A 69,646-nucleotide genomic window follows, 5' to 3' on the forward strand; every position below is an offset into this window, starting at 1 on the left:
ACAAGGGTAGGCACGCCCTGCACTCGAGCTACATGCCTGTGCACATCGGTGACTGCGGGCCAGGAGGAGCGAGGGCTAGGGCTGCTGGAGAGGCTGGTGCACCCCTCTGTGGGCAGCAGGGGAGAAGCAGGACATGAATAGTGTGTGCTCCTCGGTTACTGCCACCTCTGCTACCTTCAGCCACACAGCCAGGGCCATCATGATTCCAGAGACCACGATGCTCAGCGGGTTTGCAGGGTGGAGTTCACCTCTAGTCCTGCCCTGGGGAGGGCAGGGGGCAGCAGGCGGGGGAGGAGGCAGAGGGCTGCAGAGCCCCAGGGGCGAATCCCTGATGCACGGAATGTTTGCCTTCACGGTCCCGGGTCCCACGTTTGTCACCACAAGCCCTGCTTCCTGAATTCTTGCTTCTCACCATGAGAGTCACACGTGGGAGGCGTCAGGTGCGCAGGGTCTGAAACTGGTTAGTAACAGACCCTTTCACGGATCTGATAAAGCTCTGGACCTTCTCCGGAGAAAAAGACACAAATAAACCCAAGTCTCCTAGACTTGAGAGGAAACGTTTACAGTCCCAGCTCAGCACAGGTGAGTGCCGGTCCCCTCCCCCAGGACAAGGCACCACGTGCTCCGCTCGCTGGCCGCCGGGGGCAGACACCGTCTCCGGTCTTATAGGTCGCGCAGAGCCCTCCGCCGGCCCATCCTCCTTCCTCTTGGTGTTTGGCCACAAAATAAGTAACAAATACGTGCTGATGCTCCTCCTGAAGGCGACCAAGGGCACATTTAAACACTTTATTGTTGAAAGTATTGAAGACGCCTCCTTTCCTCCTAGTGACCCCTCCAGCCCACCCCCGGCCTCCACCCCACTGTTGTCTGTGTTTGTGGGCTGTGCATCTGTGCATACAAGGTCTTTGGTTCATCTCTCCCCACGTACCCCTCCCCCCCCCCCCCCCCCGCCCTTCCCTCTGAGATTCCACAGTCTGTTCAATGCTTCTATGTCTCTGGATCTACTTTGTCCATCAGTTTATTTTGTTCATTACATTCCACATATGGGGGAGATCATGTGATACTTGTCCTTCTCTGACTGGCTTATTCTGCTTAGCACAATACTCTCCAGGTCCCTCCATGCTGTCTCAAAGGGAAAGAGACCCTTCTTTTTAACAGCTGCATGGTATTCCCTGGTGTAGATGTACCACAGCCTTTCGTCCACTCGTCTAGAAAAACAATGCTGCCCGCTATGTGCAGATGGTGGCCAGGCATAAATAACGCCTTCCATTGTTATAAGTGTCATCAGTAACACATTTAATTCCCGCACTAGCCCTAAGCTGCAGAAGCCGGTCGCGGGTAATGCTTCTGCGAAGCGAGAGCTCTCCTATGTGTACAGGAGGAGGGAGGCACGGAGGAGGGAGGGCCTGGTCACAGTTGCTGAGTTGGGATCTGAACGAAGACGGTGAGCTCACCTAAAACCACAGGCGGGTGGACGAGGGCAGGCCTCTGCAGACCCATGTGGTCAGGGTGGAGCCCAACGCCTTGGCCAGCTCGCCCTTCTCCTTTTGGGGCAGCTGTGGAGACCCCGGTCCAGGCTGTGCAGCCACAAAGGACCTCTGGACCCTCCGGAGAAGCAAGTGAACGAGAGATGAAGGATGGTGAGCGAAGGCAGGTGTCTGGTCCGTGTCTGTGGGGCTGCTTGTCGGCCTCATGGCCGCACGCACGCACTCTGAGAACTGCACTCGCCATGCACTCCCCACCCCGGGCTCTGCCGCCTGGGGAGGGGGCTGATGAGAGAGCATAACAGCAGTTTGCAAACAAAAACTGGACTTCGGGGAACGCGCCTCCCCAAAGCACCCCAGGCTGTTCTGGCCACTGCAGGTTAACAGAGCTTCGATTTTTAAAGTTGGAAATGAGATGATAGAGGAGAAAATAGAAAAAAAAAGAAAAAAAAGGACGTCCTACAAAATAGTCATGAAGATGTCAAGTCCAGCGCAGGGAATAGAGTCAATAATATCGTAATAAGTAGGGATGGTGCCAGGTGGGCGCTGGAAATATCCCAGGGAGACCACTCTGTAAGGGACATGATTGTCTAACTACAGGGCTGTGCACCTGAAACTAATACAAAGTGTTAGTGATGGGAACTGTACTTGAAAAAAAAGAACCACCTCCACGGGAAAGCCCCGCATCCGTCAGCCACAGTCAGACTGAGGGGCAAAATGTCATCAGAGCAACACCGGCAGATACACGCTCGCATGACCAGCCGAACCCAAACAGTCTGAAACGACATGACTCCACTCACTCGATTCAGAGGTGATTCAAAGCAGGTGTTTGCTGGGGCCATTAACCTACATGACGACCAACAAAATCGCTGCTGATCATTCTCGCCGCTGTTTCAGTGCCCGTCGCTCTGGTTCCCCGGCATCTGGACGTCACTCACCAGTGTGGCGGGAAAGGAGGGGCCGTTGCTCCTTCATGGGGCGACGCTGAGTGAGGGGGCTCGGGAGGGCTCACTGGGCACAGAGGCTAACTCTTCGGACGTGTCATGCCAAGGGGCAACGCAGGAGCTGGGTGGTGCCGGCTGCATCCCAGGCTTGTCCGCGGAGGTGAAAAGCTTGAAGAGGGAACTGGGCTTCCAAGGAAACCAGAACTTAATGGTGGCGTCTGACGTTTACGCTCACTGATTGCCAAGCCTCCGCTGAGCGCTCTACATGACTTTATTTAACTCTTAGAACAAAATCGGAACCAAATGCCTTAGTATCTGTCCACGGTGGGCGGGGAAGGTGGGATAGGAAAGCTCAGAAATGTACCCAAGGTCACCAGCGAAAGGCGCGCAGAGCAGTCAGACACGCCACCCGCGGTCTCACCAAGGAGCAGGAGAAGGAGGACGAGGAGGGGGACGGGCTGCCAGGGGAGAGGAACAGGGAGAAAAAGAGGGGGGGTGGTCAAGAGGTGGCAAGAGCAGAGGAGGGCAAGGAAGGGAGAGGGAAGGGTGGAGGCCGGAACATGGAAGGGAGAAGGAAGGAGCATGAAGATGCAGCTGTGAGGAAGGACGGAGGCCCGGCTCCCTGGTCTGGACGGGCCCCTCCCCGCGTCCTGCGGCCTCGGTTCCCTCTGTCTCTCCTGAGCTGGGGCAGGGGCGGTCCCTTGGGGACTCGTGACAGGGGGCTGGCAGCAAGGGTAAACGCTGGGCCAGGCTCCTCTGCAGAATCATCTTCCATCTCCTTTTCTCCCTGGGTCTGAGTTTGCCAGATCCGAACCATTCTCCAGAGCAAGTCCTTTTGTAAAGTTGTTTTTAATGCCGGAGGGAAGACGACAAAAATAGCCCAGCTCTTCTTTGGTCCCAGGCATCACTGTGGTGGGGGACAGTCATCGGCCACTCGGAGTCACACAGGGACAGGACCCCGGCTCGGGGACACGGGGTCCCGGCCGCGTTGCTCCCGCCTCTCCTGCGGGAAGGACCCAGGCGGTGACCGCAGGGCCTGGGTGAAAGGGGACTGTCCCACAGGAGTCTGGTCAAGGCAGCAGCTTGTGCAGATGAGCAGAGCTCGGCCGTGGGAAGGGGTGAGCGGTGACCTTCAGGGTTGACTGGGGACGTTGCTTCTGGAGAAAGTAAAACAAGAGCTTTGTTGATGTCCTTTATGAGTGTTATCTGCCAGACCCCAGCTTCCTCCTGGCCTTCTGGCCTCTGCTGTCTTCTCAGGACAGCGCACCCGCGACAAGGAGGTGGCCGCGAGGGCAGCGGCGCACGACAGGAAGCCGTTCCAGTTGTGTCAGAGCAGAGACAAGGCGCCCGGCTTCCTGCCACCTCTGTGCCCAGAGCTGATCCTCCGCGTAGGACTCGGGTGCTTGCTGCCCGCCCTTCAGTTTCAGGAAGAAACTGTCCGGCCAGTTTGCAAATCCCAGGTTTGAGTCTCTTCGGGTCCCATCTCAGGAGCCTGAGCTGACCTAGTCCCTCCGATGGGGCCTCCACATGCGCAGTGGTGCCTGGACTCCTGGGGGCGCCTCTGCAAGCCCCTCCCGCTCCCCCTGCCTGCACACGGCCGGCCCTGGGTAGTGGCCCTGCTTATTGCCCGGGCCTGACTTCTGGCCACTCAGCCTCCGGACTGGGACCCTCTAATTCCCTCCAATAACAGCCTTGCACTCAAAGGTGCACATTTGACCCCTCCCTCTGCTACTGGACATGGCCTGCGCCAGGCTGGAGACCGGGGTTCTGGGTCTGGTGCTGAGCGCCCAGCAGCGTCTGGCCTCACCCTCCACGTCCTCCTGCCATGCAGCTCTGGGGCGACTGCCTCTGTGTCACCCGCTCCATCTCCCTTCACGGGCTGATCCGCTGGCGCTGGAGACCTACCGCGTGGGGAGCCTCCCCGCGCCGGGCATGGTTCAGATGCCGTTCCAGGCCTTGTTCCCCGCAGCTCTTCCCATTACAGCGCAGTCCACTTTCCAGTAAATACCTGAACTGTTTTCTGTTTTTCCTTGTTTAAAATGTATTTTTCATTTACACTTGACACACAGTATTATAGTAATTTCAGGAGCACAACACCTTCCGGTGATCAGCCAAGTACCGGCACTGTTTCAATCCACGGTTGGGAGTCTGAGAATACAGAGGGCTGACTGTACTGGCCTTCTTATCCCCTAATTGGCTCATTTTTTTCTTCAAAATTCTACCTTCACAAATCTATAGGGCAGTGGTTCTCAACCTTCCTAATGCCGTGACCCTTTAATACAGTTCCTCATGTTGTGGTGACCGCCAACCATAAAATTATTTTCGTTGCTACTTCATAACTGTAATGCTGCTACTGTTATGAATAGTCATGTAAATATCTGATCTGCAGGATGGATTTAGGTGACCCCTGTGAAAGGGTCCTTCGACCCCCAGGTTGAGAACCGCTGCTCTAGGGGATCAAAACCCACCAACATTCCTCCCTCCCTCCCGCCTTGCTTTCCTCCTCTGTCTCTTTTTCTTTCTCTTTTCCTCACTTTCGTTGTTTCCTTTATTTTTAATTGTTTTTTGCATTCAGTGTCCCTGGATTCAGAAAGCAAACATTTACTGACCACCTGGTCTGACGCTGCGTCAGCTTTTCCAGAAAAGACAATCACTGAGCAGCAGGAGCATACGGAGCCCTGCAGCGGGTGCTCGCATGAGAAGCACCTTACTTAACTTCGCATTCACAGTTCCCTGCGTGTGAGTAAAATCCGGTATAAAGCACTTACTCAGGGCCCTCGGTCACTGCTCAATAGGTGGAGCGTCACCCAGCCATGCCAAGGTTGTGGGTTCAATCCCCGGACCAGGGCACACATACAAGAGTCAACCAATGAATGCATAAACAAGTGGCACAATAAACGGATGTCTCTCTCTCCCTCCATTCCCTTCTCTCAAACCAATAAATAAAAAGCATTTGCTAAGCTCTCATCTTTATGCCTACCACCGCTCCTGAGTTCAAGGGGTTCACCACTTAGGGTGCTCAATTCAAGTCGGAGGCGTGGTTGTCTTAAGGTAGTTTTAAGTGAGGGAGCAAGCGAGGGAGATGGGGATTCACACCCAAAGCTCTGTCTCCGGAAGGGAGGCTTAGTCATGTGTTGCTTCTGCCTCCTATTGGGTCAGTTATGCCTTGATTTCTTCTTTGCAGGTGGCTACACTTACCTGGGGAAGCCTGAGCTAGGACAGGTCATTTATATGGAAAAGCCACTGCAAACAACTTGGGTGGGGCTGCAAATTGGATGGGGCAGGATCTCAGGGAATCGCCAGGGCCAAGTGAACAGTGTGGGCCATGCTAGAGGCTCAGATATGGCTGCCAGTCATCTCTACGATGGGGGAGAGGTCCCAGCACAGGAACAATGACCCCTGCAAGCAGCCCCATCTGGAAGAACCCCTAAGTTCTTGCCCCAGTGCCAGACAATCCAGTTCCTCCCCATAGGTCCCTGGACCCCCCAGAGCTGCCACCCAGTGTTGGAGCCCAGAGGTAGCAAGTCCAAGTAAGTTCATGTTCTGGCCCTTTAAGAGGAATTGCCTGAGGCTCCAGCAACCTCCATGTCACTCAGCCACATCCCTGCTGGTTTTTATAGCCCAAAGTTATGGAAACTTCTCTTCCCAGCTCTGGAACCCTGGTGTGGGGTTGGGGTCCCTTGCTTCTCATAGGAGGCCCCCTCAGTCATGATATCCCTCCTGATTGAAAAATAACACCACACACGGGTATTGGGCCGGTCTGTTCCATGTCCCCACCTCTCCTACCATCTCGGCGTGCTTTCTTTCATTCTCTAGTTGTAGGACTTCCATTCAGCCAGATTCCAGGCAGTTCCGGATTATGGTTGTTCTGAATTTTAGTTATAATTTTGATATGGTTGTGGGAGGCGGTGAGTACCAGTGTTCATCTACACCGCCATCTTCCATTTGGCCATTCTTCACTTGAATGAGCTTCTCCCGAAATGGGACCATTCCAAGTAATTTTCAGGCACATTGGGAAGATACATCAATTTTTTTTCAGGTGATGGGTTTCCCCTTAATCAGCTCCTTTTCTCCCTCAAGTCTGCTGACTCTAAAGTGGAGGAAACTCACCCAGGAACATCGTCCTCATCAGCAAAAAAATGGCTGGTTTTTCAACCTCCCGTCAGCAGGTGACAATGACGAAGCCAGTATCTCACCACAATGACCTAGGTGTATGGATCACCAGGATGGCTCTATTTAAGACTTTGAGGCTTTAAAATGTGCCTTCTTCCCACCATCAGCATCAAGATGTATTGAGAGAGAAACAAAGTGAGTGGGGGTGGGGGAAGGAGCTCATTTCCCTTACAAGCTGCAATTGGAACTGTGCTCCAATATGTCTCTTTTATTGCCGACAGTTCATCAGTTCTGAGTCAGACGGGGGTGAGGCCAGAGATAAAATGAAGAAAAGCAGATCTTGTTTAATCACCAATGAGCCGCGTTTAGGAAAAAATGCCTGCAACCTGGTCACTTAGCCATGAGCAAATTATCATCATTCAGTTCCTTAAATAGGGACAGAAAGTCCTGGACATTTATATCCACAGAATTATAATTAAAGTGGAGACAATGTTCTAGAGGCCCCAGATGGAATGTTGATATCCTTATTCCAAAAATATAAAGAGCCCCTTGCCTGCAGCTTATAAAAAAAATTATAGATAACACAAGTCATATTTTCCAGAGACTGGTCACAATTCATTAAGAAAAATATACAGAAATGGGCTGGGAATAGAGTTTTAAAGAATTTTTCAAAAATAGCTGTTCATACTGGAATGGAAGAAAGCAGTGAGCAGGGAGGAGGGGTCAGTGGGGGGGGGGAAGAGGAATCTGTAATACTTTCAACAATAAAGATTAATTTTTAAAAAATCAAGCAAGCAAGAACTGAGGGTGCCCTGAGAATTAAGGTGTCTATTGGCTGTGAAACCCTAGGAGAGCACCGGTGAGATACTTACGTCAGGGACCACTGATGGGCCTGTAAGTGTGGGTGCAGCGCTGGTGACCTCAAGTAAAGACACTCTGGAGTCTGAGTACAAACCCAGGGGTGTTGCTCCTGGAGTGGAGCTGACAACAGCCAGTGCCCAGTGAATGTAGGTGCCACAGGCCATCTTTCACTGGACGAAGAAATAGCTCCTAAGAGAAAACCAGGCATCCCCGACGGATGTGATTTTGATGCAAGTTGAAACACAATGTCACGTTTTACTACTGAGATCGTTGGAAAACTGCCAATGGAAAATATGGAGAATCCTATATAATAAAAGCCTAACATGCTAAGTGGCCGTTCAACTAATCAAAGCGTAATATGCTAATGATATGCTAAGGGCTCTCAACCACTCACTATAACATGTACTGACCACCAGGGGGCAGATGATCCAACCAGTAAGTAAGCTTGCTGCTGGGGTCTGGCTGATTGGGACTGAGCTAGATGGGTCGGACATGCCCTGGAGCCCTCCCGTGGTTCCTCCCCTGCTGACCAACCTCCAACATCTCTCCCCGACCCCTATCGTGCACTGGTGGGGTTCCTTGCCTGGCTTGCACCCTCTCGCAATCCGGGATCCCTCGGGGGATGCCGAAGAGCTGGTTTCAGCCTGATCCCACAGGTCAGGCTGAGGGATCCCACTGGTGCATGAATTCGTGCACTGGGCCTCTAGTAAGAGAATAAGAACTTATCCAGGCCTTTTGGATGTGAGCAGACTGTCCATGATCCATTATCCTTCCTTTGGACTGTCAGTCATGATAGCGAGGCCCGTCCCCCCTCCACATTCCACGGCTCTGCCACTAACCTCTGACCTCTGACCTCCAACCTCTGACCTCCGACCTCTGACCTCAGAGCCAGGAATTCAGACCAAGATCCTGCCAGTGCAGTGGTGCCAACAGAGCAGGCAGAGCTTGGGGAGGGCGAGCTGGTGCTCTAAGGGCGCCTTCTCCTGTGTTTATGGGCTCAGTGAGGGAGATGGGGTGCCTTCTCCTGTATGGACATGCTGCCTCACTGCTGGTTAAATTGTTTGGTGCTTAGTCATTCTGCTGTGCTCACAGCCCTTTTGCACGTGATGCCCAGCGCCACCTGGGTCTCTGCCCTGGCCCTCGTCTTTTGCGGCTGGATCCTTTTCGGGCCTGGAAGCTTGCCCCTGACATGGGTTAGGTATCGAGAAACGTTAGGGTCTTTGACCACAACCAGTGACCACACGCTAGATGACAACACTTCCTTCCAGAGGCAGATGGATGGGAGAGGGCTATGGCATCTTTTTGTTGTTGTTCAGACTCATTTGTCTAATTATGCAGCATAATTCTTCTAGAACAATGCACGTCACCATCAGGGGACATCATTTTACACCTGAAATGTTCACTGACTTGTATTTGTCAGTTTTATAGGGACCACCCTTCATTTTAAACCTGTGTTACTTCTAGCAATACCTTTGCCTGATTTCTAGGTACACAGCAGGGCTGCAGCTGGCGGGGGAGCTTGGCTCAGGGTCAGGCCTTAAGACAAAAGGTGGGTGAGAGTGAAGGGAAGGGAGGTGTGAGCGATGGCCCAGGCGTGGAAGGTGGAAGTGACTCAGGAGAGGCGGAAGTTCTAACAATAGATGCTAACGATGTGGATGTTTGATGATATAAGACACAAGACAAAATTTCCTAAGAAAGAGTGACTACCTTCTAGAAGGTTCCCTGCAGTGGCGTTCCTCACGGCAAGTCCCACAGAGTCTAAGAAGCTGAAGCCCTGCGGCATGTTTGGAAACCAAGGCGCTGCTGCTGTGGCACTGGGCTCCCTTGTCCTGTGCGCTCGGCGGTTCCCGGCCTCGCCAGAGACGGGCAGTTTGGCCAGGGCCCCAGAGCTACCGTGAGAGCCGAGGGACCCTGCGGGCACACGTCCCCCACGGGGTGCCACGGCCGCGGAGTGCAGGCTCCACTCCTTTGCATCCTCAGCAGCAGCAGCCTGGCCCCAGGACCGGGTGAGCACGCAGGGAACCCCGCGAGGGGGGCTGCGCCCAGTTCAGGGCAAAGCGTCTGTGCACAGAAGCGGAGCCACAGCAGCAGCCGTCCTGGCCACCTTTCCTCATGAGACGTCCTCGGCGGGGGGTGGGGGGTGTACGCTTACTCCTGTGGCCCCTCAGGATCTGGGAAGTTCGGTGATTGTCATTAAAGCTCAGGAGTGACTGTTCGCACAGTGGCTGGCCCATCGCCACCTGAGGCTCTATGGGCCGCGGCCGTGGGGCTGGGCTGAACTGCAGCCCGGCTGGAGAAAATCCGGTTCCTAAACCCCGGCCAGAGCCTCGAGTGGCCAGTGTGCTGTGGGGAAGCACAGCAGGACTGGCTGCCATGGGCACAGCGCCTAGCGCTTCAACAGTCCCTGAGGCCGCGGGGCCACGGACTGTCCGTTGGCGAAGAGACAGAATGAGGGGGTTCTGCATAGATTTGGGACAAAGTGAAAATGGTGGGCACTCTGCTTGCAGAATTACAGAAAACTGGGGGGAAGGACTCAACAGGAGGGAAAAAGAGGAAGGTAAGGAAAGGACAGGAAGGAATTCATCCTGAGAATAACTGATTCCACTCACCCCAAATGGGGCGGTGCACTCCCGAGACAGAGCCACCAGGGCTCCCCTGGGAGAGGGACTGAACGTGGGAGCGACTGCAATATCGTGGGAAGGATTTAAAAATGTACAGGAAGACACAGAGGTGAGACGCTGGTGAACACCAACGCAGACATGAGGGCAGAGCGGCTGGCGGCTGTGGCACACGGGCGTGAACGTCTGACTTCCATGCAAGTTGAGTTCCAGCTCCCAGAGAAACGTGACGGGCGGCCCCGCTGGCTGCGCCCTGAGCTCACACAGCCTTTTTTAAAGTTGAATTTATTGGGCTGACATTGGTTAACAAAATTATACAGGTTTCAGGTGTACAAGTCCATAACACGTCACCTGTACACTGTGTTGTGTGTTCACCACCCAAGCCAAGTCTCCCCCTTTACCTGCTCCTACCACATCCCCCGACCCTCCCCGCTCCGCCCTGGTAATCACCGAAGTGATGTCTTGTATATGAGTTTTTTTGTTTGTTTTTGCTTAATCCCTTCACCCAGCCCACAGCCCCTCCCCTCTGACAGCTGTCAGTCAGTTCTCCTTGTGTCCGAGTCTGCTCCTGTTCTGTGTGTGTGTCCGAGACTGCTCCTGTTCTGTGTGTGTGTCCGAGTCTGCTCCTGTTCTGTGTGTGTGTCCGAGTCTGCTCCTGTTCTGTGTGTGTCCGAGTCTGCTCCTGTTCTGTGTGTGTGTCCGAGTCTGCTCCTGTTCTGTGTGTGTCCGAGTCTGCTCCTGTTCTGTGTGTGTGTCCGAGTCTGCTCCTGTTCTGTGTGTGTCCGAGTCTGCTCCTGTTCTGTGTGTACCAGTCTGCTCCTGTTCTGTGTGTGTGCTGGAGTCTGCTCCTGTTTTGTGTGTGTGTCCGAGTCTGCTCCTGTTCTGTGTGTACCAGTCTGCTCCTATTGTGTGTGTGTGCCCGAGTCTGCTCCTGTTCTGTGTGTGTGTCTGAGTCTGCTCCTGTTCTGTGTGTACCAGTCTGCTCCTGTTCTGTGTGTGTGCTGGAGGCTGCTCCTGTTTTGTGTGTGTGTCCGAGTCTGCTCCTGTTCTGTGTGTACCAGTCTGCTCCTATTGTGTGTGTGTGCCCGAGTCTGCTCCTGTTCTGTGTGTGTGTCCGAGTCTGCTCCTGTTCTGTGTGTGTCCGAGTCTGCTCCTGTTCTGTGTGTGTGTCCGAGTCTGCTCCTGTTTTGTGTGTGTGTCCGAGTCTGCTCCTGTTCTGCGTGTGTACAAGTCTGCTCCTGTTCTGTGTGTGTGTCTGAGTCTGCTCCTGTTCTGTGTGTGTCCGAGTCTGCTCCTGTTCTGTGTGTGTGTCCGAGTCTGCTCCTGTTCTGTGTGTGTGTCCGAGTCTGCTCCTGTTCTGCGTGTGTACAAGTCTGCTCCTGTTCTGTGTGTGTGTCCGAGTCTGCTCCTGTTCTCTGTGTGTGTCCGAGTCTGCTCCTGTTCTGTGTGTGTGTCCGAGTCTGCTCCTGTTCTGTGTGTGTGTCCGAGTCTGCTCCTGTTCTGTGTGTGTCAGAGTCTGCTCCTGTTCTGTGTGTGTGTCCGAGTCTGCTCCTGTTCTGTGTGTGTCCGAGTCTGCTCCTGTTCTGTGTGTGTCCGAGTCTGCTCCTGTTCTGTGTGTGTGTCCGAGTCTGCTCCTGTTCTGTGTGTGTGTCCGAGTCTGCTCCTGTTCTGTGTGTGTGTCCGAGTCTGCTCCTGTTCTGTGTGTGTGTCCGAGTCTGCTCCTGTTCTGTGTGTGTCCTAGTCTGCTCCTGTTCTGTGTGTGTCCGAGTCTGCTCCTGTTCTGTGTGTGTACAAGTCTGCTCCTGTTCTGTGTGTGTGTCCGAGTCTGCTCCTGTTCTGTGTGTGTCCGAGTCTGCTCCTGTTGTGTGTGTGTCCGAGTCTGCTCCTGTTCTGTGTGTGTACAAGTCTGCTCCTGTTCTGTGTGTGTGTCCGAGTCTGCTCCTGTTCTGTGTGTGTACAAGTCTGCTCCTGTTCTCTGTGTGTGTCCGAGTCTGCTCCTGTTCTGTGTGTGTACAAGTCTGCTCCTGTTCTGTGTGTGTGTCCGAGTCTGCTCCTGTTCTGTGTGTGTACGAGTCTGCTCCTGTTCTGTGTGTGTCCGAGTCTGCTCCTGTTCTGTGTGTGTGTCCGAGTCTGCTCCTGTTCTGTGTGTGTGTCCGAGTCTGCTCCTGTTCTGTGTGTGTGTCCGAGTCTGCTCCTGTTCTGTGTGTGTCCGAGTCTGCTCCTGTTCTGTGTGTGTCCGAGTCTGCTCCTGTTCTGTGTGTGTACAAGTCTGCTCCTGTTCTGTGTGTGTGTCCGAGTCTGCTCCTGTTCTGTGTGTGTCCGAGTCTGCTCCTGTTCTGTGTGTGTCCGAGTCTGCTCCTGTTCTGTGTGTGTACAAGTCTGCTCCTGTTCTTGTGTGTGTCGAGTCTGCTCCTGTTCTGTGTGTGTACCAGTCTGCTCCTGTTCTGTGTGTGTGTCGAGTCTGCTCCTGTTCTGTGTGTGTCCGAGTCTGCTCCTGTTCTGTGTGTGTCCGAGTCTGCTCCTGTTCTGTGTGTGTGTCCGAGTCTGCTCCTGTTCTGTGTGTGTGTACGAGTCTGCTCCTGTTCTGTGTGTGTCCTAGTCTGCTCCTGTTCTGTGTGTGTCCGAGTCTGCTCCTGTTCTGTGTGTGTCCGAGTCTGCTCCTGTTCTGTGTGTGTCCGAGTCTGCTCCTGTTCTGTGTGTGTGTCCGAGTCTGCTCCTGTTCTGTGTGTGTCCGAGTCTGCTCCTGTTCTGTGTGTGTCCGAGTCTGCTCCTGTTCTGTGTGTGTGTCCGAGTCTGCTCCTGTTCTGTGTGTGTCCGAGTCTGCTCCTGTTCTGTGTGTGTCCGAGTCTGCTCCTGTTCTGTGTGTGTCAGAGTCTGCTCCTGTTCTGTGTGTGTGTCCGAGTCTGCTCCTGTTCTGTGTGTGTGTCCGAGTCTGCTCCTGTTCTGTGTGTGTCCGAGTCTGCTCCTGTCTGTGTGTGTCCGAGTCTGCTCCTGTTCTGTGTGTGTCCGAGTCTGCTCCTGTTCTGTGTGTGTGTCCGAGTCTGCTCCTGTTCTGTGTGTGTGTCCGAGTCTGCTCCTGTTCTGTGTGTGTCCGAGTCTGCTCCTGTTCTGTGTGTGTGTCCGAGTCTGCTCCTGTTGTGTGTGTGTGTCCGAGTCTGCTCCTGTTCTGTGTGTGTCCGAGTCTGCTCCTGTTCTGTGTGTGTGTCCGAGTCTGCTCCTGTTCTGTGTGTGTCCGAGTCTGCTCCTGTTATGTGTGTGTGTCCGAGTCTGCTCCTGTTTGTGTGTGTGTCCGAGTCTGCTCCTGTTTTGTGTGTGTCCGAGTCTGCTCCTGTTCTGTGTGTGTGTCCGAGTCTGCTCCTGTTTTGTGTGTGTCCGAGTCTGCTCCTGTTCTGTGTGTGTCCGAGTCTGCTCCTGTTTTGTGTGTGTCCGAGTCTGCTCCTGTTCTGTGTGTGTCCGAGTCTGCTCCTGTTCTGTGTGTGTCCGAGTCTGCTCCTGTTCTGTGTGTGTGTCCGAGTCTGCTCCTGTTCTCTGTGTGTGTCCGAGTCTGCTCCTGTTCTGTGTGTGTGTCCGAGTCTGCTCCTGTTCTGTGTGTGTGTCCGAGTCTGCTCCTGTTCTGTGTGTGTCCGAGTCTGCTCCTGTTCTGTGTGTGTGTCCGAGTCTGCTCCTGTTTTGTGTGTGTGTCCGAGTCTGCTCCTGTTCTGTGTGTGTGTCCGAGTCTGCTCCTGTTCTGTGTGTGTGTCCGAGTCTGCTCCTGTTCTGTGTGTGTGTCCGAGTCTGCTCCTATTTTGTGTGTGTGTCCGAGTCTGCTCCTGTTTTGTGTGTGTGTACGAGTCTGCTCCTGTTTGGTCAGGCACCTTCTTAGAGGAAAGTAGCAGACAGAGGCTTTTTGAACAGGTCTGACCACAGGCTGGGGACCTCTGCCTGTCCACACCCTGCACCTCCTCTCACCCGCCGAGATAACCTGGGAGCCAGCCCATCCTTGTGGGCTCTGGCGGGGGCGGGGGGGGGGGGTAGGGTTTAACAATAAAAGTTGTATTTTCCTATACACCCCCCTCCCCAGCACACACACATGCATACTATCATCCCTGAGCTTCCACGAGGAGAGATCACCACTTTCTCACCAAACCAGGAAATATGCTTTGCTGCTGAGTTTGTTGGCAATACCCTGTGGAGTCTGGTCCATAGGTCAGACTACCTGGGCCCGGAGACCCGACTCTGGGCTCCACCTGCGACACGCACTGCGCCACTCGCCGCCGGGCCTGTGAGCCTCGGGCTGGGTGCACGTGAGTATCCTCCCCCGCACCCGGAGTGGAGGAGAGTGCCAGGAGCACGAGGCAGGGCCGCTGCGGGCAGAGGCACGCGAGCAGCTGCTGGTATCAGCGCATGGAGTTTGAGGTCATTCGGTTTCTGGTTGACCAGTTAGCTGGTCAGGATTCAGTGTCAGTTGGTTAAATTCTATTCTAGACTCAGAACACAAAGATTCTGAGGAATAAGACATGGTGTTTGCCCAGCTCACAGTGAGGAACTGCTGGGCAAAGGGGACGGTGGGATAGAAATAAAACAGATTAGTGCTCACTCTCCAGTGACACTGAGGAAATGCTGACCTTCTCTGACCACACCCCTCAGCCAGACACAGCGGCAGGCAAGTGGGCCCGACGGGGCTCTGAGAAAAGCAGCGTATTTTGTAGGTCATGGAGTCCATCCGATCATCATCACTGCTGCGCGTCACAGAAACTCCATGTAGCCGCACTTTTGCAGGTGGGCAAACAGGCCCAGGTGAGCTCAGGTAGGGAGCCAACGAGAGGGGAACGATGGTTGTAAACAGAAAAGCCATTTCTCGGGCTCCGAAGCCAACTATTACCCACACATGGTGTTCCGAAGTGCACACTAGCTCTTCAAACAGACATTGATCTGGTTTTTATCACAAAATGCCCTCATGTCTTTGAAGTCTCATCTGCTTCTCTTTTCTGTGTGAGGAGCTAAGATCTGAATAAACCCTTTCATCTGGATTTCAAAAGCCCTTATCCTCACAGTGCAGGCGCTCCATAGGCAGCTGATAGCTGATAAATAAATAGAAGCTCCTCCCGCCAGCTATCATTCCAGGGGGTGGGCGGGAGATTTGTCATGATAAGAGACCCCCAAATGCCATTAAGCCTTTTTAGAGGATGAAAGCGCAGTTTCAAAGGGGTGAGATGAGCCCCACCCCTGCTCACCTCCTCCTGTGAAATACAGCGGTGTTACCATGAGCAGTCACAGCAGCCACGCCGCGAAATCACCAAGAGTAATCCGTTCTTTTCGGCGGTTAGCGAATTGTCGGGGTGCGCAGGGAGGGAGGACCCGAGAGGCGCCTGACCTACTTACACGGGGAACGGGCAGAGGCGGGGTTGCGCAGGCCGTGGGGCCGGTGCGCCTGGCGGTGACCGAGGGCCGCCGGCCGGCCGGCCGGCAGAGAGGGGCTGGGCAGGCCTGGGCGCCCGCGAGCATCTGTGCTGTCATGCACCCCGCTCTGGCTTTCCTCTCCGTCCCCTCTGCTCATCGTCAACAGACTTGCAAACACAGAAGCGGTGGTTTTGGTTGCTATTTAAAAAGCAGTCAAAATAAATGCTCGGTTAAAAGAAATAAGGGAACACCAATCTAGCCCAGAGCACCTGGACGGGGCCTGGTTTGGAAACGTGACTCATTAACACGCACAGGCCTGCCCTGAGGCCAGGGAGCTGCGGCTGCTCCTCCCCAGCGTGGCCCCCTAATGAAGTTCCGGCCCCGCTTTCACTGCGGGAACAGTTCAATCCTGAGAAGGTTAGGGCTTGACCAGAAAGTAGAAAAGCCTGGGATGTGGCCCAGGAGTCTCTCGATGGGACTGAGTCGGTGCAGCAGGCACTGGAGGCTGTGTGTGCGCGTGTGTGCGCGCGTGTGCGTGTGTGCGTGTGCGTGTGTGTGTGTGTGTGTGTGTGTGTTGGGGGGGCGGGGGTCGGTTAAGGTGTTTGGGAAGCGATTTGTGGGCGAAATAATTCCCGAGAGACTGCTCACTGCGAACACGCAGTGCGGGGCGGGAGCTCTGAACGCCGGCTCTGCGTGGAGCCCGTTTGACTGGGGTCCAAGCCAAGCATCCCCGCCCACTGCCCAGTGCACGGGGTCCCCTTGGGTGAGTGGACCGAGCAGCCTGGAGGGTATTGGTCTGACCTCTACGCCTGCTGCTGATTCGCACAGTGGCCTGAGAGCCTCACTCCACTGTGGGCAACACTTCCTGGTGGAAACTCTCAGAAACTCATCCATGATCATAAAAATGAAGAGAGAAAAAGAAGAATAAAAATGATTCAGGGGCCCTGCATCATGGCAACGGATGAGAAGCAGCCAGAGACCATCCAGACCCTTGGGTCTGTCCAGCCACCCGTGTCCACAGGGGCCTCATGGTCCTTCCTCCATAGACCTGCTCCCGTCCCGGCTTCTTTCTGAGGAAACGTGCTCCACCCCCTCCCCCATATGCTCTCAGCCCTGACACTAGTCCAGTGGTTCTCAACCTGTGGGTCGCGACCCCTTTGGGGGCCGAACGACCCTTTCACAGGGGTCGCCTCAGACCATCGGAAAACACATATATAATTACATAATGTTTTTGTGATTGATCACTATGCTTTAATTATGTTCAATTTGTAACAGTGAAATTGGGGGTCAGCACAACATGAGGAACTGTATTAAAGGGTCGTGGCATTAGGAAGGTTGAGAACCACTGCCCTAGTCAATCAGGGCACCGAGCCCAGGGCCACAGAACTGAGCCCCGGGTGGAGGCGAGGGGATGGCTGTGCAGTGCCAGTCAGCACTGGAGCCACGGGACCTCGGGTGCTCTGCAGTCCTGGCTGGGAACAGCAGGGTCCCCGGAATCCAAGGGAAAGCAGCCAACGGCGTGGGGAGAATGGGGCACGCGGCTGCTCCCGCTCTAGTCTGCCTGCTGGGCCTGTGAGGGTGGCGAGGGCGGAAGCTGTCCCAGCTGGTGTGGGGCTCACCTGGCGGTAGAAGCACAGTGACCGGACAGGCCATCCATCTGAAGGGATTTTCCCGTAAAGAATGTTCAGGAGTCAGAAAGAACTCGCACGAGGCTGTGGCCTAGGTACATATTTAATTAACATATGTGATCAGTTACAAAGTCATGCGGTGCCTTATTTACCGAAAAGCAGGATTCACGCAGTACACAGTGTGTTAGACATAAAATCAGAAGATAAACACAGTTCTTCCTAAATGAAATCTGACAATGGGCTTCCAAAACCTTCATTTCCAGCCTTGCTCGGAGCTGCGTTTCCTGAAGGTGAGTTGCCAGGTGCAGCATTTTAAATATTTAGTTCCCCGAATCCTGATACTGTGACTTAAATGCTCCAATTACTTTGGCCCCGTGACAAACCCCTCCGCACCCCCAGCCGCACGCCGCCCTGGGCGGGTTGGCACTTTCAGGGCATCGCAGCTCCGTCCAGTACAACCTGTGCGATGGGGCGGAGAACGCGACGGCCGGGGAAGGCGGTCTGCTCTGCGACACCCGTCAGGACACCGCGGACCTCACCACCAGGACCTGCGGGTGGCCTGGGCCTTGGGTGTGGACACCTGGGTGTCAGAGTCCGCGCTCACCCTTTGCTGTCCATGGGGACACTGGGCTCCAGGTCGCTTTTCTCTAAGCAAGAAGCCCCAGGATTTCGAGTGGGGCTCCTCCCCGCTGTGCTGTCATGCAGTGCCTTCCCTCAACCTGCACCTGGTCCTGGACCTCGAGGGGAGGCTGTTTTTCAATCCCGAAGCCAGCAGCTCTGACCTGTCTCCTAGTGATCGCCACCTCCGTGGGCCCACACTCACTTCCTCACCACTTCCTCTCTCCTTCCCCTCTTCCCAGGACCCTTTCTCTCCCACACCTGCTCCCTCCCAGACACAGGGTCAGGGCCTGCTGCAGGGAATGACTTCCCTGAGAAATGGTTAGCTTGTTACGTGACTCTCCAGTGGTGGGATGTGTGAGGGGCGGGCAGCGTGGCAGAGCCCGGTGGGTGCTTGTTAGTTTACCGGACGGGCTGCTGGGCGGGTTTCCTTGAAGGTCCTGTGTGGCTGGTGCTCATTCTCTGGGAGACGATGGTTGGCTCCCGGCTGACGGGAGTGTGCGCTCACCAGCCCGGCCAGCACAGGCTGCAGAGGGTCAGAGTGGGAGGCTGTCCTCGCAGAGCTCTTTGTTTTTGCTCTGAACTGCCTTCAGTGCCCGCTGTGCAGAGCGCCAGGCAGCCCTGAGCGGGATCCTTCCAGACGTCTGATTGTATTGGTTTGAAGGCGAAGTGATGGGACTGCCTTAGTGAGCCTGGATTTCTGAAGGGGTCTGTCTGGGAGAAAGGACGTGTGTGGCAATGTGATTGTGTGTGCACACATGTATGAGTGTGAGTGTATGTGTGTGTGTGTGCATGCGTACGCACTCACGGGTGCATGTGTGGATGTATGTGTTGCGTATGTGTGTAGGAGTGAGTGGCGTGTGTGTGTGTGTGTGTGTGTGTGTGTGAGTAGGGTGTTCATATGAACAAGTACTGCTTTAGTAGACAAATATGGAACACAGAATCCACAGTCTGAGTCCTGCTTCTGGTTTAACTTAAAACTACCTCAACCCAGGCAGAAAGACTCCGTGATGGCGTCCCTGGCCGAACCCTGTTCCCCCCAAGAAGGAGACACGATGCCCCCCGCTCCCCTGACCACTGTCTGCACCCAGGCCGACTGGCTGTGCCCGCGCCCTCCACACCGCCCTCCTTCCCCAGGGGGTGTCCTTGGGGAGGGGTTGGAGGGCAGAGCCACCGAGAAGCAGGTGGTGCACAGTTTCTTTCCCGGGATGGGCATCCTAGGTTGTCTAACTGCCCAGAATAAAAGAATGTATTGTCTTTGTGTTACCATGGAGATGTCTAGTAACACAGTTTTTCTTTTTTCTCTTTTTTCTAAGTTTAAAAATACTTCCAAAAGATTTCAAAGACATTTTCTAGGGCAACTTTGATGTGTCTGCAATTTTTATTAGGGGGTGTGATATCTGTATTCCTCATTGTATTCATACAGTGAAGAGCTTCGTGTGTGTGTCTATGGCTTGAAATTTTAAATCATATGTACATGTATGTACCCATGTCACCGTGTGCCTGGAAGGCGTTCCTTTCTCTGTAGCCTCCATAGCTGCCCTCGGGGTCTCCCGCCTCTGCCTCCAGGGGTCAGCGTGTGCAAGGTGAACAAGTCCACACACTGGCAGGGCAGGGCGCACGGTCCACCGGGTTCCGACAGCCCACGTCTGTCACTGGGAGCCTCTGGGCAAGCCCTACAATATCTAGCTGATTCTCTGGGCATTTTCAAACATATGCATAACATATCTGAATTTTTAAGTAAATTTAAAATGTTCTTAAAAATGTTTTGGCATCCAAGGGAAAATGACTGGCCTCGCCCCTTGGCTGCTGGCTTCCGGCTGTGTGAGAAGGTGAAGGGCTGGGATTTAATGGCAGGTGTGGGCACGGGGAAGGAGGTGCCAGAGGTCCCCGAGCGGCTGCCCTGCTGTGCGGTCGCCTTCATGACTGAGGCGTGGCCTGGCCCTACTGTCCAGGGCTGTGACAGGGTGTCCTTGAAGGGGCTTTCTTGACAAATGTGACCACTCACCCCACAGGGACGGGGCTGGCAGTGGCCTGTGCCGCCCGTGCAGCCTGGCAGCTGGCAGAAGGCTCTGGCCGCGAGGCAGCCTTCGAGGGGACAGGAACAGGAGGAATCTCCCTACACCCTCCTGCAGGCGGATGCGGTGACATAACGGCTTCACGCTCCTGCTCTGAGGGAACAGCTGCCACAGGGGCTGCAAACGTGGGAACCAGGAGCAAGAACGACACGGGAAGGAGAGGGGGGCGCCAGCACGGAGCAAGGGGACCCTCTGCGGAACAGTCAGGATGTCACTAGCCCTTCCCAGCACGTTCTCGTGGAATTCACTCAGTGGCCTCACCTAGTCACCCTCTTACTGGGTTTGCTGTGATTCTCCTTATCCCTCCGTCAGGTAAATAATGACTCATCCAATCTCACCTCCTGAAGCGAAGACGGCCCACCCAGGACTCGCACAGTGGAACGCGGAATGAGATGTGAACTCAGCAGGCGGGGCTGCGCGCACTGTGGTGGCAATTCACTAACACGGCAGAATGGGGGGCGGGGGAGAATGGGGCAGCTAAAGGGGTGTTACTTGGCAAAACGCAGGGTATTTTAAAGCTCTTGCTCACTTACAAACCCCCACATCAGTCAAGTCCACCTTCCAAAGACAACGGGGTGTTGTCATCGGCATTTATGAACAGACAGCAACCAGGACGTCAGTCGCTCCAAGGGATGGCGTTTCCTGGTTTCGTAGCCAGCCCTCTGGACGTTGGGGTGAGAAACAGCAGCTGCTTCAGTTCGAGTTCTGGTGTTGAAATGTCAGACTTTTATACGGGCACGGATTGGAAACAATGCGAACATGGAAGCTGTGGGCCCACACGCTGGAGAAGAGCTGCAGCTATGACAGCCCGTTGCCGATCTCAGGTCATGGATTTCATACAGAATTTGGAACTTTATGGGGGTGTCTGGGGAGGCGTGGGGAAGAATTGGTATCGATGTGCTCACATAGATGATGTACAAACACAACCTATTCCTGATTGTATCTCTTGCTTACAACCTCCAGCTACTTGAAAATTCTCTAAGGGGAAGATCAACATTTTAAATAACTTGCTTAAGAAATTGGATAGTGGCTGCCTCGTAAAACTCTTGCCACCTTTTACTAACCAAGGTCAGAAATGATTTGGCGGGTGACGCCACGGATCAGAATTCAAACAACAAGACCCGTGACCTCCTGCAGCCAGCCTCCACCCTGTGCTTTGCCAGACCAAGGCGGGGGCGGTCCCTGCCTTCCCGATGCGGCCGCGCTCAGCGCGGCCCGCGCTTCCTATGGTCCCTTGCCTTGGGCAGAACTTGCCCGTGCTGATCGGGTTTGGCTGCAGCGCGCTCTCAGGCATATGATCTGAGTGGCGCGTAGTGAGGAGTGGGGGCAGGACGAGGACACTGGGAAAGAAGCCTTTCAGACAACGCTGGCAGAGCGTGTGAGCCCCCCGGGCCCCGCTGGGTGTCGGGAGCAGAGCCCGGAGGGAGGAGAGTCGTCTGCTGGGAACGCAGGGGTCGTGGAGGAGCAACTCACAGGACGACTCTCCGGCCGCTGCACGGCTACTTCATGAGCTCCTGGTAGAACTCGGAGCGCACGAAGCGGGGCAGCGAATCCTTCTCCATCAGGGCGTGCACCCTCTTCTGGGCCACGTCGAAGCTGCTGGGCGAGGGCTCCACCAGGTTCCTCACTGTGATGTCCTTGGTGAAGTGGTCGATGTTCACCTGCGGGCAGCAGACAGCCGGTCAGGGCGGGCAGGGACGGGGACTTCCCCCGGAGAGTGAGGACGGTGCTTCTGCTTCCTAGGTCGTGGGGAAGCCACTCGGGTTAGGACGCGGCCAGTTAGACACGCACCGGGCGTCAGCCTTTCCTCTGCGGGGTGGGCGTGGGGGTGCCTGTCTGTGTGAAGGTGAAGTGGCTTCTTCACGGTCACAGAGCTAAGGGGTGTGTCTGCATCCACGGGCCTCGCCCGGAGGCAGGCCGTCTGTGAGGCCTCGGTCCTTAGACGGGGCCACCGCCTGCTGGTGCTGGTGACTCAGCCAGGTCCTACCCACGCTGAAACTGCACTCCCAGGGCCTCGTTTCCCTGACAACACCCGTGTTTGCATGAGGGACTTGAGCACGTTCCCCAGGAGCCCTCGCCTGGATTCCATGAAGAGGAACGGAGTTGGTGGGAAGGCAGGTTAGATTGGGGAATCCCAGGTAGTAGGGAACTGTGTGTCAGATTTAACACGGAACTCACGTCCGTGATGACATCATGAAGAGAGACTCATGCTGGCAGGGAAAGTGTGGCCAGCGCCCTGGCTCCTCCTCACAGGCTGGGAGGCTGAGGGCAGCGGGGGAGGCCTGCAGAGGAGCCCAAGCTAATTTCCGCCGCAGCATGGAACCCCGTAATCTCCAGGACCCTCTTCCCCCCCTTGGCCCACAGGCCCCTACACACCGTGCTCCTCCCTGCAGCTCCTGGAGGGGCTCACCTGTGGGTAGTAAGGTCTACGCTTGGGCCACACGTTCAAACATCCGCCTCTAAACAGGATTAGCGATGACTAATTCATAACCAGAGTCTGGAGAACATGTGGAGGAAAGGGATATTGGGGGAGCCCCTCGCATCACCTAGAGAAGATGGCTGCCCACCTGCGGGGCTCCTCGGACTACGCGGGGCTGGCTGCAATCCCCGTCTGGGTTAAGGAGTGCAACGTGGTCCTAGAGATCTGATCAAGCACCGAGCACAGCTGTGCTGTGGTGTCCTGAGCCCACACAGAGCAGGTACCCGACCCCAGAGCTTCTCTGAAATCAACACACATCTGGTTGTTGGTGGCCAATTGATGGTAGCCTGTCTTCCAACTGTGCCATCTGGCGACAATCTGACTTCTGTGAGCAGGAACCCTGCTGCCCCGACCAGAGTATAAATGCATAAATGGGGGTGTAGACAAAGGGATGGGGAGGAGGGAGGGGAAAATGAGTTTACATGGAAAGAAAGGGAAGGGAAGGGGAAGAGAGAAATGATAGGAGGTAGGAACACTCACTAGTGTTAACTAGTTGGGACGCTGACGTGTGTGTTTTCACATCCACAGCTTAATGCCATCCTGACAGCCCTGCCAGGTGTCTTCACCCCCCCTTTTCTCGAAGGAGGGCACTAGGTTCGGAGGGACCCGCTGATGCATTCAAGACCACCCTCGGTGTCATGGCTGCTGCTGAGTGAGGCCACGCTGCCTGCGCGTCCAGGCAGGATGAGTCCCAGCTGCTTGGCCACACTGCTCCGCCCCTGCACCCAGTAGGTGCTCAAGAAAGGTGGCCACGCCCGTCAGAGTGGCCTCGGGCTGCAGACCTTTCCTGGGTGTGACCCCTTCCCGGGACGCCGCTGGGGGAGCCTCACAGACCACGCTCCCCGGCGCCCCGGACCCACCTCTTTAGGGGCTTCGGTCTGGATGAACTCTTCATAAATCTTCTTCGCCTTCTCCGCCATCTTGGCCGCCGACGTGGTCTTCTTGAAGTCCTCACAGGCCATCCAGAACTCCAGGTTCTCCTCACTGAATTCAGACTTCAGGAAGCTCTTGAAGCTGGCGAGTCCATCTAGCAAGGAAGAAGGCCGTGGAGGAAACGGGTCCAGTACCTATCATCTCCCTGTCCTCTGTCTCTGGCCCACCTGTCACCCATCTGTCCGTCACTGTCCTGCTGAGTGGCCTAGGCTTCCTTACACCGATCTCCGTCCCTTAAGGAGGAGCCTTACAACGGTGAACGCGTGGACTTCCCATTACGAACCCAGGAGGCAGGAGTAATTAATATCCTATCTTCCGGCTGAGGCCAGAGCGGCTCAGTAAGTGCCCTTAGTGACCAACTGGCAGGTGGCGGAGCTGGGGTGTCAGGCGGGTGTCCGTGTTGCGAGAGGCTGACCAGCGTAGGCATCCAGGACGCTGTGACCTGGTGCACTTGGCACTCCCTCCCTTAGGGTTCCATTAGAAACTGCACTGGAAACGGACTGGCAGTGAAAGTGGCAGGAACGCTGACGACCGCCCGCTTTCCCTTTCTACAGGTGCTGTCTGCGCAGGTCAGGCGCGAGGGTGAGCCATTGTAAGTAAACAGATGGTTCTGCCAGAGGGAGCGGCGGGATCCGGGGAAGCAGGAAAAGATGAAGAGACACAAAAGGCGTGTAACAGTGAAGGGGACACCAGGAGGGCGAGGAACAGTGACAGAGGGGCCTCCTCGCCCCCGAAGGAGGGGCCTGCGGTTCAGGCCTGAAGGGGGTGGGAGCGGCGAGGAACCTGCCACCGAGTAGCGACAGGGCCAGCAGCCACACATCGGTCTTTAAAACATGTTAAAGGTACAGCCACACACAAACACCGGCCTGGGCCTGCCTGGGCCCGATGCCTTCCTTTGCTGGTTTGTTGCTTGTGCCCTGCCCTCCACTGTAACCGCCGCGCGGCAGGCAGCAGCCGCGGTGAGGGACGAGGCGCCAGCACGGAATAAAGGGACTCGCGTCTTCATGATCCCCCTCCTCTTTCGAGCTGACCGACTCTCTCTCTACAAACACAGATCTCAAACAGCGATTCTAACAAGTCTGCATAGAGTCCACGTCCATTTAGTACCTCAGGAAGGTCCCCAAGGGCGGAGCAGAGGTGCCAGCTGCACTGGCAGCCCCGGTGGCACGCGGCCCTCCCGGCGGAGCGGGAGTGACAGTCCCAGGACATCGGGCCGGTTTCCCCCTCACTGGCCCCATCAGCAGGCCTTCCGCAAGCTCGTAGCTCTGGCTGGGAACATTTTCCTACTGAATTCATTTCCTTTCACCTAATTTCATCTGTTTCCCGTTCCTCGAGTTGGTCTCCTCCATTTCACAGACTGTCCCTGCGTTAGTCGCTGCCAAGCACAGGGATTTCTACAACGGGCTGCAGCTCCGTGAGGGTTGAACCAGGACAGATGGGGTCCTTCTGTCAATGTCGCGTCTGGATACGTTCATGGTCTCCGTGTCCTGCCAAGTCCCTGCAACCGCGTCCACCTCTGTCGAGGCAGGATGGCTCCGCGATAGCGAGCCTGGGCCCGGGCACCGTGCCCTGGATTTCAACAGACACTCGCATGTCACCCCCTCCCTGTGCTGACCCTTAAACACAGCTCCACTGAACACCTGAGTATACGCCTGGCGAGGGCAGCTCTGGTAAGCAATGTCCTCTAGGAGCCCGGCTGGAAAGTCACTTACAACCGTCTCACGTGGTGGCCCGGGCAGTAGGCGGCTCCCTCTCTCCCTCTCATTGCCTGCGGCTCGCTGCAGCCCAGGGCCGTGCTGTCACCCGCTGTGCTGCGGGAGCCAGGCCCGCTTCTCCCCTCACCTTCACCTTTGTCTGTTTCCTTTTTGTTTGTTTGTTTGTGTTAATCCTCACCTGAGGATATTTTTCTCAATGATTTTAGAGAGAGTGGAAGGGAGACAGAGAGAGGGAGAAAGATGCGAGAGACACATCGATTGGTTGCCTCCTACATGCACCCTGACCAAGGATGGAACCTGCAACTCAGGTACGTGCACTTGACTGAGAATTGAACCCTCGACCCATCAGTACGGGGCCGACTCCCTAACCACTGAGCTACTGTCCAGGGCTCATGTTTCTTAAACAAAGGTGTCAGGTAGTCCCTGTGGGAATGGGAACCTTCCCAGGCACTTTCCAGCTGCCAGGAAGTGCGGACAGGACAGCCTGCTGAGTTCTCACAGGATCGGCTCTGAGGCCGGAGGACACAGCCTCACTGAGTCTGCGGCCAATTTCCTGCCGTAGCTCCATCGGGCACTCGGAGTCATTCTGCCTCTTTGTAAAAGGGAGAGAGAAAATTCCAGTGCCCCACTCACTATTCATCCCAAGGACAGCGCCAGGATTCCCAGACGATGCTCACAACGGAATGAGCCGGAAATACCCGTCTGGGCCTGGGTGCTGACATCGCGGCGCGCACTGAACCCCACAATATTATTTCAAGGATTTTTGTCCACAGAAGCACTTTAAGCCCAGAATCATGAAATGGCTTTGTGCTCTGTTGGTCTGGGGGTGTTTAAAGCTGTTCTTTCCTCATCTGGCTTCTGAGGATTCCCTGGTGGCCCCTTACGAGGACCCTCTGACACCTGCCCCCCTCATACCTTTCCCTCTTTAACCTCTGGCTCATTCCTCAGAGATGCTCTCCATTACTCCCGGGGAAGTCCTAGTGGGTCTGACTTTAACAGACTCCAGACCACGTGTCTCTATTCTGCGAGCAACACACGTGTCTTCTTTGCCCATTCCAGCCTCCTGCCCACTCCACGCCCCAGTAGAGTCCCCTCCCCACATTCCTGACCATCTGCACAGCCTCCAGACACCTCCTGGCACACCTGGTCAGGCATCACTGCCGAGGAAGCCCAAGACCTGCCTGGTCCTCCCCTGGAAACCTGGGCTGTGACATCGGCGATAATCCTAGAGCTGCCCTAATGAGTGGGCCACACACACATGCACATATATCTTCCCCTCTGAGACATAGAAACTATCACTGCAGAATCTCTGGCCTTAAGCTCACACCGGTTTGCAAACTGAAAGACTTCAGTCCCTTAGCGGATGCTGAGGTGTTATCACTAACTGCCGCACTCCCCTTCCCCATCTTCTCATCCCAGTAGCTTCATCCCCCAAAGCCTAAACCACGAACTTACTGCCCTCAGCATCTGCATGGCTGAAACGGACCGTGCGCATAAATATACACCCTTCTCCTCAATGGTTTTGACAACATGGAAATAGTTCTGCTAATTCTCAGGTTTCTGGACACTAGCAATAAACGCCCGGCCCCAGGGCAACTAGCTCACAGTGCATCACACTGCCGCCTGCCAGCTAGCTACCGACCCAGAGCCCCTGCCGAAGACAGTGAGGAAGTCAGCTGATAAACATAAATGTTTTCCTCTTCGTTGACCTCGTGGAATTTTGGGTTCTAGAAGCAACAGAATTCATTATCACCCATTAAGTCACTAAACATTTATGGGGCACTCTATAGGTCAGGTCAGAGTGTCCTGCAAACTCTGTTTAGCACAAACCGCAAAAAGAATCAACAATGATTGAGAAAGTTCCAGATTGGAAGAGTTGGTGTTTTGCCTTGAGATGTTGAGCTGGTAAGCAGAAACTTTCCCACCCAAACAAGACAAAATGTCCGTATACAGTTGAACACACATTATTTGTTACATACTCTGCCCATTAGTCATGAAGATTCTGTGAAAAGGTTTTTTAATCCTTGTTTTCGCAAAGCATCAAACAAAATGTCACATTCCATTCTTGCGGTGAAGATGGGGAAATATGGGTTCGATATCTTAGGTAGAATAATGTCTAGCGTGAACTATTCAACAAATATTTATTTTCCACATACTGTGCACTTCCTGTTGTAAAATAATGGGGGTCAGAAGGCCAAGGCCGGGCTGCCCAGCAGTTTGTAATCTATAGGGGGCGGGGAACGACTCTAAACGGAATACAGAGTAGCACATGTTGAGCTGAGTGGCCAGCGTGCGGGGGCACAGACAGTGTGCAGGCAAGTGTGTCTGGAAGCTCAGAGGGCGGGAAGGGCAGGCCCTGAGATGCACTTTGACAGGAGAGGGAGGTTCCCGCAGGAAAGATGTGATGCAAAGCAGTGCCCGCAAAGGGCTCGCCCGTGGGAAGCCGGGGAAGCCGGGAATGCCGGCCGACGGGGCAGGCAGTGTGATGGCAGACCAGCCAGAGCACCGTGGAGAGTCTTGAACATTGGAAATGGCACTCGATCCCGTCAGCCTTGGGAATGCGCGGGATATGGGTCAGGGGAAGTGTGCCCACGTGCACTGGCATTGCCTGGGCAGCAGTTCTCGCTGACACCTCAGTCATGCCTGGAATGAAGCTCTGAAAGGCACGCTGCCAGCCGGGAAGCGGTCTGGGCCGTCACAGCCCCGGTCAGAGGGTCACAGAGCATGAGCAGCGCCCGGGCCCCACGCCTATGGGCTGACCCTGCTCTCAGCCCTTATTGCCCACCACAAGGCTCAGCTGCAAGGACAGGGCCTCCCTCCCTGATGAACATACTAAGGGCCAGGACACGGGCACACAGGGCAGCGGACATGACATGAGCGTAAGCTGGCTCTCGGGACACTCCCCCTCCCGTCCTCACCACACCCCTCGGCACCCTCCCTTGCTGCGGTCGCTTTGGAAATTTTAAGAAACGACAAAGTCAGGGGGAGAGGACGCGGCCTTGGAAGGCGTCCCTCCTCCGGCCCTCGCGGCTCCTGTCAGACCCAGTGGGGACTTACAGCTGCTCTGCAGGAGCTTGTCCAGGGAGTCGCGCCACTGCAGGGCCTCCTCCGGCGACGGCCTGGTCAGGGAGACAGAACGAGGCGACGCCGTTAGTGGGCACCGACTCCAGCGCCAGGCCCGTCCACAGCCCAGGGAGCCGGAGCTGTTCCCCTGCCCACAGCGTCTGTCTGTACACGTTCACCTCTTTTTGGACAATTTGGTCAGGTCTGTCCCTTCTTAGACGTGGAGCCTATTCACCATGGAGCTGTGTGGTGTTCGTGTACATTCACGGAAGTGTTTTTTCCTAAACGTAACAATGAAAGCCTGGGTCCACGCAGGGATGCGCCCACGTTCTCGTCTCACAGTGCCCGCCAGCCACCTGGCTCGGCCCGCGAAGGGCTCGGCCGCCACAGCAGGGCCGCCGCCGCCTCCTCGGGGCCTCTGGACGAAGGGACGTCTCTGTGGCAAGTCCACACTTTAAAAATCTGGGTGCATCTTCCCTGCCCAGTGAGGACAGGCTAGTGCCTGAGCAAGGGCCCTCTTCTGAGGGGCAGTGTGGTTCCCCCGAGAGCAGGAGCGGCACAGCCCTCCTGGCGGACTCCCAGGAGACCAGCCAGTGCCTGACTTCCCCGCGGGTGGTCACGGTCAGGCTGGGCTGGCTGGGGCCTCCTGACTGGGGCCTCCTGGACTCACCTGCTCTAAGGCTCAGGTTACAACGTGACTTCCTCATCATCACATTGCATCAAGGCAGACTAACCAGGCCTTCCTGAGCACAGTGAAACCAGTTAAAGGCGTTTTTCCTAAATAGGAGTTGCCTTAGCTCTTGTGTACCTATAGTTCAGACAGTCCAGGAAAACTCCTGCTTCTGGTTTTAAACACAGCATCTTAGGGCTTTAATTGTTCACACTGGCAGTGAGGTTGATGAGGGGATGCTACCACTCGCTTTGCTGCCTGAGCTAAAGTGCTACAATAACTTGTTCGCATCTCGCTGCCTACCAGCAGAACATGTACAGATTTGGAGTCATAATTCTGTGACTTTTCATAGAGTTTTAAGTTTTTACTACTGAGAGTAGCAATTCTGGTGAAATACCGTTAGGGGTTTCTTCTTTTTTCCTGGCAAGAAGCTTAGGTGTCATAGATAAAAAATGCAGTGCTCATTTTGGGAATTTAATTCTGCAAGCGACCCCCTTCCCGCCCCGGGTGCTGGAGCACAGGAGGGGACGGGGTGGGAAGCAGGCTTGCCAGTGTGTCCCTTTATTTTTCTGCCTCATTTTTTTTTCTACCCAGAAAAGGACCTGGTTCCTAGTGGCCTGAACCCTCCTGGCTCTCTGTGCCCCCTCTCCGCCTCCCCCCGCACCCCCTGAGAGCCTGTCCTGTTCTGCTTGATTCACGCTGACATTTCTGACCGAGGCTTCCACACCTTCCCTCCCTCCACGGTGGGCGAGGTGTTGCATATTCTAGAAGCCCACCGAGCCTCCGTGGACCATGGATAGATACAGCAGGACATGAAACCATTGGATGAAAGAAACAGGCCTGCCTCTCACCCGGATCCTCCCTGATTATGTGAATATTCTCGTGAAGCGACATCACCTCCCCTGTCCTTGTTCATGTGATTCAATTCTTGGAAAGGACACGTGCACAGCCCACTCAGGGGCTGGATTAGTGCAAACTGATCTGGGGATGCAGCCAAGCAAGACTCATGCCCGCAGCCCGCAGCCCAGGCTGCGATGAGCGCGGGGGAACATAGGCTCGTCCTGCCCGATTCTCAGAATCTGCGGCCTCGTTAAAACTGACTTCTTCGGAAACAACATGGATGCAGCTCTAATGACCACCGAGGGCGCTGGTCTGCAAGGCTGTGGCTGAGCGCAGCCTGGACGTGCGCCTCCTGCGGGTGTGGGCGGGGGAGCTGGTCCCAGGGAAAGAAACAGGCGTGAGAGCCAAGCGGCCGGCGAAGGCCACGCTGTCCTCGTGGGTCTAATAGCCAGGTGCGCGCTGCCCATCCTGAGAGCCCCCCACCCCCGGGTGCCTGCAGCACTAGCCTGCCCCCGGCCACTAGGACATAAATGAACAAGGGTTCCGTTTGCCCACAGGGAGTCTGGGCGAAGAGAGCCACAGTAACCCAGAACTTCGACAGGAAGAGTTTTAGCCGAGAACGATCCTGCAGCTCTGCCCTGACGAGGGGCGCCCCGCCAGGCCTTCCCCCTCTCTGGGCACCAGGGCTCCTCTCGGCGTTCCACATCCACAGCCTCTCACCCGCCTGAGCCCGTCTGGCAATGTCCCCACAGGCTCCCGCCCTCGACAAGGAAGGGGCCTCGGCTCACTCCCTGGCACTTGTCAGTGCTCACTCTGCTCTCACAGGGCCCCGCAGAGCGGGCTGCGCAGGACTAGCCGCTGGTCCGTGAACAGTGACCGAGCCCCCCAGGGCCGGCAGCGACCGGCACCGAGGACGGGGCGCAGGTGAAAGCACCGGCCACTGCTGACGTCGATCTGGCCGGCACAGCGTGCGGACGACACACTCCAGACCTGTCCACAGGCCGGCGCCCTCTGTGCGTGGGCTCGGTCTGGAGTTACTAAGCGGGAAAGCAACAGCCAGAGAAACGGAGTTAAACACGGGTGACCCGGCAGGGAGAGGAGCCTGGAGAGTGTAACCTACGCGGCAGGAACAGTCACATACGGTGGGTGCTATAAGCCACGAGGAGACACGAGTGCCTGCGAACTGCATCGATGCGGCTGCTCATCTGCGGGCTGTTCACGGTGCGGACCGTGGCCGACACTGAGGGATGCTCCAGGAGACGGCGGGGGGAGTGGGGCCTCGAAGGAAGAGACACAGGGTCTGGGGGGCTAGTGAGGGAGCTGGTGCTCAGGCGGCCGACAGTGGGCAGAGTCAAATGCTGGGGGGCGGGGGGAGCAGTGGGCGACTTTAAACCTGACGAGGAGGAGTCAGAGGGGAGGCTAGGACAGCGACCTTCCAGGCCCAGAGGTGCCCAACAGAAGAGAGAAAGGGCCGGCACCGAGGGCTGAGGGCAGAGGGGCAGGAGGGCGGGGGGCGGGGGGGTAGAGGGCGGGGGGGGGGGGCCTGCGCCGAGGGCTGAGGGCAGAGGGGCGGGAGGGCGGGGGGCGGGGGGGGCTGGCACCGAGGGCGGGGGCCTGCGTCGAGGACTGAGGGCAGAGGGGCGGGAGGGCGGGGGGCGGGGGTGGGTAGAGGGTGGGGGGGGGGTTGGCGCCGAGGGCGGAGGGCGGGGGGTGGGAGGGCATTGTTCAGAGTGGACGGGCACCTGTCCCAGTGGGAGGGTCCGGGGGGACAGGGGGATTAGCCAGTCTAAACCCGGCAGGGGAGCTGGCTTGGGGGTCGGGACAAAGGCAACTTTTTTCTATTTTTTTCCATGATTCAATATTCTTTTTCCCAATGAGAAGAATAAAGATATATCCAAAAAATAGAAAATGCTTGTTTAAAAAAGGTTGCTTTTTTTAGTGGATGAGGGGGTTAAAAATACCTTCAGGTTTATTTTACCCTCTGAGGTTTATTTCTTCTCTGGGAGAAGAACGTGAGTGAAAAACAATACAGAGGAATGTTAAAGCGGGGGCAGAGGTGGCGGGAGGACACGGAGCAGTCCTGTCCCGTTGGCTGGGAATGCGCCCCCTAGGAGGTGGAGGTGGTGGTGGGCCGGGCCGGGAGCTCAGTGGGAACGGTCTCCGGGGACAGGACAGATTCTCCAAAGCAATTCCAACTCCTGCAGGAAGAAGGGGAGGACAGGAGAACAGCCCAGCAGCAGCTCAGGTTTCCTCCCAAAGCTGCTCTGCCCGGGCCCTGGGCACCGAATGGCCCCATGGCTGCGGACGTCAGAGCAGAGCATTGAGGCGGGACTGTGGTCCGGGGCTTATTGTAAAACGAATTCCAGAGGCCAGTGAGCACCACCTCACTCGCTTCAAAACAGACTCTCTGGCCCCAGCCGGTGTGCCTCAGTGGATAGAGCGTCGGCCTGAGGACCAAAGGGTCCGGGTTCGATTCCAATCAAGGGCAGGTGCCTCAGTCGCAGGCTTCTCCTTGGCCCAGGCCCTGGTCAGGCGCGTGCAGGAGGCAACCAGTCGATGTGTCTCTCTGGCATCGATGTTTCTCTCTGTCCCTCCCTCTCTCTTCCACTCTCTCTAAAAATCAATGGAAAAATATCCTCGGGGGAGGATTAACAACAACAAACAAACCGGACTCTGACCAGCTGCTGCTGCGGAACGAGGTGCCTGCTCATGGGACTGGAGCCCCTTCCTAAACGTGGGAACTGCCCCTCCGAGGCTGGGGAGCTGGGAAGTGACGAGAACAGGAGGAGGGAGAGGCCACACAGGGGAGGGAGAAGGATGAAAAAGAAGGACCTGTCGGCCCCCACCAGGCCAGCCTGTTCAGTCCAAGGTCATCTGAACAAAGAAAAGCTGGGCCAATGGACAGAGTTGATGACATTAAAAAGAAAGGGCGGCTAAAAGGAAGTCCTGTATTTTTACACGCGACTGCGGTGCCTCCGGTGTGTGGGCAGAGGAGTGATGGGCTTCGAGTCCATCTGGCCTGCCTCCTCCGGGCTGGCCTCCTGCATGCCCCCCTCCGGGGGCTCAGAGGGCAGGCACTGGGTGTCCCGGCAGGACAGGCCGCGGCTGTGAGGCCAGTGCATGAATGCTGCCCTGCTGAGCTATTGAGGAGCCAGTGCCGGGGAGCCGGCGTCCCTGCCAAGATGCCTGCGTCTTTAGACCTACACCGTGTGTGTGTGTGTGTGTGTGTGTGTGTGTGTGTGTGTGTGTGTGTGAGGTGGGGGTGGGGGTGGGGGTCGCCGGCAGAAGCCCAGGCGAGGATACTGGGTTCGGGCGGGGAGAGACTGAGTGCTGTGCAGGACATGGAAAGAGCTGGACAAGTGCACATCCTCCAGCAAGGAGCAGTCTGTGGCCCTCCGCTGGGCCTGGGGCACTGTCTGCCCCCTCCCGGGGCCTGGCACTGTCTGCCCCTCTGCTGGGCCGGGCACTGTCTGCCCCTCCGCTGGGCCTGGGGCACTGTCTGCCCCTCCGCTGGGCCTGGGGCACTGTCTGCCCCTCCGCTGAGCCTGGCACTGTCTGCCCCTCCCAGGGCCTGTCACCGTCTGCCCCTCCGCTGGGCCTGGCACTGTCTGCCCCTCCGCTGGGCCTGGCACTGTCTGCCCCTCCATTGGGCCTGGCACTGTCTGCCCCTCCGCTGGGCCTGGGGCACTGTCTGCCCCTCCGCTGGGCCTGGGGCACTGTCTGCCCCTCCACTGGGCCTGGCACTGTCTGCCCCTCCATTGGGCCTGGCACTGTCTGCCCCTCCATTGAGCCTGGCACTGTCTGCCCCTCCGCTGGGCCTGGCACTGTCTGCCCCTCCCGGGGCCGGGCACTGTCTGCCCCTCCATTGGGCCTGGCACTGTCTGCCCCTCCATTGGGCCTGGCACTGTCTGCCCCTCCGCTGGGCCTGGCACTGTCTGCCCCTCCGCTGGGCCTGGCACTGTCTGCCCCTCCGCTGGGCCTGGCACTGTCTGCCCCTCCGCTGGGCCTGGCACTGTCTGCCCCTCCCGGGGCCTGGCACTGTCTGCCCCTCCACTGGGCCGGGCACTGTCTGCCCCTCCACTGGGCCTGGCACTGTCTCGGAGAAGAAACGAAGAGGCTTCAGTTGTCTGCCTGGTCGCAGCCTCTTCCTCAGGGCAGCCCCGGTGTCTCCCTGGGAGGGTGGAACCAGGTAGGCGCCCGGGCCCAGCACGAACTGGGTCACAGAGTGTCACCTGCCCCTGGAGGCCAGAGAGCGGGTGGCGAGGCGGCGGCACCTGCTGTCTATAGGGCTGGGCCTGGCTCCCAGCAAGGTCCTTTGTGTATAACCACCCTGCCACACGCACACTCACTCCTGGCTCAGGAGCCCAGAGAGGCGCATCGCAGGCCGCTCTATGCCCCGGCGCCAGCGAGTGAGGGGCCTGGGTGAGGACAAGGAGCACGCAGCCGCCCTGCGGGGCGCGCGGGGACCCACACCCACGACTCACTTCTGGGTCTTGGCGGGCTTCTCCGGCTTCTCGTTGTAGGGAATGACCAGGTCGGCAGCCGGGTCTGGCTTCTGCAGGAGCGTCCCCAACTTGATCTTAATCTCCTTGGCCCTGAGGGGAGAGACAGAGGCTGAGAACGGCCCCGGACCTGGCAAGGGCGCTGCTTCCTGTGTCGGAAACACAGTGAGCAAAGCCCCCTGTCCCCCCCCCCGCCCCCGACTGCTGTGGCGGGAAGGACACTGTGCAGACACTGGGACCCAGGGCCCACGGCTGACGCTGGAGCTCCCCCTGCCCTCTTCTGCGCTATCTCACCCTGATCTTGTTTGTGTGCGTCCCTCACGCTGCACATGGCGGACACTGTAGCATGACTCCCGTTTCCAGGTGGAGAAACCGAATGAGACTTTAAACAGCTCACTCTGAGGCGGCCGTGAGGGGTGGAGGAGGCCGCGCCGTCTGCCTCGGGCACACTGCCCCCCCCCCCCCCCCCCCCCCCCAGCGCTGAGGGGTCTCCGCCGGGCCTGCCATTACTTAGACACGGAACTTTTGAAAAGATAATCACGCTTCGCGGCCTGAGCCCAGTTCCATCCTCTGTAAGATGAGTCAGTGCGGACGGTTCTTCGGCCATCGCAGCTGCCGACGCACACGGCCGCCCGGCCGGGCGCCTGTCCGCCACGGGGACTGTTTACCGGCTGGTTTCCCAGCGCCCACCATGTTCCCCAAGGGCCTCTGCACAGTGAGCCCCCACCGAGCAGCCTCCGCGGCCGCCGGGCAGCCCTCAGCGCATCCTGCCCCTTCCATGCCCACGCGTGGGTGAGACGTGTGGTCGGGGTTCTGGGCTCGGCTCCAGCCGTGTTCAGGCCCAGTTTCCAAACTGACCTGCTAAGCTGTCTGTTGTTTCATCACGAGTCTGGACTCAAAAAGGCACCCAGCAAGTCTTGAGCGTGGGCCCCGAGACCCGCGTGGGTGCTGGCGGAGCCCATGCCCGGCCCTGCCGCGGGGCGCTCCGCTGCCTGAGGGATGGAGTTTGTCGTATTGCGGGGCGGTGACTGATGTATGTGTCTGTTCTCCAAGCTAAAGGGGGAAACTGAGTCTTAATACCTTTTAATTCCTCTGCGCAGAGCAGTGCTTGGTAACAGAGTCAACATACAAAAATATTTGCCAAAGTGAACCAAAAATATCTCGCGTCTGCTGCTCACAACGTGCTCACATTAATCTCCCGGTCGAGGCCAGCATGACCCAAGTACTTAAAGGGCCGGCCGGACCACGCTGCGGCCGGAGAGGCTTCGCCATATACACACTCCCTCGCCCGTTCACGCGGAGGTGGCAGGGCGGCCGTGTAAGTGAATAAAATGCATAAGGTTAGCGATGATGGGTGTTTAGGAGAGATAAGAAAACCCACTGTAATTTACAAAAACTCCGTGACACTGAATCGTACCATCGCTGCCTTTAGGGTGTAAACATGATTCCAAACTACGACTTGGAGCCCGGCGCCTCCACCCCGTCGGCCCTTTCGGCTCTTCCTGGTCTGTGCGGCCCAGGACCTGCTCATGGCCGAGCCGAGGGGCCCACACCGCAGCCGCCAAGCCAAGGGGCTGGAGACAGACCACGGGCCCCTTTGATTCCAGGCTCTGCGTGCGGCTTGCATTAGCCGGTGAGCGTTCTTCTCTCCTCGCCGCCGGGACTGAGGAAACAGGCCGTCCTCACAGAGTCTCCATGGGGGGCACCGGGTCTGGGAGCCACCCCACACCGCAGCCTCCTCAGTCGCTCCAGCCACAGCCCGAGCTCCCGACCAAACTCAGCCACGTGCGCTGTCAACACCCAGTTAAAGCAACCGAAAAAGCCCCCCGTCACCAAGGATGTCACCCACCACTCCCCACATGTCCCCTCTGGAAAGGAGACTCGCCACGTTTTATACATGTCTAAGATAGGCAACATCTGTGCCACACACACTGCGGGCCAGCGTGCAGAGCGGCCGGCCACAGCGCCCGCCTCTGGGGGAACTCCCTCCCCCGCTCCCCGGCAGGGGTGCACCTGCCTTCACTTCCAGCCTTGACCGAGTTCACTCTCCAACGTTTAAAGAATGATCTGCTACTGAACACGTCCTGTGGGCTTGGCCTCGGGGGGCTGGTCCTTCGGGTTTTCATTTTGCTTTTCCCCTCTGTTTTCTCTCTCTCTCTCTCTCTCTCTCTCTCTCTCTCTCTCTCTCTCTCTCTCTCTCTCCCTCTCTCTGTCTCTCTCTCTGAGCCGATGGCTTTTGTGAGGGGCAGAGGGATATGTGTGCCTCCTGCTGGGAAGGGCAGCTGGGGAGACTCTGAAACGCAGGCTTGCTCTGTAGCACCGACTCAACCTGCCCAGGATTTCCGGGGTCACTTTTGGGCGCCATGTCCCCTCAAAACAGTGTCTGTACGAGGCGATCAGGTGACAAGACGGCCCAAACCTTCCCACGCAGAATGAGCCGCGCGTAGAGCAATTCTCCTGTCACTGCTCAGGTGGGTTTAGGGGTGACCTGTATGTACACCCACTGGCACCTGGAGCTTCACTGACAGAAGCCAGAGCCCCGTGCCCCCAGCACAGGCCCCACAGCCTGCCCGGGGCTGGGCACCGAGGAAGGCGGTCGCAGGGTCACCTCCAGGTTCAAGGTCGGCCTTAAGGGGAGCATGTGCATGGGACGTCCACTAGGAGTTTGCGAGGATACAGAGTGAGAGTTATTACTGCGTCACACACAACAGGAAACCTTAAAGGCCGAGGAGCTGACAGACGCTGAAGCACGTGAAATATTTTGCTTTTTTTAAACAAGGATTAAGTGTCACTGCCTTTCTTTGCTGCTCTAGAGCTTCTGGAAGGATTTCATTCCTCGCCCCCCCCCCCCCCCCCCCCCGACAACGCAGGGAGGAACCACCAGAGAAGGTCAGACCAACAGCAGCTCACACCGGCCATGGTGTTTCCCCTCGAACGTGACCTCGGTGGGTCTGACAGAGGGAACGTTCAAACCACTCCCTCCCGCAGAGCCTCCCCAGGAGTTTGCCCGTTAGCTGGTCGGCAGGTCGGACGCTGCCTGGCGCTTTCCACGCGACATCGATGCTTGTGAGCGGCAGGCGGTTCCGTCCCCTCTCGTCTCAGCCGCTCCCTCTGTTCACCAGGGAAAGCTGGTTTTGAAGTAAAATCAACTGCAAACGCCTGGGCGGGCTTTTACTAAAGGTCAGAGGACGATGCTGCTCTCCCTGATGACCCACAGGAGGGGTTCGCACGGCACAGGGCGCGGGTAATTGTAGGCTGTGCAGCTTTAAGTCCGCGCCCCGCATGTGCCTGGGCTGTAATCAAATTTCAGAAAGTTCTGGCCGCCTCACTCCTTCCTGCTCACGGCAGACCGAGTGCACGCGTGGGAGAGTCCAGATCGCTAAAAGCAGAGACATGGCTGAGCTGTTAGAAACATTGTTACAGGCAAGCAACACTGCTCAGCAACCAACTGTTCATAAAGGCCTGCCAAGGGTTCGAAGACGCCCCTGGCCTCGGAGAGCTGGGAGCAGCCGGAAGCAGGCGCACATGCGAAGTGCATGCTAGCTGCTCCCTGTCATTGATGCGAGCGGACGGGAGACCTGCTGAGACAGAACAAGGGCCGGAGTCCAGGGCTCGGGCTCACTCTCTGGGATGACCCTGCCACGGGACAGCAGCCCCACTGTCCCAGCCCCTGCGCTCCTCCACCCTCCCGCCCAGCACTCAGGGCGCACTGCCCATCTCTCGCAGAAGGTCCCGTCCCCGGGCGCACAGTCATGTGGGTGCTGTGCTCCCTTCTGGACGCAGCCCTGGGCCTGGCATGAAGAGGCTCCACGAAGCCTGGCTCTGAAAACTGATGAATCAATAAACGAATGGACTGAATTGCCAGGTTATAGAAAAGCTGCATCCTGGGGGGGGGGGGGCATGAGACATTGGGGGTGCCCTCAAGGACGAGGTGTCTCTAATGGGACAGGCTGGGGCAGAGTTTCCAACAGACAAGCGGGCTCCCACGGGGCGCCTGCCGCGGTGCCTCCCCCAGCAGGACGGCTCTGCTGGGAAGAGGCCGGAGGGCCCACACAGTCCCCGACCCTGAGACCAGGCTCGTCAGGACTTAAGCAAGTAGCTCTGAGGCGCAGGTCTCGCCTGAAACCACCTGCGCGGGTCTCGCCTGACTCAGCCACGTGGGGGGGCAGGCAGGAAGGAAGACGAGGAGGGGAGCTGGGCAGCTCAGGACGTGGATTCTGTAACCATTCCCAGAAGAGGTTCCTGCCTGACAGGGCCCACCAGGGACCACCTGATTCCATCCGGTCCAACCGCGCCCGGGCTGCGGGGAGGCTGGGCTGGATTGGACCAGATGGAGGGACTGAATCAGTGGGGAGGGAGCTGGAGAGTGGACCTGCCCGGGGCTGTCTGCCTCAGAGGAAACCCCACAAAGCTGCTCCCACCGGGGTACAAGGACCGTTCTAGGCTCCCACAAACATAATAAATATCCAGGAAAGAGAAATGAGATGAAGAAAATGCAAAAAAGTGTATATGGTATCATCATTATTAATGTACTATGACATAACTCTAGGAATGATAGCGGTGTGTCCAAACAATTAATCATAACCTGGTGGTGTTTTAGGCTTTTGCTCATAATGATGATTGATTACCTAACGGCCACGTCAAACTATAAGATGGCTGGGAAATAAGTCGACAATGGCAGGTGTATCCACTGTGTCCACGGAAGGCACGTTGCTCTGTTATAACCTCCCAACTCTTGGTATCTCCTCACCTCTCCCTTCAGCCTGAGTAGCGTCTCCTTTTGCTCACTTATTTACTCAACAAATAAAAATATGTTTATGAAATACTTGTCAGGTGCCACACACTATTACAGGTTTGAAATCCCGAGAGACAAAAAGACAGGATCCTCTGGTGGAGTTTATATTTTAGTTGGGCAAGCCAAACAGGAAATAAAGAAGGAGGGAGGGAGGGAGGGAGGAAAGAAGGAAGGAAGGAAGGAAGAAGGGAGGAGGGAGGAAGGAGGAAAGAGGAAGCAGGGAGGAGGGAGGAGGGAGGAGGAAGGAGGGAGGAAGGAGGAAAGAGGAAGCAGGGAGGAGGGAGGAGGGAGGAGGAAGGAGGAAGGAAGGAGGAAAGAGGAAGCCGGGAGGAGGGAGGAGGGAGGAGGAAGGAGGGAGGAAGGAGGGTAGCACAGGAGTCCACACACTCAGGTTTATATCCCAGCTCTTACTGACCAGTTGAGTGACTTTGGTGAGTGACTTCAATTCTAAGCTTCCATTTCCTATGCAAAATGGTGACGTATGGTTTTCCTCTCATGTGTGGTGTGTGTGGTGTGTGGTGTGTGTGTGTGTGTGTGTGTGTGTGTGTGTGTGTGGTGTGTATGTGTGGTGTGTGTGCATGTGGTGTGTATGTATGTGTGTATGGTGTGTGGTGTATGTGTGTGTGGTGTATGTATGTGTGGTGTGTGTGTGGTATGTGTGTATGCATGTGGTGTGTGTATGTATGCGTCTGGTGTGTGTGTGGTGTGTGTGGTGTGTGTGGTGTGTGCGTGGTGTGTATGGTGTGTGTGTGTGGTGTGTGTGGTGTGTGTGTGGTGTGTGTGGTGTGTGTGTGGTGTGTGTGGTGTATGTATGTGTGGTGTGTGTGTGGTGTGTGTGGTGTATGTATGTGTGGTGTGTGTGGTGTGTGTGGTGTGTGTATGTATGCGTGTGTGGTGTGTGTGGTGTGTGTGGTGTGTGTATGTATGTGGTGTGTGTGTGTGTGGTGTGTGTGTGTGGTGTGTGTGGTGTATGTATGTGTGGTGTGTGTGGTGTGTGTGGTGTGTGTATGTATGCATGTGTGGTGTGTGTGGTGTGTGTGGTGTGTATATGTATGTGGTGTGTATGTGGTGTGTGTGTGTGGTTGTGTGTGGTGTGTGTGGTGTATGTGTGGTGTGTGTGTGTATGGTGTGTATGGTGTATGTGTGGTGTATGTGTGGTGTGTGGTGTATGTGTGGTGTATATATGGTGTGTGTGGTGTATGTGTGGTATGTGTGTATGCATGTGGTGTGTGCATGTGTGTGGTATGTGTGTGGTGTGGTGTGTGTGTGGCGTGTGGTGTGTGTGGCGTGTGTGTGGTGTGTGTGTGGCGTGTGTGTGGTGTGTGTGTGGTGTGTGGGGTGTGTGGTGTGTGTATGTGTGTGTGGTGTGTGTGGTGTGTGTGGTGTGTGTGTGGTGTGTGGTGTGTGTGGTGTGTGTGTGGTGTGTGTGGTGTGTGTGGTGTGTGTGTGGTGTGTGTGGTGTGTGTGTGGTGTGTGTGGTGTGTGGGGTGTGTGGTGTGTGTGTGGTATGTGTGTGGTGTGTGTGTGTATGGTGTGTGTGGTGTGTGGTGTGTGTGTGGTGTGTGTGTATGGTGTGTGTGTGGTGTGTGTGTGGTGTGTGTGTGTGGTGTGTATGGTGTGTGTGTGGTGTGTGGGGTGTGTGGGATGTGTGTGGTGTGTGGGTGGTGTATGTGGGGTGTGTATGGTGTGTGTGTGTGGGGGGGTGTGTGTGTGAGGAGGCTAAAGGAGAGTGTGATTAGAGTGCAGAAGAGCAGGTGGCACAGTCGACAGGCTACAGATGTGCCCTAGGCCTGACTCTCATGTACATCGGTCCTACTATCCCCACCCCGGGGTCTTGCCCGTGGGTGGTGGTTGATGCATGTTTATGGAATGTAAGGATAAATATATAGAATAGAATAGAAGCAGATCTGGGTGACGGGTCCCGTCAGTGATTCTGAACGCAGAGAAGACATGTGCATCACTGAGGGCCCTGCAGGGAGCGAGGAGTCCAGCACAGCCGACCTCCGTGTCCTATGCCCGCCTGTGCTGCTACTGACAATGAGGGGGAAACAAAAATGAGTATTATTGTTTTTTCAAGCACAGCCACTCCCCACGCAGGGGTTCCCATGGACATGGCGCTGTTTCCCACGGTGCTATGGCCTGTCTCTCACCCCATCAGTCAGGGGGACTATGGGGGTGATGAAGGAGAGAGCGAGGAGACAAGACAGATGGGGCAGAGGCATTTGTCCTTTGACCTTCAATTCCCTGTCTCATCCCAGATATTGTTGGCAGCGCTTCTGGGTTTTGGTAATTCAATCTGGAGGGCGGACAGTGGCCAGTGGGAAATGGTCCTCGCGCTGAGGAAGACAGGACTTGGTGGTTTATTTTGAGTTCCCGAGGCGGAGGGGCCAGGAGGCGTTCCCACGGGAGCCGGGAGCCCGGCGGCCGCCCCTGCACTCAGTCCCAGAGGCTCTGCCGCCCGCGCCCCCTCATGTAACCTGCTTTCTCTTGTACAAAAGAAGGGCAGGGGGATAAAGGGTGTCGGAGAAGGGGGGGGAAAGGAGACCAGCATTCACGGAGACGTTAGTTGTCGTTGGCGTGGCCGGCATCTCTTAGGAAAACGAAGTCCCAGGCAGTCACGCTTCCTCTCATGAGAAGGTGTCTAACAGACACACTCATCGCCTCGGCCCGCTTGCAAACATCACCTTTGCCAAATTTCTAAGAGGGTTTGTTGATCCCAACAATGACCTATGCTGACGGCTTCTCGTCTGAAGGACGGAATTTGACCTCTTCTCTGCCCCGTCTTGTAGCAGCATCCCCTTGTCCTGAGATGCCGGTCCTCACGGTCTGCCGCTCACTGCTCACGCATGTTTCCATGTCCACTCCTCTCAGACGCGAAGGAGCCGCCCCTGGGCCAGCACCGCGAGGGCTGGGCATCGCTCCTGACCGCACGCTGCGGCCACCTTGCAGAGACCTCGCCTCCTGGGTGGGGCTGCCGGGGGTGGAGGAACGGGTCTTGGTTTGGATCCCAGCTCCCAGGGCCCTTCCCACAGCTGACGCAGCGCCCACATCTTCCTCAGACATTTTCTGAAATCACCTGTCGCAGGTCATAATCCTGGCACCTCCTCACCAGCTTTCTCACCGAATCCCCCCTCCGGGTGCACAGCGCAGTCTGCCCGCGGCACCCACGCCTCCTGAGCTGGAGGACTCGGGCTCCCCGAATGCGGGGTTACTGGGCAGGAGTTAGAGGTCTGGGCTCGGGTGGAACAAGGCCCAGGGGCCCAGCACATGGTCACCCAGCGGCAGCAAGAGGATGAAGCGCGTCTGTGGACTGAGGACACAGAGATCTGACAGGTGCGGAGCAGGTCCACGCGTGGGACAGGCAGTCACGGCTGGAGGAGGGCAGCAGGTATGAGGTGCGACCAGGGAAAGGAGACCGAGGACTGGGAGCAGGGCCAGAGAGGGGCCAGGGACAACACGGAAAGAAGGGAGCAGTGTCTTCGGAAGGGAAAGCACCCACTTAAACCCTTGGGATGCAGCCTGCAGACAGGAGACAGGACAGCCCGTGAGGCTCGGCGTCGGGCAGGAGGCGCAGGTCCCAGGCAGCAGCTGCGTCCCCACCGCTCCCGGGAGGGGGGGCACTAGCAAATGACCCCCACGTCCATGTCCTCACTCCTGGGCACAGCTGCCTCATGGGCAGAGGGGCTTTGCAGATGCTGACCAGTGAAGGGTCCGGAGGGGGAGCACCCCGGCTTTCCTGGCTGGGGTCCATGCCCCCGAGTCCTCATAAGAGGACCCAAGAGGGTGGGAGTCTGGAGGTGACGGACAGTAGAGCGGGGCATGCGGGGAGCTGAGGGCGGGGCCAGGAGCCAGGCCGGCAGGTGCCTCCGTGTGGGGGACGCAGGGAAGGCTTCTTCCCTGGAGGCCGCGGCGGAACAGAGACCGACTCGCTGCCCCGCTGCCCCGGGCCAGGCGGCCAGTGTGTGCTGTTCGGGAACCACCGAGCCTGTGGCGGCTGCTCCACAGGAACCGGAAACCAACCGCCCTCCGGCTTTGGTTTTCCAGACGTGTTACCTGGCCACGCTGACAGTGGCCACTGTGCTCCAGTGTTCGCTCGCCACTCGCATGTCTGGGAACATACCGGCCTAGCTCTGCAGCCTCTCCTGAGTGGCGCCTTTGCCATGCTTCGTCTCTGACCTCCCTCCTGGGCCAGCTGCTTGCTGACCTGCTCCTCCTCCTCGCCTGGCCCCCATGCACATCGGGCTCCAGAAGCTCAGGCCTCAGTCTTCCTCTGCACGCGGAAGGGGCAGGTGTTGGCCGTATTCACCGGCTTCAGCTCACAGCACTTGCTGAGCTACCCTGGAGTCGTGCCCATGACAGTTATAGCTGCTGCTTTTTCATCAAATCAGTAACTATAAACTGCCCCAGAGGTCAGGGGAGGGGTTCAGGTGTGACAGCATCAAAGAAGCCGTGAAGGACAGGTAGGCAGTGTTCACAGGAAGAAGCTCTTCTCCTCCTGAAAGGAATCGCCCTCCGGGGCCCCAGATTCAGCCACAGTCCATTTATCCTGTCCCCAGGCTCGGTTGGCTCTCTGTGCCCCCTCTCTCGGGCCCTTGTCCCGGAGTCTCGTTTACTTTCTAACGTCGCTTGCAGAGGGCTGATCTATTTGTGTCCGTCTGGCTGCCAGGTCTCCAAATACGAAGGTAACAGGAAAACCACACGCAAAGAGAAAGCACGCACTACCGGCTTACTCAGCACACAGGAGGCAAACCTTATGTGCTCATGTCAATCCAGCCAGGCAGGTACACGTTACCCCGTCTGACACGTGGAAAAACTGAGTCACAGAGGAGTTAGGGGATTGGCCCCAAATCAGCCAGGAAATGACCGTGGAGGAGTCCCACCCAGCCACTTCCAGCCCCTGGCTCTCAGTCCCATCCACAATCACCTCTCGGGCATTTGGACATTCTAACTGCAGCTCATGCACAGCAGTGGGAAAAGTCCTTTCTTCTTAATGACTGTAGTTTGGTCACCAAAACATTTTGAAAGAGCCCTAGCTGGTTTGGCTCAGTGGAGAGAGCGACGGCCTGCAGACTGAAGGGTCCCGGGTTCAATTCTGGTCAAGGGCACATGCCCGGGTTGCGGGTTCTAGCCCCAGGAGGGGGTGTGCAGGAGGCAGGTGATCAATGATTCTCTCTCATCATTGATGTTTCTATCTCTCTCTCCCTCTCCCTTCCTCTCTGAAATCAATGAAAATATTAAAAACAAAACAGGAAAAACTTTTTGAAAGATAGAAGAATAAATATTTTAAAAGACACACAAAATTCATTAATTAAAGTTCATCAGATAAAATAAAATGAAGGGACATGTGGAGACTTTGACCTGACTCCTCGCTCACTGTGGTCTGGACCTGCTTTCATCTGCAGGAGAAGGAGCTGCTCTGCGACCTGCTCCTCTTAGTCTGTGAGTCTGAGCTGCTCGTGGGGCGGAGAGGACACAGGCATCGCGGCAGAAGCCATCGGTTCTAGTGGTCAGGCTTGCACTGTGTGCCCGTGTGGGACCAAAAGGGCGCAAGCTGCCCCTGTGTACACGGTCCCGATTGTCAATTGTCTCGCTATTCTTGTCGTCTATGGAGAAAGGAGTCATGTCTTAAGCCAGCATCCTTTTAATAAAATGTGTTCCTAAGTGGCTGACCAGAGCTGCAGTCCAGCCACCCACCCTCCCATTTCAGCCTCGTTACAACGCCATCCGTCTGGGCCAGGAGGGACACAGCTTGGCTGCTCCCGGTGAACCTGGAGGCTAGGTGCCAGGGGGCAGTTAGAAAGTTCTAGGAGCCTTTTTGAGCCCGTGGATGAGAACATTGAGAAAATCCCCGCTTACGAAGAGCTTTTCCCAGGAAGCGCAGCTACAGAGAAAATGCAGAACGCGACCGAGGATGCCGGAAAGAGCCGGGCGTTCGCCTGGGAAGAGGGATCCCTCCACCCGCTCCAGCCCCGCGGAAGGAAAATGCTTTCTCAGAACAGGCTCATCTTCACGCGCGTTCCACTGGTCTGCGTGGGTCTTAATCCATCTTTTTCCACATCAAGAAAGTAGCAGGTGCGTGTGTGGGCAGATGTGTGTGAGCACGTGTAAGCACGTGTGTGAGTACGTGTGTGAGAGCACATGTGTGTAAGCACGTGTGTGAGAGCAGGTGTATGTGTGAGCACACGTGTGTGTGTGAGCATGCACATGCATGTGAATGTTCAAGGACGTCTGTGTCGGTGACTTGAGGGATGCAGAAGCAGAGTCAGACTGGAAACCCCTGCCCAGACCTCAGAGGCCGGCTCTTCTGAGAAAGGCCTCGGCGTGACCTGCACTGTGACCTTGCGCTGGGCCCACGGGCCAGCTGACTCAGGTGTGTCTCATAAACTATTAAATCAGTTGCCAAAAGACAGCCAACGGCATTGTTCATGAACATCCGATTCTTCCCAAGCTTCCCGAGTCCCCCCAGACGAGTGTCTCATCAGAAGACACATGCTCTGTACAAGCAAAGGTCAGGGAGGAGCGGCCGGCCACACGCAGGCCCAGGGCAGAGCTCGCCCTTTGTCAGGTGTGTTCACCTCGTGCTGCAGCTCTGGCTGCGAGAGCTCCGGCATCTTTCTAGAATGTAGTGAGACTATCCAGAGGGGCTGGGGGTGGCTCTGAGCGGCGTCTGGGGAGCCGTGGGGAAGGAGAGCGACCCCTGTGGGAGGCGGGGTGACCTGCCCTGCGGTCGGGAAGCCGCGTGCTTACCAGGAATCTACTGTCCGAGGCAGTCATACTTCTCGGCTGAGTCCTTTCCACCCCGAACGGCTTCCTTGTGAAGGGACAGCATTTCAAGCCTGTTTCATCTGGACATGGCGACTGAGCAGCCTCGCAGAGAAACCCCTGTGGGGACTTGGCAGGAGCGCTGTGGTCGGGGGAGGGAGGCCGAGGTGCGTGAGCGTCGGCTGTGTGTGTGGACACTGCCTCCTGCGGGGTGACCGCCCCACAGAATTCCCTGGAAGGACCTGCTTCCCAAGCCTGGTCTCAAGGCCTGTGCCCCCCTCCAGGCGGAAGGAGCTGCTGGGGTTACGATGCCTGGCGTGGGCTTGTGCCATCAGAAGCAGTCTCCTGGGCGTGAGGGGCCCCCCTTCCCGTGGGGTGAAAGCAGTCGGGGCACCATCCCCAAGGTCAGGCTGTCCGTCCTCACCTCACCTTTGTCCTCCTGCCCACAGGGAACTTAGACTCTTAAGAGGGAACTAGAGTAACTGTGAGCAAAGCATAAGACTCTCGGACTGTTAGGAGCCCGACGTCTGAGCCGATGTGGGGTACGCACCCTGAGAGTTACGGGAATCCGAGGCCTCCCTCCCTTTCCCAGAACCCACCAGAACAAGGACAGCTGCGCCCAACGCATCCACACCTGCATTGTTCACCAACTGGGAGTTGATTCTGAACTGTCACAAGTATTTAAAAATATATATATTTGCCTTGACTTTAGAGAGGAAGAGAGAGAAACATCAATGATGAGAGAGAATCATTGTCGGCTGCCTTCTGTACCCCCTTACCCCCACTGGGGACCGAGCCCGCAACCTGGCCATGTGCCCTGACTGGGAATCTAACTGTGACCTCCTGGTTCATAGGTCCATGCTCACCCACGGAGCCACGCTGGCCAGGCTGTCACAAGTATTTTAAAGAAATATGGGTTCCTGGTTTAGTTCACTGGGATCCAAAGAGCTGGAAGGAAAAGCACACGTTTAATTGAATGGCGCTTCCAGTCCGCATGTCACTTCCCTGGCCTCCCTGCAGGCTGTGGGTGAGTGCGGACGCGGAGGAGAGATGCAGCCTTTCCCCAGGCACGGCGCCCCAACTAGAAAGAACAGAGTGGGCAAGCTGCGCGCTCCGGGGCTGACACGCTGACCCCCGACGGGGGACGGGGGGAATGGCCCGGGCAGGCCGGCAGCACCACGCCCGGCAGTGACACGCTGCCCCTCTGACAGGGGACAGGGGGGATGGCCGGGCAGGCCGGCAGCACCACGCCCGGCAGTGACACGCTGCCCCTCTGACAGGGGACAGGGGGATGGCCGGGCAGGCCGGCAGCACCACGCCCGGCAGTGACACGCTGCCCCTCTGACAGGGGACAGGGGGATGGCCGGGCAGGCCGGCAGCACCACGCCCGGCAGTGACACGCTGCCCCTCTGACAGGGGACGGGGGGAATGGCCGGGCAGGCCGGCAGCACCACGCCCGGCAGTGACACGCTGCCCCTCTGACGGGGGACAGGGGGATGGCCGGGCAGGCCGGCAGCACCACGCCCGGCAGTGACACGCTGCCCCTCTGACAGGGGACGGGGGGATGGCCGGGCAGGCCGGCAGCACCACGCCCGGCAGTGACACGCTGCCCCTCTGACAGGGGACAGGGGGGATGGCCGGGCAGGCCGGCAGCACCACGCCCGGCAGTGACACGCTGCCCCTCTGACAGGGGACAGGGGGGATGGCCGGGCAGGCCGGCAGCACCACGCCCGGCAGTGACACGCTGACCCTCTGACAGGGGACAGGGGGGATGGCCGGGCAGGCCGGCCAGCACCACGCCCGGCAGTGACACGCTGCCCCTCTGACAGGGGACAGGGGGGATGGCCGGGCAGGCCGGCAGCACCACGCCCGGCAGTGACACGCTGCCCCTCTGACAGGGGACAGGGGGATGGCCGGGCAGGCCGGCAGCACCACGCCCGGCAGTGACACGCTGCCCCTCTGACAGGGGACAGGGGGATGGCCGGGCAGGCCGGCAGCACCACGCCCGGCAGTGACACGCTGACCCCCGACGGGGGCAGGGGGTAATGGCCCGGGCAGGCCGGCCAGCACCACGCCCGGCAGTGAGCGGAGGCCGGGCTCCCGCCAGGACCCCCGGCCCTCCACACCTCCCCCTGCCCCCCGCGTCCTTTCCCTGTTTATGGAGCCAGTTACACTGAGAGGCCTGTCCTTCAAATAAAGACAGAAGCCTTTGATTGGGGGCGTTAAGGGACTCTCAGCTCATCTCAGTGTGAGCCCTGGGTTTGTGTGATTCTGTGCCTGAGGGGGTCCTGGGCCGCCCTTCCAGTCTTGGGGCGGGGTGAGTGCATGAGTGCCAGCTCGGCAGGCCCCCGGGCAGAGGGCTGGCCCCTCCCTGCTGGGAGGCAGGTGTGGAGCGAAGTACACAGATTCCTGTAGAGAAGCCGGGGTGGGGGGGCGCTTGGTGAGGTGCTCTGTGCAGTCAGTAAGGGGACTTGAAGGGTGGGGACAGGCACTGGGGACAACCCCCTCCCACACCCGCTGGAGTGGGCACCTCCCACATCCGCTCTGTCAAGTGCTCCCACTAGGACGGCAAACGTCCCCACGCAGATGAGCACGGCCTCTGTCCCTCTGGGTCTTTCGCGTGTTTGCATTTGCGTAACCGCAGCCAGTAAACTGCAGAAAGAACGCTGGTCAAGGGCTGGGTTATCAGCCTAATAGTAACAAGTCCAATAACAGCAGAAGCACGGGGGCCCCGTTCGGATCCTGGTTCAAACACTCCGAATGCAAAGACCAGGGCGGGTGTTTGGATGCTGGCGGGATGGTTACTGATATTAAAGAACTGTTAACGCTTAAGAATGGTCATGGCTTTTATGTCTCCTCATGTTTCATGGAGAGCTGGCGTGGCTTTTACACACAGGCGCCCGCCAAAGGGATTATGGATGACATGGAAAACACACTGCACTCTCACAAATTCACCTGTTATTTAAAAAAGGTGAGGTTATGTTGAGGAAGCAGAAAAAGAAATGTCTTCTCATTATTTCATTTATTTCCTTCAGCACCTCTCCCAACAAGATACCCCCCTCACTCGCAGGGAAATGAAGCTGGGGGAGGTGGGGTGACTTCAGGCTCAGCCCGCGAGGAAGGCGCAGGCAGCGTCCCCACCCCATGCCCCTCCTCGGCCTCACCGCTGCCGGTGGCCTTACGGCAGCGGACGGACTGGCCACAGCCCTCCTCGCTCTGGGTTTTTCCAACATCCCACACTGCCCTCTCCGGAGTCACCCTCTGGGGCCGCCAAACGCAGGCCGCGGCCCCGCTGTCCACCGCCGGGCCCTCGGCTGGGCAGTGCAGCCGCCATCTGAGCCGAGGGGGACTGCAAAGTCAGGAAGACAGGCCTCCGGTCCCTGTTACCCATGAGGGGCCCTGACGGGACTAATTAACGTTTCGGTCCTTTGCCTTCTGGCCAGCAGGACAGACAGAAGCCATCAGCACGGCCTCAGAGGCACCAGCCGCCTAGTGTCATCTCTCCCCTGACAGTGCGCAGTGCTCGCTAAGGAAAAGCAAAGCAGGGGGCCTTCCCGGGCTGCCAGGCCTGGGCTCTGGGATCTCAGGTTCTGAGTGGGGATCTGGGATTCAGCCCAGCCCAGACCACAGGCCCCGCCCGGACCACAGGCCTAGAAGAAAGGTGAGGACACAGGGGCTGCGTGTCAGGGGCTACGTGTCAGGGGCCACATGACTGGGGCTGCGTGTCAGGGGCCATGTGGCTGGGACTGCATGATAGGGGCTGCATGTCAGGGGCCACATGACAGGGGCCACATGTCAGGGACCGCATGTCAGGGGCTGCGTGACAGGGGCCGTGTGACAGGGGCCACATGACTGGGGCCGAGTGACAGGGACCGCGTGTCCAGGGCTGGTGAGAAACAGCAGTTCAGTTTACTGACGTCCGCCAACAGCTGCAGGCCTGCCATCCTGGATTATTCAGTGCCTACTGCGTGCCAGGCACAGGCTGGCTTCTGGGTAATTTCATTTTTTAGGCAATAAAACTCTTTCCCCTGAGCACCTCTCTTGACTCTTGAGCTGTGCCTGTGGTCTGGGCCGACAGGCGCCCGGGAGGGACCGGCGATGGGGAAGCCGGCGAATCCCAGGGGCTGGGGAGAGAGATGGACTGTGCAAAGATGCTGAGCAGCACCCCACGCTGGGCAGCCCCCACCCCCCGTCTGCACACGGCTGCCTTGCCGGATTCGCCCCCTCTTTCGGGCCGGACCTGGCTGACTGCCCGGCCTGTTCAGGGCCATCGTGAGCCTTAGGCAGGCATCACCCCCTGTAACTCGGGCAGCGTTCTCCCTGAACTGAAAGCTCCCGAGCCCCATGAGGTCCCCCCGCCCCCCGCTTTCTTAGCACTGGGAGCCTTTACTCCTTCACAGGGATCCCGACACAGAGGGCGGAGTTCTTCCTTTTCTCCCAAACTGGCCGACATGTCCTTGCAGGGCCTTCTGCCCTCATAGCTAAGGCAGGTGTGAAGGTTTGAGGATGGAAACAAAGGTTTTCTCAGTGACCGCCCCCCATTTCATTAAGCAGCCCACCACGCTCTGCACATGGCAAAGCGGCACTGAAATATCTGCACTGTCCTACGGCAAGGCTCCCCCGGCTGCTGCCCGCCTCACACTCACTGCTCCCGAAAGGGTGACGAAACCCAGCTGGACTTTGCCACTCTCTCGGGCCTGCGCTTCAGGTGACCCCGGGTCTGTCCGCATGACCTTTCCTTGGCCCCAGTTCATGGCCACAGCCTTTAACTCAGCTCAGCTGCCTGCAGGACTCGCTCGTGCTGCAGGGAAAGCGGTGTGTCCAGCCCCACAGCCCAGGAGCCTTGGCGCCTCTGCGGCTTAGCAACCTGGAAAGAAGGTTCCGTAAGGAGTGGTCCTGCTGACAGGCCCTTCTCCGGTCCAGACCGTCCACGTTAGACCGATGACGTCAGTGAAGAGGGAAACGAACGTTTGGGAAACGAGGGAGCAGCGTCACCTGCCCCTTTACTGTGCGCAGCTCCTGACTCTCCCCGTGTCACCGCACGCGACACAGCAGAGGCCCGTGTGCACCGGGGACCAAAGCACCCACACCAGCAGCCTCTGTGGTGCCACCTGCACAGGTGGAGGGGGCAGCCCTCCGTCAGCATCCCGGGGACATCCTCTGTCCGAAGCTGTGTCTTTGCTATCCTTCACCACCTGTCGGCTGAGACTGAACCTGGCACGGGACTTGTCCACAGACGTGGACAAAGGCAACCATAGGCAGCCGCCGCTGCACGTTATGGGTACGTTTTGGGGAACACTCTCATCTTTTCCCCAAGAGCAATGTTCACTTTAGAAATTAAATTTCTTCAGAGAAATTCAAGAGACTCTGGAAATAAAATGAATGTTCAAAAGACTAAATCCGAAGCTGAAAGTCGCTGGGAAAGCGAGGCTTCAGCTCGCCCAACTCCGTCCTCCCCCAGCACACGTCCCAGTGCGCCGCAGGGAGCAGCTGGGGGCGGCCCTGGTGGCTCACATGCTTGGACTCTTTAAATATTTACAAATATGTGAGTTCAATGTTGACTTTAAATAGGCAATAGTCTCAGAAATCTAAATGTGTAAAGAAAGAATCACTTCCATAAATACGCCAGGGCTGACTGGGGGTTGGCGCTTCTCCACGCGCCGGGACAGGACGGTCCCGCAGGCTACAGCCCCCCACCCCTGTCCATCAGCCAAGACGGCAGCACCAGGTGGTTCTTGGCCATTTTTCGTTAATCAACTCTTTTCTGCTCCAAAACTTTTAGAGAGAAATTATTTAGGAAAATGTCCCTTTAATCACATCTTTTGCCAGTCACTGGGTGTTTCTCACTTTACTTAAATGAAGTTAGAATTGCCCGACCGGCGTGGCTCAGTGGTTGAGTGTCAACCTATGAACCAGGAGGTCACGGTCAATTCCCCATCAGGGCACATACCTGGGTTGCAGGCTTGATCCCCAGTGGGGGGCAAGCAGGAGGCAGCCAGTCTGTGATTCTCTCTCATCTTTGATGTTTCTATCTCTCCCTCTCTCTTCCTCTCTGACATCAATACAAATATTTTAAAAAAATAAGTGAAGCGAGAATTGGAATGGACGTTAGTGAACAAGTGACGAAGCTTTCCTTTGTTGCATTAGGAAACAGAATCCTGGGAGAGAGAATACTGGCCCCTGGGTGCAGATTCAGATCGTGACCAAACTGAGTCCGTCAGTCTGCTCCTCACCAGCGCTTTCCACTGTGACGAATGACGAGGTAATCGGGTTTTGTAAGCGAATTCTATTGCCAAGGCGATGGAGAACTCCCAGTTGAACGCTTCATGGAGCTTGCCGTTAAAAGCAGGCGGTTTTGTAATGCACGTATGCTGTCCTGACTTGGCTCATGTGGATTTTAAATGCCTGTAAGCACGGAGCCTCACCGTGTTCCCTTCGAGGGAAGGAATGAAAGGTGGGAGCATGGGGGTGTGGGGTGTGGGGCGGGGAGGCGGAGAGCGGAGCCAGGAGAGGCAGGTTGGTTGGGAGGCATTAATTCAAATGTGGCTTTCCCGTTAGGATGCTCGGTCTCGAGTTCTCTCCAGGAGTGCCGCGTGCTACAGGCTCACCACCTCCATGTTCCCCAGCCCCACTCAGGCAGCATTGCGATCGGAACGGTGACCGCATTTACAATGGTACCAGATGCTGAAAAAGACATTCAAGGAATAGGACAGTGATGTCAGAGCCTACCACACGCCAGAGAATCAAAAGGGTCCGGAGGCCCGTGCCAAAGGCGCTTCTCCTCTGCCTCCGCAGGTCCTGCGTGAGCGTTAGTCATGTCCTGGACTTAGAGCGGACTGTGCACTAAGAGGGACAAGAAGCGGTACTGAATGTTGAGTGAATCAGACGTGAAGGTGAGCGGGTCAGTGCGGGAAGTGTTCCGTCCGCATGCCCCGGGGAGTGCGGTGCATGCTGACAAGAACGTCAAAGCGACATCAGTACCACGGCCAACCGCCTGCAGGCAGCTGCCGGTGACAGACCAAACGCCAGGCGGGCTCCACGGCCCACACAATGCCCGGCACACCGATGTCCCAACCATTCCAGAGCCGACCGCGCCCCAAACAATACGGGGCGCTCTAGCCACTACAGGAAAGTACAGAAGGATTTCAAACATCAAGTGGGCTCTAGGCATCTGTTTAAAGTTGTGACAGGCAGGTTGCAATTCTCAGATTTGCAAAAACACAAAAGGAACTAACGAGGCATCATCTCATATTCAGGGAACTTGGGCGCCCCCCTCACCTACCCGTGTTCTCCTGTCCCCGCCTCTCTAGAGAGAGGGACAGGCAGGGCACCGACAGCAGCCAGCACTGACACCTGGCCAGCACCACCCCTGCTTACAACCTATCTACCATGGCATGAATCTACTGTTGCATGAATCTCTTTAATAATAATCTGTGCTTCTGATAACAGCGAGTAAGAGCGGGTTTCATTCCAGTTCCAGTGTCGTTGTGGACAAGTCCCTTTGCTACAATGCTTCTCTATAAACAGCATCTGGAGGTTATTTCTAGGGTAAAAGCCATCAAAAAGAAGTCTTGAGCTGAGAGACAAGAAGTCCTGGCGGCCCCCTGGACTGCTGGGCCTTCCTAGCCAGCGCCTACGGGAGACTCGGGGCGCACAGGGATCACCTGGTTCCCTTCAAAAAACGGAGGCTGGCCCACCTTATTCAGACCCACTCCTGGAGAAACGCCCTCCTTGTCTGCATCGGCCAGGATTGTGGGTTAAATTTTCCAACAAGTCAGACAGGTGCTCTGACTGCTGCACCCAGACACGTAGGATCCCCCAGAAAACTGTCCAGCTTAAGGGACCAAGGGGGGCTCACAGGCATCTCCATCTGCCAAGAAGAATGGCAGCCGATACATGACCTCCATGGCCAGCGCCTTCTGTCTGCAGCCCTGCTGCTTCCTTCTACGGAGAGTGTGAAGGCCTGGGCCACGCAAGCCCCTGCCCCCCGCCCCCCAACCAGGTGAAAGCGGACGGTCACTGGGCGCAGGCGGTGTTGCCTTTCCACAGTCACCAACCCTCACACCCAGACCAGGCAGGCAGCTTGGCTCCCTTTCACCGAGAGGGAAACTGAGACGCAGAGAGGAAGGGAGCTGCCGGTTCACTCCGAGGGCATGGGGGAGCCAGGCTTGGAGCCGGGCAGTGCGGTGTGAGTCGTGCTGGACCTTGAACGCACAGCCTTGCCTGCGCGCAGCAGATGCTCCAGGGCACAGGGTCCCCCGTGTCCCTGTCCTGGCTCCGCTCACAGCGGAGACAGTTGTCCCTGCAACCAAGCACCTTCCACCTGCTCCCCCCGAGGGCTCTGGGTGCCTCCCCAGCAGACGCCCTATCTCCCCATCCACCTGCTCCCCCAGGGCTCTGGGTGCCTCCCCAGCAGACGCCCTATCTCCGCGCTTGAGCCGAGCCAGCGCTCACCTTTCCAGGCAGGAGTGGGGCAGGGCGGCCAGTCCTTTGCACATGTTGCCGGCGGGCTCTTCGCTGTGAGCACAGTCTCAGCAGATGCGTCTGCGAAGGAACTTCACTTCGGGAGTGTCTGGGCCGGCTCCCCCTCGGCTCCACGGGGGCCCTGGAGCTGCGGGGCCGGTGGCCAATCCAGAGCCCGCAGGGGCGGGGCGGGGGGGGGGCGGGGCCTGCGGCCTGCAGACCCAGGGCTGGGATCAGCAGCAGCGTCCCCTGTTCCACCGGGTCTGGAGCCCCCGCAGCTGCGGGCTCGGCCTGAAGCGCCGAGGAAGCGCCTCAGGTCCGTCCAGGTCGCGCCCTGGAAGGACTTCGAGGGCCCCGTGGACACAGATCCCACGATCCCGGGGATGAAGGATGGAAACGTGGACTAAGGCAGCAACACTTGTACACCTCCCTGCTATTTCCTTATAGTACCTGCTAACCCAGCGGTTCTCAACCTGTGGGTCGCAACCCCTTTGGGGGTCGAACGACCCTTTTACAGGGGTTGCCTGAGACCATCGGAAAACACATATATAATTACATATTGTTCTTGTGATTAATCACTATGCTTTAATTATGTCCAATTTGTAACAATGAAATTGGGGGACACCACAACATGAGGAACTGTATTAAAGGGTCGCGGCATTAGGAAGGTTGAGAACCACCCATGACTAAGAGATCTGGGGGTTTGTCTTTGTAGTTTTCTTCGGAGAAGTGTAATTTGTAAAGGAAGACTTTTCACTGTGAACCTGCATTTAATTGCGTTACAGTTGAGATAACGTCTGGAAATTTTAAGTTCTGTTGAAATAAATTTGTTGTGTTTTTCGTAAATATCCCTTATGTGTGTGGACATGTATGTCTTTCTGTTGGGGCAGGCATGGCCCTGCACATTTGTAGCTACGGTAACTATTTCATTCGAGTCTCCACACTTTTTCTGTGTATCAGTTACTGATGGAAATTCTTTAATATTCCCAATGTGAGATGGTTTTTCAAGTTCTAGTCACTGGGACAGTATTTGCTTTGTACATTTTGAAGCTTTATTGTTAGGTCCCTACAAGGCCATGATCTTTGTACCTTTTAACTGAGTAGGCTTTCTAAGAATCTGTATCTAATACCTATGATTGTCTCTTTCAATGAATTTTGCTCTCAAATCTATCTTGTTTGATATGAATATTTCTACCTAACTTGTTTTGATTAGTAGTGACCTATGTTAGTAATTTCTGGGTATTTTTTTTAAAATTAAAAAACATATCTCCATGTTTCAAATCCAATAGTCTAAGTCCCTTCATAATTGGTAAGTGTAATTCCTTTTCCATTTGTTGATCAGGCATGTGGTTATACTCTGCGTGAACATTTTTTATCCTTTTTCTAAACATGGAGTTTATTTATTCCTTTCTATTAGGCTTGACTCATTTGATGGTGATGCATCCTATTATTTTAATGGCTACCCATACATTTTAATATGCTTATTAAATTCATTTTAAGTCTAAACTTTACTTAGTAACTCTCTCCTGGCCCCTGATAAAACAAAAGCCTGGGCTCCCACTCTACCTCCTTCTCCTGCTGCTAAAGAAAACCGCCCACTCAACAGTAACTCACTGTTTCCGTTCTCACTGTCTCAGGGCTGGTCCGCGGAGCTCGTCCTCGCCCCTCGGGGGTGAACCTCTGGCACTCTCTGTCTCCCACTGTACTGTCTCCATGTATTTCCCTCTTGTTTTAGTGTTTCTGTCTGAGAGGACCCGTGGGTGTGGACTTCACAAATCATTGTATTTCTAAAAAAAGACGCTGCTGGTTGCAGAGTCTTAGTTGCAGAATTCAGTGCCTGTTCGCTGAGCAGTGTGATTTACCGCTTTCTCGCATCTGTGATTTGCTAACTGTCCCGTGGGCCGTGGCTGCTGGGGGTGAGGTATCTCTGGGGCCCATTGGGGTTTCCTCCAATGAGTAGAAAGGGCCTCGTGTGTCTTGGTTTCTAACCCTGCCAGGGACTTTCTTCAGCGAGATTTTTGGATGAGGCTTCATTTCTCAGGTCTCTGTTCTCTCTCAGAGCTTCCAGTGGGCAAGGCTGAGTCACTTTCTGAACCATTTCCTGCCTTCACTTGATGTTTTTCATATCTTTAAACTTCCGAGTGACATTCGAAAGGGTTTTCTCAATGTTACCTGCCAGGTCACTAATTCTGAATTCAGCTGTGGCAATTCTACCCTTTACCCTCAACGTGAGGTGTTTGCTTTCTTAAAATTTAGAGAGCTATACATTTAATTTCTTAGATTTCTACTGGACCTATTTGAATAACTATCCTTGTCCCAGTTTTATGAAGATAACGTGCTGTTTTATTGCCTTAACTTTCTTTTGCATTTGATACGTTATCGTCCCCCAATTACATTTGACGTTCACTATTATTCTGTGTTGGCTTCAGGTGTACAGCATACTGCTAGGCAATCATACGCCTTATGCAGTGCCCCCTGATATTCCCAGCACCCGCCTGGCACCGTACAGAGTCACTGCGATATTTTTACTGTATTCCCCGTGCGGTACCTGATGTCCCTGTGCTGTTCTGTCACTGCCAATCCGCACTTCTCAATCCCTTCACCCTTTCTCCCAGCCCCCTCCCGCCCCCCGGCAACTATCAGTCTGTTCTCTGTATTTATGAGTCTTTTTATCTTTTGTTTGTTCATTTATTTTGCTTTTTAGATTCCATATATCAGTGAAATCATAGGGCATTTGTCTTGCCCTGCTGGCTTATTTACTTGGCATAATGCCCTCCGGGTCCACCCATGCTGTACAAACGGTAAGATTTCATTCCTTTTTAGGCCAAGGCATGTTCCGTTGGAGACATGCACCACTTCTTTATCCAGCTCCTGCTGATGGGCACTTGGGGTGCTTCCATGGCTCGGCTAGTGTTAACAATGCTGCAATGAACATATGGGTGCGAGTATCTTTTTGAATTTGTGCTTTGGGTTTCTTTGCATACATACCCCAGGAGTGGAATCACGGTGCCTTACATTGTTAAAAACACATACCTGTATTTTAAGGGATGTCGCTAGCCTTCCAGGAGGGCAGTGTGGCCCCGTGGTTATGAGCACAGACCAGAGACAGAAAGGGCCTCCTTCGAGCAATAGCTCTGCCACGAACTCTGAGCGGAGTCCGTAAAGCCTCGCAGCTCGGTGCCGTTTGCAAAGTGGAGCTTAAGGGGATGACGACCATGACAGGTTTGTGCCGGGCTGTGCAGAAACTCACTGCGGACTCACTATCAGAATCCCCTCCTTTGTCCCTTTAAACTTTGTCTCCATGACCCGGAGGTGTCCATGGCCTTCCATCCCATCCGGGATTTTACGTTTTGTGGAATTGCCTCCTGTGGCAGAGCTTTCTCCCAGGTGTCCTGCCCCGGGTTCCGGACTCTGCCCCAGGTTTGTGCTGTGTCATGGCCAGAACCTGGGGGGCAGGGGAGGGCCCAGCTAACGCACCTGGGATCCTGAGCCGAGGCCGGAGGCAGTGGAGGAAGAGGAGGGGCTTTGGGGGCTTATTCCAGCTCGTTAACCAAGAGAATGATGTGAAGATGACGATTTCTGTGACGTGCGGGTGGGAACTCCAATTGTAAGGAATTTGCTAGTGAGTGGAAGTGGAGGACGTTGAAGCAATATGCGAGGACCAGTCTTTCGGGAAGTTTGGGGCGACTGGAGGAGAGCAGTGATACGCTGACTTGAGCAGTGGTGCCGCTGAGAATTCTTTTAAAAGCATGAGCGAGAGGTGAGCGTGTCTGCCGGGTGGAGAGGGGCAGGCTGACGTCTGAAAGGAGGCCGCCCACCTGAGGCCCGTGGAAGGCCAGGACAGGCTGTGGCTCTAGGGAAGCTGTGGCGATGGGAGCAGAGGGGCGAGGGCGCTGTTCCCAGCTGAGGCGATGCAGGCGTGGACGCTGTGGGACTCTCACGCGCTCCCCGTGTGGTTCAGGAAGAATGGAGCTGGAGGCCCCACATTTTGTTACATTGTTACGTGTTCTGAAGGATGGACTTCCCCTTAGGGATGGCCTCCTGCGTCCAGACGCCACCAGGTGCAGGACAAGGTGACCCAGGGCCGTTCCCAGAGCCTCTCGCCCTGTGAGAGGCCGGCGGAGCTGGGTCCAGACTCCACCCTTGCTGCTTCTACAAGGAGCCCCGTCTCTGATGGGGACAGACAGTCAGCAGAGGCGTGAGGTCCGGGGCGACTCCCAGGCCGCGTTCCTCCTCCTCTTTTGGCCAGTGCTGCGGGAAGGCGCGCCCCGGACAGCACGCCCGGTGAGTTCTGCCGGAGGAACCGTCTGTGAGTCCCTGTCCTCGCTGCGCACACCGTCCACCTGGCACGGGAGGGACTTTACAAACAGCTTCTCTCGGTCTTTCTGAGCCAAATGCTTGGACCTCATTCCCTCCGGCGGAGTGAGCAGCCTCGGGGGCGGGGCAGGTCTCCGACCCCGGCCGGTCTCCGTGGTTTGGCTCCCACCTGAGGAGGGGCGGGGTGCCCTCCTCCCCGCCGTGCCTAACCGTGGGCTCCGGTGATCACAGCCATTTGTGCCTTCAACCCACATGTGGACGGTCAAGGACAGTTTAGCTTAAGCTTCTGGAGGCTCCACAGGGATCGTGTTTGCCTTTGGGTCCCCAAAGCCTGTAGAATGGAGGGCTTGCTCCAGTAACCCTGTTCCTGGCACCACAGGGAGATCATTCAATAATGGCAATGCCCCCACACACTGTCCACCCAAAGGCCACCTCCCAGAGGACCCGCGGGAACGCCGACCGCCTACCCGGGGGGGCCCTGGCCGGGGCTTGTGTAAGGTATGACTTCCCATGAAACGTGGGAATCGGGCTTCCAAAGCCCCCAGCAGGTGCCTGGGCCCTGAGGGAACAGCCGTCCTGGGAACCACGCCCCCTCCCCTGCCTCTGAGAGACCCTGAGAGCGCCCCACCTCCCACCAGGCCTCATGCTGCACCTCGGGCCTGGGCTGACCCCTCACCTCCCTCCGCATCGCCTCCCCTGCGGGCACTGGCCTGGCCCTGGCTCCCAAGGCAGCTCGCTCTCCACCGCTCTCCCACCTTCCTTGCCTCCCCACCACCTCCCAGACCCCCAGGCGGAACTGCTCCTCACTGAGAGGCGCTTTCTCTATGTTGGTTGTTTCCTCCTGTCACATCCCCGGAGCAGGAGGTGCTGGGTTTCCCCTCCCGGCGCCTCTCACTTCACGAAGAGTGAGCCTCCTCGCTGGGTCGCAGGTCGCCTTCCCCTCGGGCTCTGCTGGTCGCCTGCATGTCATTCACTCTCTTTCTAAAATAGAAAACTGGTGTTGAGTGGAGCAGCCATACATGCTCAGATTTTTATAAAATTACATTTCCCTTGGCGCTGCAATCAGTCACATGGATGATCGCGTGTGGAGGAGGCAGACCCCCCCCCCCCCCCCCCCGCAGGATGGTAGGAACTGCGTCCCTCCTCTCCCTCTGCCGGGGCAGGGACAGCCTCAGCGTGGGAACTGGTCTTGGTGACCAGGAGGCAGGGTGTGCAGGCCAGAGCCACAGGGAAGGAGGGTCTGTAGGAGGGAGCCTGCTGGGAGCCAAGGGCACATGTCTGATCCTGAGATGCGAGAGGACATGGACCCCGCGAGTGCCTGGCCGGCTTGGGGCGAAGCCACCCTGGACTTTTCCTGTGTCTCCTCCTGATGCTCCCAGGGTGTCAGGACATCGAGTTCAGGGTCAGCCTTCCTCCAGCTCTGCTCCCAGGTCCTTGCCACCATCACTGTGATGTCAGCGGGGTGTGTGTGTGTGTGTGTGTGTGTGTGTGTGTGTGTGTCACCGCTGACACAGAGCAGTGTTGTCAGCTCATTTCTAATTCGTGTGGTTTCTCTCCCTCCAGGACTCAGGAATTTGTCAAAACCAGAACTTGCACCTCCTCCAAAATCTCAAATCCACACACTTTTCAGACACCAACTCCTGTCCTTCAAGATTAATCGCTCAAGTAACCCATCAAAATCATTGTCGGACTCACCAGACTCACGTCTCTCGACTCTCCCATCACCTGGCAGCCCTTCCTCCAGGGGCCACCCAGGCGAGACCCCGGAACTGTCCACGTAAGAACATCCAAACACCACACATATGACCTGATCCAGAAATCCCTAACCGTCCTATTTTCCCAGGTTCTTGCGTGTGCTGTTGTCTGGACATCGTCGCAGGGAAGCTGGGAGGCCCTTGTTGGTTCCAGGACACAGCTCTGCCCGTCCCAAGAAAACCCTCAGGACGCCCCACATCACGGCCTCTTCTTTATCACATATAAATGTCTCTTCATTTGATACATTTTACTACGTAAGTGTGTGCATCTCTGAAAACAAGAAACCCAGTTTTGCATATTTATTAGAATCTACATAGAACAGAATGATCCTGTCTGAGGTCGTCCACGTGGGCTCCTGTCTGCCCGCCTCGCTCACTGGAGATGCTGGGTACGCCCTGTGCTGAGGGTTCGAGGTCCTTCTGAGGGGGCGTGTTGTGCACGGATTAGCAGCAGGGCCTGGAGCTCAGCTGCTGGGTTTAATCCGAGCCCTTGCCGCTCACCAGCAATGACACTGTTCGCTCTCTGCTGTCAGCCACTTTACCTATAGACGTGGTTAATGAAGGAGCTGCGTGTTTGGATTCACTGGAGATTAAACAGTTAACCTATGTGAAGCGCCGGACACGCCCGGCCCACAGGGAGCGAGGCCTCCATAGGAGAACAGGTGCCACTCGGAGGAGGGCTTGCTCTCATGGACCAGTTACCACAGTGTAGGCAGTGGCGGGGGGCGGGGGGGGGGGTGGCTCCTGCACAGCAACCCAGGCCGAGGTGGGGAGTGGGGCTGTGAGCCTGGACAGGGGCTGTGAGCAGGGATGGGCTGGGAGTGGGGACAGGGGCTGGGAGCGCCCTGGGCCCAGCTGAACCAGCTGTCCCCGGCACAGGCCTCAGCCCGAGGGGCTCCGCCTGCCCTCCCGCGGGCCACCCGCCTTCTCCCGGAGCACTGCCCGGTGTTGGTGTGAATGCAAACGAGACTTCAAAACTTTATGCACACAATTTTCAACGCGAATAAACAAGCACTCTTTCAGGGTGTTCCTATTTTAAGCCCACTCGCAATTGTTTTGTGGAAGATTTATTTTTCAGCTAAAGAATCTGGGTGTCAGTGAACGCAGATTTCTGGTGATGACATCGTAAGATACAATAAGAAAATGAGGTGGGTCACCCGTTTCATCACTGGTGGGATGTCAGGCAAATGCTTCACTGTCACAACCTGGCGGTAAAATATTTCTCTGACCCTTGCCCTGGCCAGTAGTTGCTCAGTGGTCAGAGCATTGGCCTATGTACCAAAGGGTCTTGGGTTCGATTTCCAGTCAAGGGCATGTACCTGGGTTGCTGGTCTGATCACCCGCCCTGGTCGGGGCATGTGTGGGAGTCAACCAATCAATGTGTCTCTCGCACACCAATGTTTCTCTCTCTCTCTCCCCCTACCTTCCACTCTCTCTAAAATCAATGGAAAAATATCCTCAGGTGAGGATGAACAAAAATGTATGTATGTTTCTCTGACCCTGACCCCACCTGTGGTCCTTCAGCCAGACCGCGGCCTCCTGCCCAGCCCACTGTGCTCGGCACATACGACAGTGGAGGGAGCACATCGGTTTTACTCTGATATAGGAGCATTTCAGAGTCCGAACGATGTAGGAGTGAGGTCAGGCCTCCGTCCGGCTTTAGCTGGCAGGTCAGGGGGAGCACGGCTCTCTGGCCGGATGTCCTGAGGTCCCGCCAGGGCGGTCTCTGTCCAGGGACCTGGGCCGTGAATCATTCTTCAAGTGGTGACAGAGCTCGGATGAGGAGCGACAGACAGGTCAAGCCATAAAGAAGTGTCACTCTCAGGAAGCAGGGTAGCTGCTGAAATGACCATGGCCTTCGTGCAGGCCGGACGCCGCGGTGCGGGAGGGCCGGCTCCGGACGTGACAGCCGGGCAGTAGCAGCTCCCACCGCACAGGGTCTGGTGAGCCCCCGCCCCATCCTGCACGTGAACGGCCCCAGCGCCTGCTGCTCCAGACGCTCCTCACATGCATGTTCGCTACTGTCACAACCTTGTACAAAACAGAAGTAACTGCAGGGTCTCCCATGAAACCTTGGCACCACAGAAACACGCCAGTCCTTTAGAAGTATGTGCTTGTCTTTGTTTAACTTACTTTTTCCACTCCCAAACCTCGGAGTCCAGAGAGAATTTAGTTCTCCCAATTTCCTGAGAAAATTTCCAAAAGATTTATTACTGTGCCTTGGATGTTTTAGAGAAAAAACAGTCATAAGCCGTGTACAAGCCAATGAATGCCAGGACCGCCTGGGGCGGACGGAAATGAGCACTCACCACCGAAGAGGAGACTGTGAGGTCAGTGCTCTTCCTGGCTCGGTCCCAGGAGACTGAACAAGTCCCCCTGCAGGCCTGCTCCCCCCCACACTGAGTCCCCCTGCAGGCCTGCTCCCCCCCACACTGAGTCCCCCTGCAGGCCTGCTCCCCCCCACACTGAGTCCCCCTGCAGGCCTGCTCCCCCCCCACACACTGAGCCCCCCTGCAGGCCTGCTCCACCCCCCACACTGAGCCCCCCTGCAGGCCTGCTACCCCCCTACTGAGCCCCCCTGCAAGCCTGCTCCCCCCCCAACACTGAGTCCCCCTGCAGGCCTGCTCCCCCCCCACACTGAGCCCCCCTGCAGGCCTGCTCCCCCCCCATGCTGAGTCCTCCTGCAGGCCTGCTCACCCCCCATGCTGAGTCCCCCTGCAGGCCTGCTCCCCCCCCCATGCTGAGTCCTCCTGCAGGCCTGCTCACCCCCCATGCTGAGTCCCCCTGCAGGCCTGCTCCCCCCCCCATGCTGAGTCCCCCTGCAGGCCTGCTCCCCCCCACGCTGAGTCCCCCTGTAGGCCTGCTCCCCCTCCATGCTGAGTCCCCCTGCAGGCCTGCTCCCCCCCCATGCTGAGTCCTCCTGCAGGCCTGCTCACCCCCCATGCTGAGTCCCCCTGCAGGCCTGCTCCCCCCCACTCTGAGTCCCCCTGCAGGCCTGCTCCCCCTCCCCGCATGCGGCTTCACACAGAATCTAATATCTACTCGCACCCTTGTTCCCTGAAACGTGTTTGTCTTTTCAAAAAATACTTATCAGTCCCGTTCACTGTTATAAAGAAATGTTTCGCAGGTCGTGTGACCATCCTTAGGGACTCTGTTGGCATCTGTCACACCCATCCGTGTGGGGCACCCTGATCGGGACCACGCCAAAGACAAGTCCAGTCCCTACTCCTGGGAAGCAGGCTCCCTGGAATCGCCCTTTAAAAGGGTCCCTGGCCCTTGAAGTCTTAAATACAGAGAACACCTTGCCCTGCTGGACCTCTGTTGACACTTTCATCGACCTCAGGGAGGACCCGGCACAGGTGAGGCCTGCGGCCATGGTGCCCAAGCTTGTGGGCGGCGGGAGGGCGGGCGGCGGGCGGGTTAACCAGGCCTGGTTATCTGTGTTTATGCTGATTTTTAGAGATTCCTTCTACACGATGACTCACAAGGTCATGAATTCCAGTTGTATTTCTAAAAGTACCATTGGATTTTCAACAATGTTTATAGCATCTTTTCCTCCAAATCTTTTCATGAATCACGGATTTTAGCCTTTTTGGTTACCTTTTCTGTCGTGGTGTAATGCTGTCTTTCTTTTAGCTCCTTATATGGTTCACTCCTTCAGACTTATATCTGCAGTTCCTCTGGTATTTAAAATATTTTGCCAATTATCTTCACAAAGTAAAAAGTAAATGATCATATGAATCAAAATCCACATTTTAGATTAATATTTGGACACACCTCTGAGCATTGTGAGGGTGTGAGATGAGAATGCTCTATGAGATGTTTCCTGAGTGATGTGTCCCTGGGGTTTTTCTTGTGTAGTTTTGCCCGACGCCTCCATCCTGGGACCCACGCCCGGCAGAGCTCACTTGGGGAAGTGACGGTGGGAGCAGACAGCCGGGGCCCTGGCGGTGGCGCTGGGCTCCATGAGGTAACTCCCGATGCCTGGGACCTCCTGTATGTGATTAACTGACTCTTCCTGTTCAAGACTGAACCGGGGCTGTGCTATCTGTGATGCAAACCGCAAGACACAGAGATCGGTGGCTGGGAGGTGCCGTGGGGACAGACCCTGCCACGCGGAGTCGGTGTGAAGGGCTGGGTGTGGCCATGAGGAGCCGGCCTGTAGGGTGTTGGCAGGTGTGGCCCACTTGTTGTGACCTCACACAAGGCAGAGCCGCACACGCTAAGGGTGGCCCGTCTCACAGCGGAGGGGCGAGCGGGAGGCGGGCCGGCTGCAGCCGCTGACCACCTGGACGGAGGCCGCGGTTGGGAGCTGTGCAGAGTTGACAGGAGGAACCTGGCCCGCGGGGTCTGTCTGTTCTCCACGCATCTCGGTGCTTCGAGGCTCCGTTAATAAAATCCAGAGCATACGCATACGTGCACCAGGATCGGGGAAATTTACATCCTTCTCTTCACTAGCCCCTCCCTGGAATCCAGCATTTCCTCTCATTCCACACCTAGCCCAAGCAGCCAGCCCTGCTGCTGGACCTGTGACCACCTGTCACAGTAGCGTCCACAGCATTTCACAGTGAGGACCTTGTGGTTACTACAGGCGTCTCAAATATCATGGAATCCATGGCTGCTCTGGGCTCGGAGACCCACCGCTTGGCATTGAACTGATTGTAAGTATCTTCAGTATGAATTCCACGAGTGACTAGCACCTGGGGCATCACACAGGTTTGTAACGTTTTCACACCTGCCTTCCCCGACTCTCCTGTGACCTTGTGAGTCTCACGCACTAGAAACGTTATTCTGTGTCTGAGCTTCACCAGGTTCCGCAGGGTCCGGGCATGAAAAGGCTGAGAACAGTTACCGCGGCACCGAGAGTGGGTGCGTGAGGGTGGTGGTGAGGACCCGGAGGGGGTCAAGGACCAACGCCCCCGGGACCGCAGTTCATGTTCTCCGCCCACAAAAGGGACAAAGGTCTTCACGGCGCAGGAGCATCTGGGGAGGGGGGTGCGCCCACTCCACGGCTGTCGTTTATAATCTCCCTCTGAGGGCCCCATCTGAGCCCGGAGGGTGGCCACGCCCACCTCCTGCTGGGGGGACCGGGCCCCACACTCAGGGACATGTCTGACCGGACTGAGGGCTCCAGTGGAAGTGACAGGAGCGGCGCACCAGGCGCTCGTGTTTCGGTGTGTTTCACACTTTACTGAAGAGAAATGTGTGCACAGAGGCGCATCACAGGCTCAGGCTGCGTTTTCACAGACTGAACCGCCCGTCAGCCAGCACCCGGCACCCAGCACCCCAGCACCCGGCACCCTGGGCACCCAGCACCCAGTACCCCAGCACCCGGCACCCAGCACCCCAGCACCCGGCACCTGGCACCCTGGGCACCTGGTACCCAGCACCCCGGCCCCCAGGCACCCAGCACTCAGCACCAGGCACCCCGGCACCCCGGCACCCCAGCACCCTGGGAAGCCGGCACCAAGCACCCGGCACCCCGGGCACCCAGCACCTGGCACCCGGTACCCGGCACCTGGCACCCGGCACCCCGGGCAGCCCCCGGCCACGCTCTGGTCTGACTCCAACAGCGTAGCATCGTGTGGCCTGTCCCTGAGCTTCCTAAACACAGGGGGCCCCTGGGAAGGACTCGGGGGGCCAGGCTTCCCCGTGAAGCTTGGGCAGGAGCCTAATGGTTGTGCTGGGGACTGTGCAGTCCCACGGCCAGAGGAGCAAAGCAGGGACACCTGGGCCCGGCCGGTCCGGAGCGTCCACGAGGCGTCAGCATCATCGTGGTAACACTAAGACACCTTTGCCTTTTCGGATTGTTCTGTCCTGGGCGCAGTGGCGGCTCCCAGAGGTCCCGCGATGTGAAGGGCACTCACGTGTTTGTGTTTTTAAAATTCCTATTTCCATTTCGGACGCGGTAAAAATTAACAGCTATAACTCACGAACACAACACCTGGTCCACCTCCTAAGTCCCCAACCGCGTGGTGGCCCCGGAGCGCTCGTGGCTTGACTTCGCCAGGACCCGAATGCCCACCGCATGTACCAACAACACGGAAATGGGCTCCGCCCTCTTCCAGGTGACGCAGGACACGTGCCGTGAGCCTGTGGCAAAGACAGCTGCCAGGCCCAGGGCACGGGCTCCCCCAGTTCCCATCCCGAGCGGAGGACGCCCAGTCGCTGCTGGCTGCCTGCAGCCGCCCTCAGGCCAAAGCGGTTTCCTCTCCTCGTTCCTCCGCTTCTTGGAGTCACCATTGTGAATGGCGGGCCTTCATTTCAGGCGTGAGTGGCAGGAAGCAGGCTGGCCTGAGCAGCGCTGGGTACCTGCTCTCATGCTCCCGGCCCGGCCGCCCGCCCCTCGCACTTGGCAGTGACTTGGAGTCTGCCGCAGTCCCCAGGTCTGCACACCGCACTTGCCGCGATGGCTCTAACTCCACCGCCAGCTCAGAGGCCTTCACGCTCTCCAAGTCGCTGAGAAAAGGGGAAGCCGGGTCACAGCTTCTCCCTCCATCAGGGCCCAGCTCCCACCTGTCCCCGCCCCCTCACTCTGTCCTGCCACATGGACCCCTCCTGCTGCTCACACTCAGGACACCTGGCCTTGCCGGTCTCTGTCCCAGACCCGCCCCCAGATACCTGAACGGCCTTCGGAGCCTCACCCAGCGTCACTTTCTCTCAGTGACTCAAGTTCCCCACAGACAAGCCCGCCCGCCCTGCTCCATCCCCGGTTCCTCCCACCCTGAGCTCCGGGAGACAGCCCAGCCCCTCCAGCCCTGCTCCCAGCGGTCACTCAACACCATCCAGGGTTGTTACCGAGGACTAAGGGGCGGCAGCCCCTGGGCTCTGTCTCTGCGCCCAGGGAAGCAGCGTCTGTCTCTTCATAAGGAATTCACGCCTGGACGCCCCGGCCATCGCTTCCCCGTCGGACGCATTCACGTTGCACCGCCAGCTGTGAATTCATGAGCACAAGACCTTTGGGTTCTGCACGAGAAGCGCTGACACCTGAGATGTTCACATTTAGAGGAGAATTAAACACAGGGTTGGCCCGGGTCTGAGCGCTGCAAAGCCGCAGGGCCCCCGGTGAACTAGCCACGTTCCCTCCCTGTGGCGGCGCTGAGGACGCACAGAGCGTGCGGTGGCAAGGGTGCGACAAATGTTGGTTCCCTCCTCACCCTCTGGGCGCTCAGGGAAAACCCCCAGGTAACAGGTGTACTGTGAATGCTACGCCTGCAGGAGCCATTATTACCTGTCTGAGCGGTTCATTCTAGAACACTGAGGTCTGGGTAGGTTTAGTCCCACGTGACCGATTAATTTGACTCAGGTTTGCCACAACTGACTCCCTGACACAGGCCAGGCCGGACTGTCAGCGAGGGCTGTGCCTGCTGTGCCCCCTCACCCACGGCTCAGGCTGGCAGTGCCTCCAGGGACACAGTCTGCCACAAACCTGCTGCCGCCATTATGATCAGTCAGGGCAGAGGGGCTTGGGAGCCCAGATCGTGGCCGCAGGAGCTCACGGCATCGGCATTTACACGGAAAGGGCACCTGCATGGACTTGGTAGAGCAGAGTCCTCTGAAACTTGTCTGATCTGATTATTTCCAGACAGTTTCCGTCTCACTGCAGTCACAGCAGGGCCCGGGGAAGGCCACAGGCCACGCTCAGGAATCAACCCTGGCCCATGCCTGTGCCCGTGATCAACCCTAAGATGCAACTCTGCACATTCTGTGGACTCTGTAGCCGTTGGTGACATTGGCTTCGCTGACCAATCAAGTCAGGAAACATCATCTGGGTGAGACAGGCAGAGAGAGAGAGCAGGCGGAGAGGGGGGAGGTGGGTGGAGGGGGGGAAGCGTGTGGAGGGAGGGGAAAGCGCAGGCGTGTTGGGGTGTGACTGCCACAGGGACAGGCCGAAAAATGCGTCACGAGACATCCCCCCCACATCTTCTCTCTTCAGGATGCAGTCGTGGGAGACGTGTGCTCGGCCAGCAGCCACGCAGTCCTGGGCTCCCTGGGTGTTAAAGCTCATAGAGTCTTCACAGGTGTCGTCATAATCAGAGCTAACACCCCGTTCGGGGCCAGAGGCGATGTCAGGACGTCCCTGTGGCGACAGGAAGTGACCAGGAGGGGAAGTGCTTGCTGGGGTCCCCGTGCTGATGGGAGATGAGCCGTCACTGAGGAGGGCCCGTGGCAGTAGGTGTGTGGAGCACTTGAATGGCGGGTCCCAGTGTGTGGCCGATCAACGCAGCTTACCGCCTGTGTCCGCCCCTCAGGGAGCCGCGAGTCCATCTCCGGTGGCTCCTCAGCCCCAGTGTGGCCGCGAGGGAGCCGAGAGCTGCTGTGAGCAAGGCCATCCCCAGGTGCTTAGGGACAGCTCCCGCCCCAGAGCGTCACTTGCCCGTGAGGCTATTGGAAAGCCTCCCCCAGGTGCATGAGCCAGTCACCTGGATAATTCAGGAACATGCCGATGAGAAATGTGAGTGCTGCACGTCAAGGGACCTGGTGAGCCTGCAGGGCTCTGGGTGGCACCTCTGAGACACGGGACTCGGGCTTCAGGTGGATCTGGACTGCAGTCAGTAACTAGGGGGTCTTAACTCTACCCAACACTTTCAAATCCTCTGTGGCTCCTTCCATCCCAGAAAAGATACTGTAATTGGCTTGAAGTTGATCATCTTATATACAGGTGTCCCCCCAAAAGGTATACACACTTGAACATGATGGCTCAACGATGTTCCTTTCGGATTTAACCCATTGGGATGAATTCTTATTCGAGGTGCACACATTTTTGGGACACATAAAATTGTATGTCCATATCTGCCCATATCTCCCGAGGGCCTCCTTGCCTGTCGCACAAGCCCTTTCACAGCCCCGCCGACACTGCTGCCTGGGGAGGCAGGATGACCACAGATTCCTCTTTTGATTCTGCTGCTACCGCCCAGCACAGGGCTGCGGGGAGGTGATCAGTCATCTTGGTTCTGTCCACCAATCACTACATTTTCTCAGCGTTTCCTGCTTGGTCACCGATCTGCCCCAGGACTGAGAGATCATCACCGTCTCTGGGCTCCACCCTCCGAGGATAACAAAAAGATCTGAGTCTCTGAAATTTTGTAATTTTATGAAAACAAAGATTTGGGGTGAGAAGAGACAGGAGACACGGTGGTTGGCCGATGGTGAGGGTGTGAGGAGGCAGAGATAAAAGCACCTCTTTCCTGGACCAGGCGGCCCAGGCCCCCGCACGCAGAGTCGGCTCTGCGGCTTTGATGTGGGTGGAGAGCGTCCCCCACAGCAGCCTCTGGTTTGAAAGTCTGTGGCCAGGCTCAGGGCGCAGGGCTCTGCTGTTCATCTCCACCCCTGTCCTCTAATGGCTCCTGACACCCCCAGGGCCTGGAGCCCCAGGGAGATCTGATCGCCCTAAAAGGTGAGGTGACAGAAAGCACACCGGCCTACAATGTCCTGCCAGGAGCCTGTGCGGGAGGGTGGGGAGCAGCGTCACCGGGTTTGAGATGAGCCACTCTGCTCCTTATTGTAGGTCAGGAGCTGAAGACACCGAGAAACCAATAGCTCCTTGTTCTGGCACTGGCCACGCAGGGAGGCAGTGACCCGAATACCAGAGGAAAGCATTCCTGGCAAAGCGCTGGCCTGTGCGCACTG

General features: G+C 56.9%; 1 protein-coding gene across 1 annotated transcript; it reads right to left on the reverse strand.

Moving 5' to 3' along the window:
* Positions 1-17,114: 17,114 nt before the first annotated feature.
* RGS5 (regulator of G protein signaling 5) lies at positions 17,115-54,071 on the reverse strand. Its single transcript, XM_036343977.1, has 5 exons — positions 53,937-54,071; positions 33,908-34,018; positions 27,908-27,969; positions 23,063-23,229; positions 17,115-21,384 (listed from the first exon to the last, which is right to left on the reverse strand). The coding sequence occupies exons 1-5, from the start codon at positions 53,978-53,980 to the stop codon at positions 21,223-21,225; spliced, it is 546 nt and encodes a 181-aa protein (XP_036199870.1). The 5' UTR covers positions 53,981-54,071; the 3' UTR covers positions 17,115-21,222.
* Positions 54,072-69,646: the final 15,575 nt, after the last annotated feature.

The sequence above is a fragment of the Myotis myotis genome, unplaced genomic scaffold (genome assembly GCF_014108235.1).
Source record: "Myotis myotis isolate mMyoMyo1 unplaced genomic scaffold, mMyoMyo1.p scaffold_m19_p_18, whole genome shotgun sequence".
Lineage (NCBI taxonomy): Eukaryota > Metazoa > Chordata > Mammalia > Chiroptera > Vespertilionidae > Myotis > Myotis myotis.

What these genes read in the sequence shown, in the direction of transcription:
- RGS5 (XM_036343977.1), bottom strand. Translation starts at nt 53,980, where the DNA reads ATGTGCAAAGGACTGGCCGCCCTGCCCCACTCCTGCCTGGAAAG. An exon ending in CCCCACTCCTGCCTGGAAAG is followed by an intron (nt 34,019 to 53,936) that starts GTGAGCGCTGGC and finishes CTCTCCCCTCAG; the next exon opens with GGCCAAGGAGATTAAGATCA. An exon ending in CAAGCTCCTGCAGAGCAGCT is followed by an intron (nt 23,230 to 27,907) that starts GTAAGTCCCCAC and finishes CTTCCTTGCTAG; the next exon opens with ATGGACTCGCCAGCTTCAAG.